General features: G+C 55.1%; 1 protein-coding gene across 4 annotated transcripts; it reads left to right on the forward strand.

Annotated features, from left to right (window-relative positions):
- The first annotated feature begins 349 nt into the window (after positions 1-349).
- EPHA8 (EPH receptor A8) lies at positions 350-36,343 on the forward strand. 4 transcript variants are annotated; one of them, XM_043910578.1, is made up of 17 exons: positions 350-443; positions 5,843-5,907; positions 12,165-12,828; positions 20,408-20,563; positions 22,994-23,329; positions 26,357-26,481; positions 26,560-26,722; positions 27,995-28,088; positions 29,493-29,560; positions 30,733-30,897; positions 31,099-31,284; positions 31,594-31,655; positions 32,215-32,424; positions 33,398-33,547; positions 33,633-33,823; positions 34,074-34,247; positions 34,380-36,343. In XM_043910578.1, the coding sequence occupies exons 1-17, from the start codon at positions 350-352 to the stop codon at positions 34,492-34,494; spliced, it is 3,018 nt and encodes a 1,005-aa protein (XP_043766513.1). In that variant the 3' UTR covers positions 34,495-36,343. The 4 variants fall into 4 exon arrangements, with proteins under 4 accessions (XP_043766513.1, XP_043766514.1, XP_043766516.1 ...); XM_043910579.1 differs by having other exon boundaries at positions 31,099-31,233; XM_043910581.1 differs by lacking the exons at positions 31,594-31,655; positions 33,633-33,823; positions 34,074-34,247; positions 34,380-36,343 and having other exon boundaries at positions 33,398-33,519.
- The last annotated feature ends 25,112 nt before the right edge of the window (positions 36,344-61,455 follow it).

Here is a 61,455-nt window from a genome sequence, read left to right on the forward strand (position 1 = left end):
AGTCCAAGCCGGGCGCGGGGTGAAGGTGCTGGCGCGAGCGTGCGCACGTGGGGCGGGCGGCGGTGTCCGCGGGTCGCTGTCCGGGGTGCGGGCTCCGTGTCCCCCCCGCACCCGCCTCGGTGCTGATTGGCTCGGCGCCGCCGTGACGGGCCGGCCCCCGCCCGGGGCGGCGGCGGCGGCGGCGGCGGCAGGGGCGGGCGCGGGTGCCCGCGTGTGCGCTGAGAGCCGGCGTGTGCGCCGGTGTGTGCGCCCGGCCGCCGGGTGTGCGGGAGAGCAGGGAGCGCGCCGACGCGCGGGCGGCCGCGGCCGAGCCCAGGGTGCGCGGCGCCCCCGCCCGCCCGGCCCGGCCATGGCCCCCGCCCGGGGCCGCCTGCCCCCCGCGCTCTGGGTCGTCACGGCCGCGGCGGCGGCGGCCACCTGCGTGTCCGCGGCGCGCGGCGAAGGTGAGCGGCGGCGGCTGGCGGGGCGGGGGCGGCCGAGGGGCCGGGGGCGCGGTGCGCGCAGCAGCCGGAGCGAGCCCGCCGAGAGGCTCAACTTCCTTCCCCTCGACCCCAGTGCCCGAGGGGCTGGGATCCCTGGATCTGGGTGGGGAGGGGTGGCACCGCAAGAGACCCGGGGTCCGGGGACGGAGCGCCGGGGACAGGGCTGGGGGGAGAGGGGCCCCGGGGCTTGAGGAGGAGGGACAGGGAGGCGCGAGGGACCGGGGCCGGGACTCAGGGGTTCGGAGCTGGGGACAGGGAACTGAGGATCGGGCACTGGGGACGAGGAGGCAGGACCCGAGGATGGAAGACAAGAGAAGAGACAGAGGGGAGAGAGGAGATAGGGCAGGGGCCGGGGTGGGGGCAGAGGACAGGGGACCCGGGATGCAGGGCGAGGTTCAGAGGGCTGAAGAGAAGCGGTGGGATGGTGTCCAGGGATGGGGGCCAGGAAGGGAGGCAGGAGGACCAGAGAACAGAACCAGGTTTGGGGGAAGACCGGCGTGAAGGGCAGGCAATGAGGGTCTTGGAAGTGGGCTGGGCTGGAGGGCTGGGGGCGGAGGGCCCGGAAGGACAGCAGTCGCCAGGGACTGCCTGCTGGGAGGGGAAGCAGCTTTGGTGGGCGCTGGGGAGAAGGGGCCCCGGAGGAGGGGGCTGAGCAGGCTGCAGACAGACTGAGGCAGGCAAGGCCCGGAGGGCTGAGTCTCGTCCAGGGACAAGGCTGGGGAAGTCCGGTCACTCTGGGGGACACAGGATGAGGGTGTGGGCTGAGCATTAGAGACCAAAAGGATCTGGGAGGGGATAAGGGAAGCCGGGAGGGGGCATCTATCAGGTTTCATCAACACCTAGGGCTGCATACCTGCGTGACCGTGTGCACACACACACACTCACACCTTAGTCCACCGGGCACCCCAGGTCCAGCTCAGGACACTGCCCTGGGTTCTGCTCCTCGCCCGACCCCTGCCCTGGACCCCCTCTCCTCTTGCAGCTCTGCCAGGAGGAGGCCTGACTCGGGGGTCTGTGCAAATCCTAGGGTTCACAGCCTGGGTCCAGAGCCGCGTCCTCAGCCTGGCAGGATGAACTCCTAGATTCCAGGGAGCTCCAGAGCCGGTGTCCCTCATCCACGCTCAGACACACTACCGATCCACCCCTCACACACGAACAGCTCAGAGAGATGCAGCCATACCCACAGCCACACATGCAGCAGCAGCCTCGTGTTGGGATTCACACACAGAGACCCAGGCCCGCAGAGACTCGTGTGCATGGAGAGCCCCCACACCCCTACAGTCAAATGCCCAGAAGTGCGGCCAGTACACATGTGCACGCATGTGCATGTAAAGATTCATGGGTGTGAAAATGTGCACATCGTGGGCAGACACCACATATATGAAAAGACCCTCAGACTTGCGTTCCTGTCCCTAGAAACGCATGTGCACGGCACCAATGCGCACAGATGTACATAAACTCAACCTCCAATGAGACAGGGGCCACACAGGGAGCAGGGACCATAGCAAGGGAGCCGAGGGGTGAGCGGGGAAGGGGTGAGCCGCGAAGGGGTGAGCCAGGAAGGGGTGAGCAGGGAAGGGGTGAGCCAGGAAGGGGTGAGCAGGGAAGGGGACACACGGCCCTGGGAGGTCTGGGAGCTGTGGCCCGAGGACACAGTTTCCTCCGGGTTGGATGGGGAGAAGGCGGCAGTTTCTTTACCCAGCAGGTTTCTGAGGGGCCCACAGCAAGTGCCTGGGCATTGGGTGGGGTGCTTGCTTCAACCCTCGTCTTTGGGGAGGATCCAGCTCCCTCCAGAATGCCAGACTGGCAAACCCCAGATCCCCCTAGGAGGGGACTTTGACCCAGCTCCTGAGCAGAGGGCAGACCGTTTTGGCCTGGGAGAGAGGCTGTGTCCGGAGAGGGGCAGCAGTTGGAAAAGAGGCGAGGTCATCAGGAGAGGAAGCGGGGTGGGGGGGGTGCATATGTCAAGGGTGGGAGGGAGGCAGGCAGGCCTGGTGCCAGGGCCTGGCCACACCTATTTGATCAGCGCAGCAGGGCACCCCTGCCTGGGCACAGGTTACCCACGCAGGTCTGACGATCCTGGGTGGAGACCTGGAGCCTGGGTTCCACGCAGGACAACCAGAAGTCTGTGCGCTGGTGCAGGGCCAGGACCAGCTGGGGAGACTGTGGGAACTCAGGGAGGGGACTCTTTTCCCAGTGGGGGTCCTGCAAAGGCGACAGTGCCCCAGGCTACCCGAGTGCCCCTCTGCCAGGTCCCTCACGGGGCTGGGGACGGCCCTGCACCTGCAGAGATGCCCCCAAACCCCACCAGGCTCAAAGCCCCTTATCACTCTCTGATGTGGATTATCCACCAATTTGGGGTGATCTCCGAGGCATTCACATCCCAGCTGACATCCCCTGGCCACCCCGAATTCTCCAGCCTCGCCACCATGCGCTCTGTCCTCCGGGAATGTAAATCAATTTAAGTATTAGTCTCAGCGAAATGGAATGGGGGAAGGTGACGGCGCGGGAGAAAAAAAAGAAATCACATAATACCTTCCTCAGTCAAACAGGAATGGCTTAGGAATTATCTGTGCTTCTCAGAGCAGGCGGGGGGGGACCCGTTTGATCCCCCAGAACAGGCCGGCAGGTAGGCCTGGGAGGGACGCCTGCAGACATCTGGCCGATGAGGAAACTGAGGCACAGAGGGGTTAAGTGGTTGCTTCCCTGAAGGCCCTGAGAGACCGTGTGTCCAGTTTTCCCATCTGCAAGTGGGGAGATGGGCCCAGAAAGGGTCATCAACTTCCCAGGGGTCACATAGACCTATAGTCCAGCAGCGCAAGAGGGCAGAGAAAGCCTGGCCCTGGTGAGCCGAAGCGTTGGCCTCTCCAAGGGGACTCAGGCCCCGGCAGGAGAGGCCTTAGCCCTGGACTTCCCTCCAGCCCCGTGAGGCCTCCTGTGGGCCTGGAGCCTCCCGTGAGAGACCCTCTGCGTCCCCCCATAGAAGGGGACAGGACATGGGGAATAGTGGGACAGAGAGAGGGGGAGGGGAGGGACAGAGACAAGTCTGGAAGGAATTGGAACAAGCAGCCTTGGAATCCGGTCGCTCTTCCAGAATCCAATAAAATTGACTTTTGACTTATCTTTGGATTATCTGAGCCCCCCCTTGGCTGACTGATCACGAATCAGCTGCAGATGTGGTTGGGGATTCCCAGCGGGGAGGGAAGGGCCTGGAAAGTGGGGGTGCGCAGGACACTGCCTCTAGAGTTGGGGTGTTCATGGGGAGAAGTCCCAGCGGTCCCTGGGTGGGCGCAGGTCTGAGCTGCATCCAGGGGTGCTGACCCGGGGTCCTTCAGTTCCGAGACCCCCGTCTGGGATGTGGGGTGGGGCGGGAGAGCCCACAGGTCCCTGTCCGACGCCGCCCCCCCCCCCCAAAACTCGGCCCGCTGGTCTGGGGGAAACTGCAGTGCAGCCCCTCCCCCGCCCACCCGCCAGCAGGAGGAGAGAGCTCCTGACCCAGTTTTCTCGCCATTGCCGGGGAGGGAGGGAGGGAGGCGGGAAAGCTTCTCTGCCTGCCGCCCTGGCGTGGGGCCGGTTCGGCTTGGGGAAGGGAGATCCCCCTGCCGACGTTGCCTCCATCCCCTGGTCCCACCCGGCCCCCCGGGGGATCCCAAGCCCGAGCTCAGAAGGCCCTCCCTGGCTGGGCTAGTCCTCTTTCCAGCTGCCCTCTGGGCCCAGCCCCCAACGCTCGGTGGGGAGAGTGAGGGGAGGAAGAGGAAGAAAAGCCGCGCATGAGAGCATCCTCACTCCCAGCATTTCCTGAGGACACTTGTCTCCATCAATGAGGGGCAGGCGCAGAGCTATGCAAACCTCAGGCAGGAGGACAGCACCCACCTCTCTTCGGGAAAGTTCCAGGAAGGCCGATTTTAACCCTCTGCGACCTGCCCGGGGTAGCAGATCGGGTTGGTCGGAAGCCAGTGGTTGCTGGCTGGGAGAGGTGGGTAGACAGAAGAGGAAGGAAAATGAAAGCTGTGAGACTGGGAGCCCAAACCCCTTTCATCAGAGAGATCAAAGGCAGCAGGGACCAGAGAGGTGGAGGGACTCACCCAAGGACACACAGCACTTAGAGACAGTGCTGGCATTCAAGCCCTGATTTCGTCCCAGTTTGGTGCATCTTTATCGCCTTAAAGTGAGTGATACTCACTACTCCTAGGTGCCAAGAGAGAGGCAGGAGGGCCAGGACTTAGGGAACAGGAACCAACTTTGGTAAGGCATTGGCTCCAGGCGTTACCAGTTTACTGTCGCCCACCCTTATGTATTATTATCCCCATGTTACAGATGAGGAAATTGAGGTTCAGTGAAGTGCAGGTCACCCGCTACCAGGTAGCTGTGTTGAGATGTGAGCCCAGTAGTGTCTTATTCTGAAGGCAGGCTCTTTTCTCTACCCTGTTGTTGGTACTCAGCAGGGTCCTGAGGGTCTGGCTTAGAGTAAATGTGCCTCTCGGGCCAGCACTCCTTCTCTGAGGTTCTGCTCCTTGGGCTCAAGCTGCCGGGGCTGATGGCTTTGTCTGTGGTGCTCTGGGTGCCAGCCCAGCAGTCACACCTGTGGAGCTCCAGGCACCATCCTGATCTTCCCTGAGGCTCAGTGTTTTCATCTGGAAAATGGGCAGAAGGATGAGCACCTTTCAGTGTTGCCACGTGGGCCACAGATGAGGCATTGCAAGCTCCCCTGGCAGAGCCTAGCACGTAGCATGTGCTTCCTACGAGGCAGCGCTTCTTCCTCCAAAGCCCTCCATGTCCCGTCTGCGCCGAGGACCTGCTCAGTGGGAGGTGCCTTTTGGGGACCCTGGTGATGGGAAAGCTGGGTCCAGTCCTCTGGATGGAGGTTTGACTTTCAGTGCAAACATCGGTGGGCACTTTGGAATGCCACCGAGTCCTGTGAGTGGCCCAGGGCCAGGTCATCTTCACAGCCCCCTGCAAGGCAGGCATCACCGTCACCCCATTTTACAGGGGAGGAAGTGGAGGTTCAGGGATGGAGGAAATACGGTCAGGGACAAACAGCTCCTGAGTGGCAGAGCTGTGATTCAGATTCAGACCTCCTGGACCACTAAACCCAGACCTTCGGCATCTCACTGCCACCACGTCGAGGCAGCCTAGCTCTTAGGGCAGTTTGAGTCTTCCGGGAGGTGAGAAGGTTATATTTTGTGGTGGTGGAGGCAGGCTTCAGGAAAGAGCAAGAACTTGAACTGAGTCTTGAAGGCCAGGGAAGTGAGGAAGGACCCAGAGACCGGAGCTGGAGTGTTCGGGCCAGTGTGGCCAGGCCGCCCTGGCCCTGAGGGACTGGCCAGGGATCTGATGTGCTCTTGTCTCCTCTTCTGCAGTGAACTTGCTGGACACGTCCACCATCCACGGGGACTGGGGCTGGCTCACGTATCCGGCTCACGGGGTGAGTGATGGGCAGCGGGGCCAGTGCTGTCCCTCTGTGAACAGAGAGGTGTGACGCCCAGTGCTTATCATCGGGCAGATCAAAAGGAAGCAGAGGCCACGAGAGGTGAAGGGACTTAGACAAGGACGCACAGCAGTCAGAGGCAGAGCTGCAGACTTCTTAAATTTCGTGCATGCAGACTTCTGGAATTCCAGAACCAAGTCCGGGGCCGGCTCCCCCTTCTTCCGGTCTGAGGTCTGGATGTGGTATCCTTCTGTCTGTGTCCAACAGCCCACCGGGCCTCCATGGTGATGCTGGGCTCCGCCCATTAGATCCTTGCGCTCACAGGCGACTCCCTTCCGCCCTCCCGGGGAGTTGGCATGGTAACCCCGAGTGTCCAGAGCCAAGGATACACTGCCCAGTCCCCCCGATTCTCTTAAATCTCAGGGGGGCAGGGCGGTAAAGCCAACGCAAGCCCATGAGCTCGGTGGGGTTGGGCCCCACCATCCACAAGCTGAGTGTCCTTGGGTCACCACTTCACCTCCATGAGCCTCAGTTTCCCTGTCTGTAGAATGGGATGAGCACGTGGCAACCTCGTGGGGTTTGCTGGGAGGGTGAAGGGAGACGACACGTGGTCTTGGCACCATGCCTGGCACAGGGTAGGCCTCCATTAAATGTATTACTATCATTATCGTTGTCATTAGTGTGTATCATGGCTATATCTCAGATAAATCTCCTCCGACAGACAGGCTCAGAAACATGCACATCCCCACCATAGACACAAGTACGTCTGGCACCCGCAGCTTCTTGCATGAACACTTCTGCTTCCATGGCTCCAGAGACAGAGTGATGATAATATTAATGATGACGATGGCACTGAGCTGATATTTGAGTATTTCTTTACTGTGGGGTGACTGTACTCTGGGCTGTCTGGGGGCTGTGCCTGGGGTCAGGACAGTCCCGGCTCCTCTCTCTCTGGGTGTCTGGTCCCCAGGTGGCGGTAAGCTGAGTCTGTTGTCAGCGGCCCCCCTGCACCAGGCTCCAGGGAGTTGAAGGAACAGGCCAGGGCCCCTGAGAGCCGGGACTGACCCCTTCTCTGTCTCAGCCCATCAACCCTGCCTGAAGACAAAGGCTGGGCCCTGGGGGTGTCCCATTACCCCCCAGGGCCTCAGCCTCTCCCCTTGAGGGGCTCATCTGTGTGTCCCGCATGGCTGTCTCCCGGGGTGCTCGGGTGTGTGAAGGGCTTTGGTGCAGGGAACCAGCTCTGCCAGTAGCAGGGACTGACCCAAGAGGAGGTGACTGCCTGGCTGTGGGCTGGGTCAGCGTCTTCCCTGAGACTCAGCAGCTGGGCAGGAATGGACTTGAACCCCTGGTTGGGCTGGGTATCTCTGTCCCTCTGTCCCACTCAGAGCTTAGGACTTGGTTTTTAGGGTAACAAGAAGTAGGAAGGATTTTAAGGAGGGGTGGGGGGTGGTGAGAAATATGACTGGACTTGTGTTTTGGACAATAGCACTGGTCATGTAAGGTTCTTTTGTTTGCTGGATGCTGTGAAGAGTGGCTCGGGGAATTCCCTGTTGATCTACTGGTTAGGACTCCGCGTTTTCACTGCCAGAGGTGCAGGTTCAGTACCTGGTTGGGGAGCTAAAGATCTTGCAAGCTATATGGCACGGCTAAAAACAGACAAACAAAACCCCCTAAAAAAAGACTGGTTCAGAGTCACTCATTTCACTTGAGAGTTAGAACAAATAACTTATATTCACATAAAGTGAAGTCGCTCTGTCGTGTCCAGCTCTTTGCGACCCCATGGACTGTAGCCTACCAAGCTCCTGCATCCATGGGATTTTTCAGGCACGAATACCGAAATGGGTTGCCATTTCCTTCTCTAGAGGATCTTCCTGACCCAGGGATCAAACCAAGGCCTCCTGCAATGTAGGCAGCCGCTTTACCGTCTGAGCCACCAGGGAAGTCACATAGCTCTTAATCACCACTACTAATCCTCCAAGTGGTGCAGCCATCCCATTTCACAGATGAGGAAACTGAGGCTCAGAGCAGGGAGAGAAAACTCTCCACCATCAGGCAGGTTTCAAGTGATGGATGTGAGCTCAGATCTCTCTGGGCCTGGAGCCGTCACTGGGTCCCTGTGTCACCTTGTGAAGGGCTGGGAACCGATCCTGCATTATTTACTGAGACAGGGACCCCCTCCTACCAGCACAGGGCCTGGAGATGGGGCTTGCCCAGAGGAGAGAGAAAGCCAGATGAGATCTCTGTTTCCAAGCTCTGGATCTTGACCCTGTGCCAGGCTGGCAGGTGAAACATGCAGGTGCCCACATCCAGGGGGCTGGGGAGGGCCCTGGGAATCTTTGGTTGAATAAGTTTGTAGCTGGGTGGAGACTGGTGGTCCCTGTGGTTCTATCCGTCCTTCTAATTCTGGAGTCTGTTAAGCACCCTGGGTACGAGGGTCACCCGTGCCTGTCTCCAGCATCTCCAAGTTATCAGACCGTCAGGCAGGCCGCACAGCCTGTAGCCGGCGGTGCTGGGTCGGGACGAGCCGGGGCTCTGCGGCCTCAAATCAGCGTGATCAGGCCAGTCCTTTACCTCGCCTCCACCTCCTCGTTTATAACACAAGGATGATCACAGAGCCTGCTCCCTGCAGTTGTCATCTGAGAGATGATGCAGGAAAAGGACATTGTACCAGCAAGAAACCAGACACTCTGAGAGGTTAAGCATCTCCGCTAAGATCTGGGGAGTCTGGCCCCCAGAACTCACGCTTCTAACCAGGCTGCACCCCTCTCTTTGGACCCCTCTGTCCACGCACTGCGTAGTGCTCCACCTCACCTGGTGAATTAACAGTCTCACCTGGTGAATATTCCTTTTTATTGTCTCTTGATCCTCACCAGCCCCTGGAGTAGATGAAAGTTGGCAGGCATTAGCTACCTCAATTTACGTATGAGAAGTCCAAAGCTCAGAGAGGGAGTGTGATCTGCCCAGGGATGCACAGCTGGTTCGCTGCTTTTGGTTCCTGGAGGGGGACAGAGTTCCATAGGGATAGTGGGGGCTGGGGGGGGGCGGTATGTGCCAGGCAGCTGGGCTGGGCGTGGCACTGGGCATGGAGTGGGGTGAGAACAGGGCTGATTCTCCCTTGCACCACCCGCCAGGAATTTGTGCCACACTATGTCTGCGGCAGCCCCTGAGGCTAAGCCAGGCCATTGGCCCTGCTCGGGCGGCTGGAGCAGACTGGGATCGAGCTGATTAATTTATCCGGGTCCCTGGCAGGAAACAGACAGCAAGCAGCTGGCTGGCTCTTTGGTGCTCCATTAATTGTGACAGTGACTTTAACCCCAGATGTGACACAGTGCCGCCCAGAGCCCCGACTGCAGAGTGAGGTGCGGCGTGGGGGTCCTTCTTGGGGTGGGGGGCATGCAGGAGGCATACAGTCTTTCAGGTGAGGCTGGCACGCCCTGGTCTGCTTTCCCAGGGGTCCCTGGAGGCAGGCACAGGGGGGCTGGGATGATGGCAGGCCAGCATCGTGTCAGTCCCCTTCTGGGCCAGGCCCCAGCTAAGCACCAGGCAGGCTTCTTCTCTGTGCATCCTCTCAAGTCTCACTGAAGTGGGGTCTTTCTGAGCCCCTCTTACAGATAAGGGCGCTGGGGGTTGAGACCACATAGCTGACCAAGATGAAGTCAGATCGAGCGGCTTTTGTCGGGCAGGGAAGACTTGGGATGCCCCGGATCCCCACTCTCGTGCTTGTGGGACAGCTCGGGATGCTGCCGCTTCTCAGAGCACAATGAGGAGTGATCTTTGCTTCCTCCCTACTCCTCCCAAACTGTCCTCCACTCCCCGGCCCCTGCTTAAGCAATGGGGTCCCCAGTTCAAAGACAATACCCACAGAGGCCCGAGAGAGGTCACAGCCCTGCATCTCTGATGCACGCAGGACACGACCCCTGAGAGGCGTGGCCATTTGCCTAAGGTCACACAGCCAGTTGAGACTGAACCCAGGCCTCTCGACTTTTGTTTCATTTCTCAACGCTGTGTCTTCGGCGTGGCTCGTCTGTGTCCAGAGTGGGCTTGCTGAACATTGCTGGCCCTTGCCAGCCTCTGCTGGGGCTCTCCCTCCCACCCCTGCAGGAAGGTCCAGCCTCAGCCCTGCAGGAGGTTTTGCCACACCCCGAATGCCCACACCCTTCGTGAGTCACCCTCCACACTTTATCTGTGAAAATAGGAGGGGGCTGGCAGGGAGAGAGTATTTCTTGTGCAATTCTTTTTATTAGTTTAGTTCAGTCGCTCAGTCATGTCCCACTCTCTGTGACCCCATGAACTGCAGCACGCCAGGCCTCCCTGTCCATCACCAACTCCCGGAGTTTACCCAAACTCATGTCCATTGAGTCGCTGATGCCATCCAACCATCTCATCCTCTGTCGTCCCCTTCTCCTCCTGCAGCAAAATACACTTAACATAACATTTACCATCTTAGCCATTTGTAAGCCTCCAGTTCAGTGGCATTAAGTCCACTCACATGGTTATGTGACCGTCACCACCGTCCATCTCCAGAGTGCTTTCATCTTCCCAGACTGAAATTCTGTATCCATTAAATTATAATAACTCCCATGACCCTCTTGCCTCAGCCCCTGGTAAGTACCAGTCTTCTTTCTGTCTCTAGAAATCTGATGTAAGTGCCTCATATAAGTGGAAGCATATAGGACTTGTTCTTTTGTGTCTGGTTTATTTCACACAGCAAAAGGTCTTCAAGGTTCCTCCGTGTTGTAGCACATGTCAGAATTTCACAGTGTCCCGCTGTATCAGTACGTACATTTTGTTTGTCCATTTATCCACTGAGGGACATTTATTTGCGTTTCCACCTTTGGGCTGCAATAAGCATGGGTGTGCAAATCTCTGATTGTGTCCCTGCTTTTGTTTCTTTGGGGTACACACCCAGAGGAGGAACTGTTGGTAATTCTATGTTTAGTTGCTTGTTATTCACTGTTTTCCACAGTGGCCGCACCAGTTAACATTCCCACTAGCAACACACAGGGTTCCAATTTCTCCACATCCTCGCCAACCCTTGTTATTTTCAGTTGCTTTGATAATAACTAATGGGTGTGAAGTGGTATCTCACTGTGGTTTTGATTTGAATTTCCCTAATGCTTAGTGACGCTAAGCATCTTTCCACATGCTCTTTGGCCATCTGTGTATCTTCTTTAGAGAAAAGTCTATTCGAGTCCTTTGCCCGTTTTCTAATTAGGTCTCTCTGGTTCTTTGTTTGTCAATTGTAGAAGTTCTTTATATATTCTGGATACTAATCCATATCAGATATGTGGTTTGCAGCTGTTTTCTTCCATTCTGGGGGTTGCCTTCTCACTCCATTGATGGTGTCAGTGACGGTCACTGGTTTACTTCTGAATCAGTGACGCCTGGCCAGCACCTGACACATAAGTGATCATACTCAACATCCCCGCATCCCGGTACGCCCCTGCAGGGGACCCAGGGCAGCCTGTGGTGGGGGCAGAGGGAACATCACACACAGCAAGACAGAGGAATCCATCCATCAGACACTCAACAAGCACCGGTTCAGCGGGTGCTGCTGAAGGATTTGAGGCCAGAGTGAGACATAGCTTCAAGCAATTGAACAGATCTTTCTGGCAGCTGATGTGAAAACTGGACCAGTGGGCTCACTGACTTCCCCACACAAGTCACCCCACTCTGGGAGTGACAGAGTAGCTGTGTAGAAATGAGGTCAGAGCCTTGTAGCTTTGGCATCAGTTCTAGTCCTGGCTCCATCACTCGATAGCTATGTGACCCCGGACACACGGCTCTAGGTTTGAACCCCTCGGTTCTGTGTCTGTGAAGAGGCAACAGATAACGCTTCCCCCAGAATATCCCCGGTGGCTCAGACAGTAAAGAATCTGCCTGCAATGCAGGAGACAGAAGAGACACAGCTTTGATCCCTGGGTCAGGAAGATCCCCTAGAGAAGGGACTGGCAACCCACTCCAGTACTCTTGCCTGGAGAATCCCTTGGACAGAGGAGCCTGGCAGGCTACAGTCCATGGGGTCACAAAGAGTCGGACACGACCGAGTGACTAATAACACTTCCCCGTAACCCCATGTGTAGGGTGCTTGGCCTCTTGATGGCTGACAGTCCCCTGGAAGGTCAGCCCCTGGAGGCTGGAGAATGTTCAGTCTTCTTTCCCAGACCTCCCCTAGCACCGTGCGCGTGGCTCATGGCAAGAGAGGGCCAGCCGCTGCCTCTCGTTTCAGCCGGCTGTGGTCTCTCTGCCTGCAGTGGGACTCCATCAACGAGGTGGACGAGTCCTTCCGGCCCATCCACACTTACCAGGTTTGCAACGTCATGAGCCCCAACCAGAACAACTGGCTGCGGACCAGCTGGGTGCCCCGAGACGGCGCCCGGCGTGTCTACGCCGAGATCAAGTTCACCCTGCGCGACTGCAACAGCATGCCCGGCGTGCTGGGCACCTGCAAGGAGACCTTCAACCTCTACTACCTGGAGTCGGACCGCGACCTGGGCGCCAGCACGCAGGAGAGCCAGTTCCTCAAAATCGACACCATCGCGGCCGACGAGAGCTTCACGGGGGCCGACCTGGGCGTGCGGCGCCTCAAGCTCAACACAGAGGTGCGCGGCGTGGGGCCCCTCAACAAGCGCGGCTTCTACCTGGCCTTCCAGGACATCGGCGCCTGCCTGGCCATCCTGTCCCTCCGCATCTACTACAAGAAGTGCCCCACCATGGTGCGCAACCTGGCCGCCTTCTCGGAGGCGGTGACGGGGGCCGACTCTTCCTCGCTGGTGGAGGTGCGGGGCCAGTGCGTGCGGCACTCCGAGGAGCGGGACACACCCAAGATGTACTGCAGCGCCGAGGGCGAGTGGCTGGTGCCCATCGGCAAGTGCGTGTGCAGCGCGGGCTACGAGGAGCGGCGGGACGCCTGCGTGGGTGAGCACGCCCCTGCGCGGGTGGGCTGGCGGCTCGGTTCAGTCCCGGCAGGGCTGGCGGTGGGGGTGGGGGTGGCAGGCAGGGTTGGCACAGTCGGCAGATGTCTGGGTGGTGCAGGGTTGGCACCTGGGAGGATGCATGAAGCCCTAGTGTTCCTGCGTCCCCAGGCCACCCGTGAGTGTGCTGTGTGTGTCTTGCCAGGAGGGAAAAACACCACAGCCAGGTAGATCCTCCGTGGGTGTTGTGGAGAGGTCCATCTCTGGGCACCTGTGTGATTGGGGTATACTAACTGGGTACATACCTGTGTTAGGGAGCAGTGATGGAACCTACCACAGCCAGCACGCTTCTAATTGCTTTTCACGTATGAACGCATTTAATCCCCACAGCTATCCAGTGGAACAGGAGCTTTTATTATCCTGATGTTAAAGATGAGGATGCTGAAGCCCAGAGAGGCAAAGTAACTTCCCTAAGGTCACACAGCTGGAAAGTCAACAGAACTGTGATTTGAATTCAGAAGTCTGGCTCCAGAGTCCAGACTCAGAACCACTGAACTGCTACCCTGTTGGGTGGGAGAGGGTGTTGACTGGGATCTGGGCTCAGGGTGAATGCATGCGTGGCGTACAGGGGCATCGTGAAGACAGGCGGGCGGGGACAGCCAGGGAGTTTCCGGGTTGCAGGCAGAACTTAGCTAGAGGTGTGGGGGAGGGGACAGCTGAGAGCAGCTGGGTCTTGAAATAGCAGCTGTTGCCACAGGTATCTACTGCTGGGGTTCCCATGTCACAGACCAGGAGCAGGGCCCAGAGTCCAGGCTGTGTGTGTGTGTGTGGTCAGCAGACACGCATCTTGGATCGGTGCAGCCAGGCATCCCGACAGCCCAGGAACCCCGGGAGGGCTGGCGAGAGCACACAGCTGGTGCTCCAGCTGTTACTGGTCTTGCCCTGGTTGCCCTCTGCCGTCCCTGGATCTCCCCAGGGGCTGGACACATGGCAGCCCAGCCACTCAGCCCAGCCTGGTGAAGCCTGCTGTGGGGACCACTGGTTCTCCTGGGGAAGGAAATGTTCCTGGGTGGGGATCAGAGAGACCAGGACCTGTCCCCCAGACAGCCTCGGGGAAGACTGGCCTGGGGCCCTGAAAGACACTCAGAATATCCTCCACAGGCCCTGGGACCACAGTTAAAGGGACCCTCAGGCCTCCCAGCACCATGCCTCTGTCCTAGCCAGCAGGAAGGCCCCTTGGTGCTCACAGGAGCAGGACACAGGCTAACCGTTTCAGGTGATGTTCAAGGTAGCTTCAGAGACCACCCCAGGCCACTTTAGGAGTTGTCTTGCCCCAGGAACTCCAGGACCATATTCTTCTGTCCAGCCACCAGGCCCTTTCTGGCCCTTCTCTGGGGCTGTCTGATTTCCTTGTGCATGTGTGCTAAGTCGCTTCCATTGTGTCCAACTCTTTGCAACCCTATAGACTTTAGCCTGCCAGGCTCCTCTGTCCATGGGATTCTCCAGGCAAGAATACTGGAGTGGGTTGCCATGACCTCCTCCAGGGGATCTTTCCGACCTAGGGATCGAACCAATGTCTTTCATATCTCCTGCATCAGCAGGTGGGTTCTTTACCACTAGTTCCATCTGTGAAGCCCTTAAATCTTTTTTTACCCTGCTGACAGCTGTACATTCACTCTTCTGGACCCTAAACTCCAAAGCACCTTCTGTGACATTTGCCTGTTTCCGGATTTGTTCTACCTTCTGTGGCCTAGTTTGCCAGGCTCCCCAGGCCTGCAGCCTCTCCTGGTTCCTTCACAGACATCCCTGTACTTCTCAACTTCCCGCTGGGTAGCAGTAGCAACAAATATTCCTATTGCCTTTAAAGCTTCCAAGGAGATTCCTAGGACATCAATTCATTGGCTTATTGTAGCAAGGCAGGTATTACAATTCCATTTTACAGATGGGGAAACTGAAGCCCAAGAGATCATGTCCTGCTTAGGTCTCACAGCTGGTGAGAGGTGGAATGAGTCCTGAGTCAGGTCTGTCTTGCTCTGAGCTATTTGTAGGCTTTTCACCTATCCCTGGCCCATCCTGACTGCATTCCCTGCTAGACCCAGTTCCCAACATCCCCTTATTCTGATGGGGATAATAAAATCTCTTAGAGACAAGTTTTCAAGTGTTTGTTATGTGCCAGGCACTTAAACGAGCACTTCATACAGATCATGTCAGTAACTTATCCGTGCATCGGGGATAGAGGCACAGGGCATCCCTGTCTCCAGGGAGTTCACAGCTTCTCATCCTTACAGTAGTCCTCAAAGCTAGGTATTGTATTCCCATCTCACAGATGGGGAAAACTGAGTCCCCTCTACTTAAGTAGCAGAGTAGGGATCTGATCCCATGTTTTCTCACTCCAGAGCCCTGAACAGCTTCCTCTGTCCACAAAACCCTCTGCAAAGCCTTGCTTCCCACCTCCCTGGGATAACATTAAAGCAGTTAATAACCAGGACTATATAAGCTGTAACAGTCAGGTGGGCCAGCCTGTGGATACCTGCTCAAGGTCAGCTGTCCCCAGCACTGGAATGAGCCAGGGAGAACACCAGGCTACTTGTTTGTCCAGCGTGCGTCCTTGCCCTTCGAGGAAGACTGGTCCTCCTGACTTTGGGGTGGGGGCCTCACTCAGAGGTACTGCTCCAGCCTCCTTTTTTGGTGGAGATGGAAAGTGAAGCCCAGAGAGGGAATGCATCTTGCCCAAGGGCCTACAGCACGTCAAGGGCAGGACTCTTGGTGGAAACACCAAGGCTTGAGCAGCCGGACGTCCTCAGAGCTGGGAGAAGTCAAGGCCACTCCCATTTCCTCACACTGCAAGCATGTTAATAAAAAATAATAAAGTAATGCCAAAGCAGGGTTAGGGAATTGCAGCCTGTTTTGATTTTTACATTTAAATCACAATACAACATAATTATGCCAGTTGCAAGATAATTACAGGTTTTATAAAAATATTAATTCATCGTGCACTGCAGGCAGTGGGGTTTGGGGACAGGATGCCGGTTTTAAATCACACGGGGAAAGACGCTTCTCAGCCCTGTCGGTGGGCGTGTACGGTGTCTGCTGACATCCTTTGAAGAAACAGCACAGGTGCAAAACTGAGGTGCTCGCCTAATGGGAGCCCCAGGCCAGAGGCCCTGTGACGTCCCCACTCCCTCCTTGGTGGGTAGCCCACGGATTGAGAGGAGAGGGGCCGAAAAGGGGCTGGGCACAGACTGGGCGTGCCTTTGCTGATCTACTTGAGATGACCTCAAAGCTGCAGCCCCGGACCCAGCCTGAGCGGGACCTCCGGAGACCCATGGGGCCCTGGCCTTCTCCATCGGGCAGTTCTCTCTGAGCAAACAGGGCTGGATGAGGGGGTCCTGGCCTCCCCTGCCCGAGTGCCCCTCCACCTTCTTTCTAGCGACAGGAGAAGGGACCCAGAGCTTGAAGGCTGCAGCAGCAGCCAGGCCCATGGCAACAGCCGTCAGGCTCCTGTCTCGGCGGTCTCACCCTCGTGGCTCCCCTTAGAGTGGCCAGGCAGCCATCGATTTTTACAGAGACGACAGTAAAGCCCAGGAGAGGGACCAGCCCAATCACGTGGCTTTTTAGAAGCCTTCCTGAGACTGCGTTCGGGCCTCAGGGACCCACGGAAGCACGTCAGAGCTGGGCGGAGCTAGTGCAGTTTTCCCGTGGGGAAAGGGAGGCCCAGAGAGGCCAAGCGACCATCCCAAGAACACACAGCTAGCAGTAGTTGATTGAATCCCAGATCTCCCAAGCTCCTGACCAGAAAACTCCCCATTACCCAATTCCTGACCCAGTGACCTTGCCCCCGCCACCCACGTGGCTGCACCCCCCCACCCCGAATCCAGAGAGTGGAAGGGCCTCTCAGAACATTGCCCAACGCAGCCGCCACCCAGAGTCCCAAGTCCCTAGCACCGTCCTTTCTGCCACCTGGACGCAGAGTATAAGCCACCCTCTGCGGCCCTAATCATCTTTCTATAAATATCAGAGCATCTCATTTCGAAGGGGCAGCATGAACAACGAGCTCCTTTGCCTTTCTGACTGTGTTTAAAATCTGATTTAGAATTAATTTCCTTTGGTCGGCCACTGGCAGACACCTTATTTGTCAAATCTCAAGCTCTTCGCGGGGGAGAGGAGAGAGGTTGCCGGGGCCCCCGGCAGCTGCCGGCCTGACAGGCGGCCTGGGCAAGGTGCCCTCGGCAGGGGCGGGAGCCCCTCCTGGCCTGCGGCCGACACCGGGCACCGCAGACGCCGGAAGCGCCCTGGGTCGGCGGGCCCCAGCCCAGAGCCGCTCCATCTGTCTCGGCCATTAATTCCCGGCTCTGCCTCCAGGTCTCCGGGCTCCCCGAGGCCTGGTGATTAGTATTCTTATTAAAGATTATTTTATTTTCATTGAGCGGATTAATCTAGCCTTGACACTTTATAGCCATATGGGTATTAGCCGAGCGTGAGAGAACCACCCACCGGTGGACTGGCGGGATGGCAAAGCTGCCTCTAAGCTGAGGCCGGGTGTTAAGAGGCTGCTGGGGAAAGGCCCTGGCTCCGGAGGCTCCGCCCAACCCGGGTTTGCATCCTGGCTCAGCTGGGAGCCTGGGGCGAGGCACGCAAGCTCCCCCGAGCTTCTGTTTCCTCTCTGCCAAACAGATGTGTTCACACCCACCAAGTAGAGTGGTAGTAACAAGTGCCGGGCACTGTGCTGATGTGAATTCACGCGTATTCACTCCTGTCATTCTCCCAGCAGCCCTTGGAGGTGGGAACTATTCTTATCCCCATTTTCCAGATGGAGACACTGAGGCCCAGCAACTTGCCCAGCGGCACTTAGCCTCGGGGAGGGAGGGGACGGGATGAGAGAAGGAACCCAGCAGGCAGCCTGCTCCTGAGGTTCTGCTCTTGACGGAGGACCCGCTGAACTCTGAAGGGTCCAGGTCTCCAAGCACAAAGGCTGTCCTGTGGTGCTTCCTCAGGGCTGCATGTCACACGGAGATGTCACTCCGCACGTGGGCTGGTCTGCCCCTCACTGCTCAGAAAGCTCCCTGAAAGCAGCGGTAGCTCTTGTTTGTCTCCAATCCATCGCAGAAGCTCGGTAAATGTGGGTGAAGGAGCAGACGAGAGACAGAATAAGCAGGCGGTTCCCACGACCGTAATCGATGTGGATCCGATGATTCCAGTGTGATAGAATGTCATTTAGCTCACCAACAGATTGGATAAATATTTGCTGGGCAAGTGTAAAGCCTGTTTCCTTTGCCTGCTTCCTGGGCTCAGAAGGACGCTCTTGGGCTGTGCCCCAGGACTGGGCCTCCTGGGGGGCTCCCGGGAAGAGGAGGCAAGGTCACAAGATGTCAGCTTAGAGTGCCCCCCACCACAACTCCAAGCACCTGGCCCCCAGTCAGGGGCCTCCCCAAGGGCTAGGGAAGAGGTCTCAAAACTGAACCACATTCTCCCCAGCTCCCCAGCCTTCTGGCTTCACAGTCTCTTGAGTCTGGGAAGCAACTTAGGGACATCATCATGTCTCCTGATTGCAGGTTTCCTCCCAAGTTTGTAGAATTTTACAAATTAACTGGAGTTTAGCTATTATAATCAAAAGATACAATCAAATCAAAGGAAGCTTCTCTCAAGCCCTGAGTTTTTCCAAACAGGACTCAGCAGAGAGATAGCCCAGTGTTTCCTGGTGGTCCCTGTTTCAAAGTATTCAGTTCCACAGGTGGAGCTGGGAGCCGCCTGTTGAGGTGGCATTTGGTCCTCTTGAACTCCTGGGGTCTGTCTCTGCCCAGAGCAGATAATGGAAGGATTAGTTCACTTTGAAAACACCCACCAGTGTTGACAGCTCTACGCTGGGCCAGACCCTAGGAACTCTGAGATGAATAAGGCCCTACTCAGAGAGATCATTGGCCCTCAAGGAGAGAGAGTCAGATATGCAGATGAAAAAAACACAGCCGTAGTGTTGCAGGTGGTGAGACTAAGCAGGGATGCAAAGGGGAGTGGCCGCGTCTGTGTGTGTGTGTGTGTGTGTGTGTGTGTGTGGTGTCCACAAAGGCTGCATCAAAGGCACAGTTAAAAGGGTTTTGAAGGAATTCGACAGGGAGATGAAGGAGAAAGGGTACAGTACGTGCAAAGGCCCTGAGGCACGGATTACGGAGACTGGCCGGTCCTCTAGTTAGACCTGAAAAATGGGGCGTGAGAGCCGGCACTGATTGCGGCTTCCAGGGGGCTCTGAATGCCAGGCTTTATTGTTGAGGCCACAGGGAGCCTGCGAGGGTTTGGACCAGCAGTGTCCCTCGAGAGCCCCCAGGCACACTCATCTGCTGTCCCTGCACGGCTGACTCGTTCTCAGGGCGGGTCGCTCCGCCCACCGTTTACCCTCCACCACATCCTCGGCTTTATTTTCTTCTGGAAATGATTACAGCTTCATTTACTGAGTCTTCCCCACCTTGAAATAGGCCAGCTTCTTGAGGGCAGAGACCACTCAGACCTTGTTCAAGGCTGTGTCTCTGGCACGCAGATCAGAGCCTGGTATAGACGAGGTGCTCCTGGAAATGGGCAGAAGGAATGGGGTGGGTGGGCTGGGGCTGGGGCAGCGGGGCTGGGGGCTGTTTGGGGGCAGAGACTCGTGGCGTGTGAAGCAGAGGGTGGAGAGAGGGTCAGATGTGAGACACGTCATTCCCAGCCATGGCGACGGTGGCACGGGTTCTGGGAGTGTCAGGAGCCCACAATTCCCTGACGGTCGGCGTTGCTCGGGGCACTTGTAAGACACAGCTTTGCAGGCCACACCCCTTGCTCTCCTAACTCGGTGACGGTGATGAGGCCAGGGTCTGTGTTTTCACAGGGATGCTTCCGTGTCTGTCCACGTCTGGGGACCTCTGGTCTCATCACCCGTCTCTTCCAGCCATGTTTCCCGCCCACCCTCATTACCTGGCTGGCTTTCTTGTCCCGCACCTCCCCCACGCAGGACCGATTCCTGGGGTTTTTTGGCCCCCCTTGGATTCTTCCCTGGTGGCTCAGACGGTAAAGCGTCTGCCTACAATGCAGCAGACCCAGGTTCAATCCCTGCGTTGGGAAGGTCTCCTGGAGAAGGAAATGGCAACCCACTCCAGTACTCTTGCCTGGAAAATCCCATGGACGGAGGAGCCTGGTAGGCTACAGTCCATGGGGTCGCAAAGAGTCAGACACGAATGAGCGACTTCACTTTCACTCTCACTTGGATTCTTAGCCATGACCCCTGCCCCTAAGGCTGATGTCTCACTCGAGCGTACGTGCCCTGTGAAGAACAAAGCCTGGGAGCCTGGGCGGGAGGGGGCGTTGGAGATGAGGGGCGTTCAGAGAGGTTTCTTCCTGAGCCAACTGTGGGGCTGGCTCTCGGGTGTCGGGGTCCCAGCCTGCTCCCCGCCCCTGCCTTGCTGTGCAGCCCTGTGTAGGTCACCGGCCGTCTCTGAGCTTCCGTGCCTGCACCTGCAGATGAGAACAGGAAGGGGGTGATGCTGAAGGTCTGCTCCACTGTCCCCTGGGGAGCCCTGGGCCCGAGAGCCCCGTCCCTGAGGCCACCTTCTCCTCCACAGCCTGTGAGCTGGGCTTCTACAAGTCGGCCCCCGGGGACCAGCTCTGCGCCCGCTGCCCTCCCCACAGCCACTCCGCGGCCCCTGCAGCCCAGGCCTGTCGCTGCGACCTCAGCTACTACCGGGCGGCACTGGACCCGCCGTCCGCCGCCTGCACCCGTGAGTACCGCCCCGTGGCCCCAGGGAGCCAGGTCTCTGCGGGTGAGGCGGGGACAGGAGACTCTCTTGGGCCAGGGATCTGTCTGGGCCCCGGGGTGACTCTGACGCTTCCACCATGCCCTTGACCTCTCTGGGCCCCCAGCTTCTTGTCATCGGTCACCTGCTATCTCTCCAGGGAAATCTTGCCTTTTCTTCCTCGGTCTATCCTCTCTGCTCCGAAGGGCAGACCAGGAGCTGGGCTCCTCCCTTTCCAGCACCGGGTGACTGTGGTCATCTTCTGACCCAGTGGTCATGCCAGTGTCCTGGGGCCCGGGGTGGGCCAGCAGTGCGGGGGGGGGGGCTGCCCCTGAGGCACGGCGAGTATCAGAAGACGTCCCCCATCAATGATGACCTGATCCACTGGTAGGAGCTCTGAGTTCTAGGAGCTGCATTAGTGTGGGGGGGAGACACATAATTGTGTCTGTGGAGCGTGTGTGGCTCCTGTGTGTCGGACTCCGTGTGCGCCCTGGGAGGCCTGCAGTGATCCTGTCTGTGTCAGTAGCTGCTCTACAGAAGATGCCTGCATAGGGCGTGAGCTGATCAAGTGCTTGTGCCCCCGAGTGTGCAGTGCACCCACGTGTGTGCATCCGGATACCTTCAGTGGCCTCCTGAGTCTCCATGGAGCTCTGTGAGCGCAGCGCGTGCACACCTGGCCAGCCAGGGAGACATGTGCCCAGAAAGCGTGTGCGCATGCCCGTACCTGGGGGCACTCCGCGGGCCCCAGGCCCCGGGCCTGCAGGGCTGCGTGGCTGTCAGTGTTTCTGCCAATGCAGCTCCCCACTGGCCTCCTGTTCTCTTCTGCCCTCACCCGGGGGGGGCCTGTCACCCCCAACCCAGCTGGGAGGAGCTGCAGCCAGCTCAGCCCGCCCCCTTCGCCCACCCTGGGCTCTTGGGATGGCGTGAGGGGGGCCTGACACGGCGCTGAGGAGCTTTGCCCTAGAATTTACCCCCAGCGTGATCTCTGTGTCCCCTGCCCCCCACCTCCATCTCCACTCAGCCCCAGGCCCCCTGCAGAGGCCAGTGAGGGCCCAGGTGTACTCATATACCAAGTATATATACACCCACACATATACACAGAGGTGTACTCATATACTACACACCCACACAGTCATATACCATACACCCACACAGACTCATATACCACACACCCACACACAGTCATATACCATACACCCACACACACACCCGGTGTACTCATATACCATACACACACACACACACACACACACCCAGTGTACTCATATACTGTACACACACACATACACCCACACACACTCATATACCACACACCCACATACCACACACACACACACCAAGTGTACTCATATACCGTGTATACACACACACACCCCAAGTGTACTCATATGCCATGTACACACACACACACATATACACAGAGGTGTACTCATACACCATACACATACACACACACACTCATATACCACACACACACACACACACACACACACACCCTCCCTCCACTGATCCTCCCAGGCCTGTGCCTTTGCCCCCTGGGGCACGTGCAGGTGCAGAGAGGAAGGTGAGGGACACGGTGACTGCTCTGGGCTCCTCAGGCCTGGTGAGCCCAGCTCTCACTCATGAACACTTGCGTTGAGCTGGCTGGACTCCAATTTCTCCCCAGTTCCACAATGTAGTGCCCTCTAGGAATGTTAAGTTTGTGAAAGGCTTGACTTCTGCATTCCGTACCCTGCAGATTCAAAGGTTTCTCTGTGATTCTGAGATTGTTTTCTTAAAATCTAAGATTCCCTTTTTGGGATTCTGAGAGTTGAGATTCTGAGCCTTGGGCGTCTCCATTACCCACTGCCCCTGACCTCTGTTCAAACCCCCACCCCCGGGACCCTACCCCAGCCCCCAGCCCTCAGCCCCACCCCTTTCCTCAATGTCCTTGTGCTGCCCAAGCTGGGGGGCCCATCCTGGGATGGTGGGGAGGGAGGGGTCTCTTGGGACGCAGGCTCCACTTGCCTCCACCACGGCGTTCCGTGTCCTTTACATGAAGTCCAGCCGGGGCTTAAAGAGAGGAGTGGAGTGTGGGAGGCAAGTGCCTGGAGCGTCTCACCCAGAGGCACTGCTGTGTGCAGCCTCTCCCCCGCTCTGGATGAAAAGTCTGTGAAGCAGACCCTGGGATCGCTGTGGTCCTGTGTGGGGAGGGTGGCTTCCGTGCCCAGACCCTGACACTGCGCTCCTTAGTCTGAGGGCAGAGGCACCACCTGTGCCCTCGGGGATCTTCCAGAGGATGCAGTCAGTGTGCCCTCATCCCGAGGGAGCCCCAGGGATCGCGGGGAACCACAGCCCTTCCCTGGTCTGGTGGGGGAGACTAGACCAGCCCAGATGAATAGCCACCAGGCCTGCCTATCTTTCTGTACGCCCCAGGACCCCCCTCGGCGCCGGTGAACCTGATCTCTAGCGTGAACGGGACGTCTGTGACCCTGGAGTGGGCCCCTCCCCTGGACCGGGGCGGCCGCAGCGACATCACCTACAACGCCGTGTGCCGCCGCTGCCCCTGGGCCCTGGGCCACTGCGAGGCGTGCGGGAGCGGCACCCGCTTCGTGCCCCAGCAGACCAGCCTGGTGCAGGCCAGCCTCCTGGTGGCCAACCTGCTAGCCCACATGAACTACTCCTTCTGGATCGAGGCGGTCAACGGCGTGTCCGACCTGAGCCCCGAGCCCCGCCGGGCCGCCGTGGTCAACATCACCACGAACCAGGCAGGTAGGCGGAGGTGCCAGTCCCCAGCTCCCCAGCCCCTCGCCCTCCGCAGCCTCAGAGCTGCAGTCAGCATTTGGGCAAATGCCCACCTGTCTAACCCTGTCTTCCTGACCAGGATGCCCAGCTACAGGCTTTTCATGCCCTTAGAAAAATAGAACACATGCTCTTTGCGACCCTGTGGGCTGTAGCCTGCCAGGCTTCTCAGTCCATGAACTTTTCCAGGCGAGAATACTGGAGTGGGTTGCCATGCCCTCCTCCAGGGGATCTTCCCAACCCGGGGATTGAACCCACGTCTCTTACATCTCCTGCACTGGCAGGCGGGTTCTTTGCCACTGGCGCCACCTGGGAATCTCTCCTGTAGGTTGGAGCGATCCAGAAAGCCCCGAGGTAGACCAGCATGACCATCTGAGGCCTGGGTTCCAGAACTTTCCCCCCTCCCTGTTTCCTCCCTGGTGCAGTAGGAATAATAGCACCTGTGCGATTACTGTCATGAGGCTTAGGTGAAGGAAAGGAAAATGCTGAGCCCAGCACCTGGCCAGTGGTACATGCTCAATAAATGTCATTAAAAAATAAAGTCACTCTGATCATCATTTATCAGAACAGTGGCTGCTGCTGCCTCTGTTTGGCTGCACCAGTTTGGACAAGAGCCATTTAGTTCTCTGTTTCTAGCCAGTCGTTGGGCTGAACGTAGCCCCCTTTTTTTGCACATTCTGGTGGGTCCTGCCTGTCAAGCAACGGCCTGACGCGAGAGCCCTCTGCGGTGACTTTCCTGTTAACAGGCCCCCGCCACGCGCCCTGTGGCTCCTCACCCCACCGCCCGCGTGTCCTCCAGCACCACGCAGGCCTGGCCCAGCGACTCCGTTCCCACCATGTTACCGAGGAGGACGCTGAGGTCTAGAACCACCCAGAGTCTTCGCGTAAAAGTGGTCGAGTCAGGATTCGAACCCAGGTCTGTCTCGCTCCCAAGTGAAACAGGCTTCCCAGCCCGGAGCCCAGGGCACCCCCGCTCCCAGAGGCCAAGGCTTCATCCTCCCAAGAGACCCTCATTCCTCATTCCATCTGAGCACCCATCAGATGCCAAGCTCGATGCTGGTGACCCAGCAAGGAGTAGGCCCTGCCTCTGTCCGCGTGTCTCTGGGGTGGCAGAGGCAGGCGACTAGCTAGTCGGGGGTGAAGGGCTCAGCAGGGAACCTGGAGTTACTCACGCGCTCAGGGGCTCCACTGTTAAAAAGAACAGCCTCCCAAGAACCCACACGCCCTTCCAGCCACCAGACTACTTCTTTTCATGTGGAAGCTTCCTGAAAGAACTGTCTTGCTCATACACCTGTGTCCTCTCCTCCATGGACACCTTTGGGCACTTCCAGTCGGACATCTTTGCCCACCTGTCCCTAGAAATTCAGCTTGCCGTGGGCACCCCTTCCCCTTCTCTCTTGCTTTCCATGCCCAGACCCACCCCACATTTTCCATCCACCTGTCTGGCCTGTCCTCCATCTCCACCAGCCCCTCTTCTCTCAGTTCAGTTCAGTCACTCAGCCGTGTCTGACTCTTTGCAACCCCATGGATTACAGCACGCCAGGCCTCCCTGTCCATCACCAACTCCCGGAGTTTACTCAAACTTATGTCCATCGAGTCGGTGATGCCATCCAACCCGCTCATCCTCTGTCGTCCCCTTCTCCTCACACCTTCAATCTTTACCAGCATCAGAGTCTTTTCCAAGGAGTCAGTTGTCTACATCAGGTGGCCAAAGTATTGGAAGTTCAGCTTCAGCATCAGTCCTTCCAATGAATATTCAGGACTGATTTCCTTTAGAATTGACTGGCTGGATCTCCTTGCAGTCCAAGGGACTCTCAAGAGTCTTCTCCAACAGCACAGTTCAAAAGCATCAATTCGTCAGTGCTCAGCCTTCTTTATGGTTCAATTCTCACATCCATACATGACTGCTGGAAAAACCATAGCTTTGACTAGACAGACCTTTGTTGGCAAAGTAATGTCTCTGCTTTTTAACATGCTGTCTAGGTTGGTCAGAGCTTTTCTTCCGAGGAGCAAGCGTCTTTTAATTTCATGGCCAACAACTCTGCTCTAACAACTTCCAAAAGCTAGAGGACCCCCAACTGGTCCAGGACCCTCCTCTCTTTCCTACTCACCCCGCTCCATCTCTCCTGAGTGAGGACTGCTTATCAGGGGTCCTCCAGCCTTTGGAGGGTGAGCAGCGGGGAAGCAGGAAGGCTGCGGCCGGGGGGGGGGGGAGGAGGGATGAGGTTACGGCTCCGAGAACCGTCCCCTCCGTTTGGCTGTGGCCAGGTTGACATCTGACATTCCCGTCAGGCTCACGTCAGAGGCATTTGCCCAGAATGCAGGAGGAGGGGAGGAAATGGGAGGATGAGGGAATGAGCCAGGGGGTGAAATGGTGACCTAGTGTGGCAGCCAGGGTACTTGAGCTCACGTGGGCAGCGGGTCAGCTCATGTCCCTTCTCTAAGTGGCCAGCGCCACCCCGGTCATGCCCTCCAAACCCAGGCAGTGAGGGCGCCAGTTCCTTTGACTCTTTCCCTCCCTTCTCCTTTCTTGGTCCTTCCCCGAGCGCTCCTGAGATCCTGCTGCACGCCCCCTGAGGCCCTGGGCAGGGGGGGCAACATGGAAACGCAGACATCAAGGTGGATTAGAAGGGCTGCTCGGTAGGGCTGGCGGGGGTCCAGCAAACTTCCAGTGGGTGGGCTTGACCAGCGAGGAGGAGGCAGTGGAAGTTGGGGTGGTCAGGCCTCATGTGGGTCCAGCCAAGCCCAGCACCCTAGATGGGAGCCAGGCTACGCTGACCCCACGTGACTGACCAGGGTGGCCGTAGGTGATTTGCGAGGAGGAGCAGAGGGGCTGGTTTTCCTGGGGCAGCGGCAGGACGCTTAGCAGGGTGAGTGTGGTCCCAGCTAGCATCCCTGGGCCACGCCTGGGCAAGGGACAGACAGAGACCAGTCCCCAACATCACCCATCTATCCATCTGACCTAACCGAGTCCCTCCCTCATCCTCCGCCCCCTAGCCCCGTCCCAGGTGGTGGTCATTCGCCAGGAGCGAGCAGGGCAGACCAGCGTCTCGCTGCTGTGGCAGGAGCCGGAACAGCCCAACGGCATCATCCTGGAGTACGAGATCAAGTACTACGAGAAGGTACCCCCCACGGGGCCGGGAGCGGGGGAGGGCAGCAGGCGGGGGACCCGAGGCTGACCACCCCTCTCCCGCGGGCAGGACAAGGAGATGCAGAGCTACTCCACCCTCAAGGCGGTCACCACCAGGGCCACCGTCTCGGGCCTCAAGCCGGGCACCCGCTACGTGTTCCAGGTCCGAGCCCGCACCTCGGCCGGCTGCGGCCGCTTCAGCCAGGCCATGGAGGTGGAGACCGGGAAACCCCGTGAGTGTAGGGAGGGGGAGGGCAAGGGCACGGGGCCAGGGTCTTGGGGGTCAGAGGAAAGGAGCTAGTACGTGCTGAGCCGGTGCGGGAACTGATTGACCTGTTTATAGGTGAAAAAGAAAAAACTGAGGCCCAGAGAAGGAAGGTTTCAGACCCCGGGTGATAGAGCTCGTAACAGCCCATCAGCCAGGGCCATCATGGTGCCCTTTGTTGACGGGATGATCTTCTAATCGGCCCCGAGACCCTGCAGGGAGTTGGCGGTGTCCACCTCCCCATTCTTCAGGCTAGGAACGTGAGAGTCAGAGCAGTAAAGCAGATTGCCCAAGGTCACCCAGCAGAGCAAGACTTCAACCTGAGTGGTCTGGAGACAGACTCTCTGCTCCTTCCCCAGTATCGTGTCCCGCCCCCCCCCCCCCCCCCCACCTCCAGAACAGAGGTTCCCACAGCATCTTCCAGGATCGGCAGTCACAGCAGCCCCTGGGAAGTGTCAGAAATGCTCATTCTCAGGCTCCACCCCAGATCTTTGGAATCAGAAACCCTGGGACTGGAGGCCCAGAAATTTCGGTTGGATCAAACCCTTGGGGGTGATTCCAGAGCACATTCAAGCCTGGGAATCCTCTGCCCACCGCCCCCCTCCCCCATCTCCAGCCAATCGGGTCTTCTCCTATACTCATCACCCTCCAGGGGGCAGTGCTAGGACAACAGGTTTTCAAGGCTGAGTTGATGCCCTGCCTCTTGCCTGGCACGTCCTTGGAACTTGTGTGTCTCAAGCGCTCTTAGGTTTGACACCACGTTGGCACCGTCCAAGTAGGAATCCTGCCTGACTCCGTGCTGTGTGTCCTTGAGTAAGTTCCCTGAGTTCTCTGGGCCTCAGTTTTCTGGTCTGACAGCTCTCAGTATTGCTGGGATCTCCCTGGAGGAGCTGTGCGTTAACTGACCGGAGTGTGCGGTACATCCAGCTTTGTCATTTACAGTAACAGGCAGGGCAGGTGGTTTTGGACTCGTAGGTGAGAAGGCTGAGGCTCAGAAGTCTAGTGATTCTCTTCGGGTCACTCCATCCCAGGAAGTGGGGGCACCAGGTTGGGAAGCTGGATGTTGAAGTGGCAAATTGTAGAGGGGAGGGTCGGGGCAGAGGCAGGTGCAGCCTATGTCCCGACTCTGGGCTGGCTCAGAGCTGAGGAGGCTGCCACCGGGCCCCAGGAAGGCTGCCAGACCTCTGAGGCCAGGGCTAAGAGGTTAGGCAACCCCCCCACCCTGGTTTCCCCCACACAGGGCCCCGCTATGACACCCGGACCATCGTCTGGATCTGCCTGACCCTCATCACTGGCCTGGTTGTGCTTCTCCTCCTGCTCATCTGCAAGAAGAGGTGGGTGGTCCTGGGCCCCCGGCCACCCCTCCCCCTCCCCCTGGAGAGCTGTTTCTCCTGCCTATCCCCAGCCCTCGCAGAGCCAGTGACCCTTTGTGCTTGGGGCGGGGCTGCCTTACGGACAGACCTGTTCTTTCCCTCCTTCCTGGCACACTTCTCCCTCTCACCTTCCACACTCAGGCCCACCTCCCATTTTCCATCCACCTGTCCAGCCTTGTCTTTCTGCATCTCCAGCTCTCTAACCAACTTCTGAAAGCTGGAGGACCCCGGCCCATCCAGACCCTCCTCTCTCACCCGCTTACCCTGCACCTTTCCTCAGCGACCTTGTCAGGGTCTGCAGCTTTGAATTCCACCTTCACCCTGACATCCCCCCAAGTGTGGCATCTGCACAGGCCTCTCCCCTGAGGTCCAGTTGCCCGCTCCCATCTCCACTCGAATGTGTTTCAGACACACAGCACCCCCAAACCAGCCCCTCCCCAAACCCTGTCTCAGAATGTGGCACCACCGTTGGTGGTGAGACAAGCCCCAAACCTAGCCATTATCCTTGGTTCTCCTTCCCTCACGCCGTGTCCACCCACCAGCCAGTCCCACTAGGTCTCCCTGCAGCGTGACCCCCTCCATCTCATTCAATCCTAACAATGCCCCAGGGATGTATATATTCCGACCTCATTCTGCAGGTGAGTAAACTGGGGATCAAGTGAGGTGAGGCCACTTCAGCTAAATAGGTGTCAGAAGTGGGACAGAACACAGATCTGTTAAAAAACGGAAGACCAGGCTCTTAGTCACTCTTCCACTCGGTTCCAGAGGGAGGTGGGGTGGGCTTCGGATCCCACCCAGCGAGAATTGGATAGATCATCCATAGGTGGAGAAACTGAGGCCCAGGGGAGGGAAGGGGCTTGTTGAAGTCACATGGAGGAGTTGGCGTCAGAAGCCTCACCTCCCAGACTCTCTGTCAGGAGTGCTTTTGAGCCAGGAATACCGTAGATTTTGCTGTGAAGGTTGAGTGGACTCAACTGTGTAAACTATACAGTGTTTTTTATGAAGTTATTTTTTAAATATTTATTTATTTGGCTGCATCAGGTTCAGTTGAGGCATGCGGGATCTTGCGTTGCAGCACACAGACTCTCTAGTTGTGGCACACGGACTTAGGTGCTCTGCGGCACGTGGGACTTTAGTTCCTTGGTCAGGGATTGAACCCTCATCTCCTATGTTCCAAGGCTGATTCATAACCCCTGGACCACCAGCGAAGTCCCATGCCGTGTTTGTGAATGTCAAGGACGTCCCAAGGGCACGGGCTGGGGTGGCCAGAGCTGACTTGAAAGGGGGTGGGGAATACAAAGGGGGAGTTTGCACATGTCCGTGACAGGGGTCAGGGCTGAAGCTGGGGACCATCCCCCTCCACAGGCACTGCGGCTACAGCAAGGCCTTCCAGCACTCGGACGAGGAGAAGATGCATTATCAGAACGGGCAGGGTGAGTACAGGAGCCCCGGGGGGCCGGATGGGAGAGGGGCGGTCACAGCAGGAGCCAGTGCTGGGCTGGGGCTGGAAAAAAGGAGAGAAGGGAAAAAGTGCCCACAGAAGAGACTAGAGCCCCGGAGAGAGAGACAGCAGGGGGGTCACACAGCCCCCAGCCCCCAGGGGCACAGTGCAGTTCAACTTTGTTGGGTTTGCAGAGGATTCTAGAGATCTTCTCTTCTGGAGAAGGCAATGGCACCCCACTCCAGTACTCTTGCCTGGAAAATCCCATGGACGGAGGAGCCTGGTAGGCTGCAGTCCACGGGATCGCTAAGAGTTGGACAAGACTGAGTGATTTCCCTTTCACTTTTCACTTTCACACATTGGAGAAGGAAATGGCAACCCACTCCAGTGTTCTTGCCTGGAGAATCCCAGGGATGGGGGAGCCTGGTGGGCTGCCATCTATGGGGTCGCAGAGTCGAACACGACTGAAGTGACTTAGCAGCAGCAGCAGCAGCTAGAGATCCTCCCAGGGAACTGCACAGATTTCTGCACTCACACATATGTTCACACACAGGCTTTTTTTGGGAGGAGGGGTCATATACTCTTAGACAAGAACCCTTGCTACAAAGAAATTTTTCAGGACCCTGCAGAAACCTCAGAAAACAAGGCAAATATGAGGATACCTACCTCAACACTCCACTTCTTTGCCCACGGTAGAATCAGTCATGGTACTGATTCCCATGGAGCCTGAATGCGGCCTCAGAATCCTTCTTAACCCAGTCTTTTAGAGACCCACTTTCCATCAATGCGAGTCAGTACTGTGATGAAACCACTCTTGGTCACACTCCTACCCTAGGAAAGAGAAAGAGCTTCATAAGGACCTTGGGTTAGTTTGACCAATTGAGAAGGATCTTGCGGATCTTGAAAGTGAGCCCAGAAATATGTTGGACATACTCAGAACTCACTAGAAATGCCCAGATCCTCTAGAGACCTCAGAGCCATTCTGCAGAGACCCTGCTTTCACTTGGCAAGCACTTACTGGACACCTGCTGTTTGCCCCCCACATCCTGAGGTTCCTGAAGACACTTCTCATCCCACCCTCAGACCCTTCTCAGACTCAGGGAAGGGCTGGGAGGGAACGTCCTCAGGGACCCCAGTGATGGGCCTCCTCTCCTGGCCCCTCAGCACCTCCACCTGTCTTCCTGCCCCTGCACCACCCTCCGGGGAAGATCCCAGAGCCCAAGTTCTATACAGAACCGCACACCTACGAGGAGCCGGGCCGGACGGGCCGTGGTTTCACCCGAGAGATCGAGGCGTCTCGGATCCACATTGAGAAAATCATCGGCTCAGGTGAGCTGCAGGGCTTGTGCATATGGGGACGTCACAGAGGTGCCCGGGAGAAGGGCATGCTGGGCAGAGGGAGCGGGGAGCCAAGGTGCCAGGCGTGGCCAGGCACACGGGTGTGCAAGATGGGGCGAGTGCAGAGTTCAGGCGGAGGAGCAGACGGTCCCCCCGCCCACCCCCTGCCTGCCTCACTTGGTCTGTCCACAGGCGAGTCTGGGGAAGTCTGCTACGGGAGGCTGCGGATGCCGGGGCAGCGGGACGTGCCCGTGGCCATCAAGGCCCTCAAAGCCGGCTACACGGAGAGACAGCGGCGGGACTTTCTGAGTGAGGCGTCCATCATGGGTCAGTTTGACCACCCCAATATCATCCGCCTTGAAGGTGTCGTCACCCGTGGTAGGTGCCAGGCAGACAACAGCCTCAGCCTTCAGAGCCCCTCCTGCTGGGGTCCGTCTGCCCACCACCCTGCCCTGCCCCATCCTGCTGGTTCAGGTCCCCGGATGGCTTGGCACGGAAGGGGCCCCAGAGCCCAGAACCCTAGTGAAAGCCCTACATTCCCTGGGCCTCGTGGTGCTGGCCCAGCTCCTGGGAGCTCACAGTGGGGCGGGGGACTGCTTGTTCATGGGGTCACAGCCCTGCAGCCCTGATCCCACCAAGAGCCACTTCCTCCCTGTTGCCTCCCCACCCCCACCCCCACCCCTCCAGGCCGTCTGGCAATGATCGTGACCGAGTACATGGAGAACGGGTCTCTGGATGCCTTCCTGAGGGTGCGTGCCCCGCTCTGCTTTCCATGTGGGCCGGGAGAAGGAAGTTCAGTCTGGGTGATGGGAGATCATGCGAGGCCTCCAAATACCCCCTCATCCCCAGAGCTTGGGCCTAACAGACCTGGGGAAGGGGGAGCCAGGCATGAAGAGGGTCAGCCCATGCAAGTGCCTTTCAGCCCCCCATCACATGAAAGCCCCTCTGCTGTGGGTCCTGCCGCCCTGTCCTGCATGCAGGCTAAGAGCGGTGCCTCTGTGGGGACCCAGGGCCCCACCCAGCGGGGAGGCACGGGGCAGGGGCCGGAAACCCTGAGATTCCCAGCCTTCGCCGGGCCATGTGTCTGTTGGGTGGTCAGGGACAGGGCCACACCTCTCTGGGTCTCCCTCTCCCCTTGGGCAAAGTGGATGACCAGTCCTCACGCCCCACCTGCCTACCTCTCAGGGTTGCTGGGAGGGTAGACGAGACGTGAGAACAAACCTTCGACATGAGCATGCTTCTTAAGCAGGGAGGCCCTTTGTGAACTTCAAGGAGCCTTCCTGAAGCCCGCGCCGCGTTCCTCTGCAGACGCACGACGGCCAGTTCACCATCGTGCAGCTGGTGGGCATGCTCAGAGGCGTGGGTGCTGGCATGCGCTACCTCTCGGACCTGGGCTATGTCCACCGCGACCTGGCCGCTCGCAACGTACTGGTCGATGGCAACCTGGTCTGCAAGGTGTCCGACTTCGGGCTCTCCCGGGTGCTGGAGGACGACCCTGATGCTGCCTACACCACCACGGTGCGTAGCCCACGCCCCACGTGTCGTGAGGGAGGTTGGAAATTTTGGGGTTGCCTCCAGCCTGGGGCAAGTCCTGTCTCTTCTCTGCACCTGTGTTTGCCCCTCTGTCAAATGGGTGCAAGCTTTCCTGCCTTTGTGCTGTTGTGGAGACACCAGGGCTGGTCCCCACGGTCCCTCACTCACTGGGAGATTTGGGGAGAGTTGGCTTCTCTCTGAATCACACATCCACTCTGCAGCTCTCTCTAAAGTTTGGCTGAAAACCCCCAGCATTTTCACAATGTGTTCTGTAGGGATTTGGGCTTCTTGAAGGGGGCCTTAGGGGCTGCCTTAGGGGTAGAGGTCCCCCACCTCTGCCTCAATCAGAGCCTGCCCTTAGGGTCTCACCCACTGAGGTTTTACTTAGAGAAAGGATTTTGTGACCAAAAAAGGGGGTGGTAAGGGGAACTGGAAACATACAAGACCACGTCGTCTGGGCTTCATCACTTGTTCAGGCATCAGTTCAGTTCAATTCAGTTCAGTTCAGTCACTCAGTCGTGTCCGACTCTCTGCGACCGCATGGACTGCAGCACGCCAGGCCTCCCTGTCCATCACCAGCTCCCGGAGTTTACTCAAACTCGTGTCCGTCAAGTTGGTGATGCCATGCAACTATCTCCTCCTCTGTCGTCCCCTTCTCCTCCCGCCTTCAGTCTTTCCCAGCATCAGGGTCTTTTCCTATGAGTCGGTTCTTGGCCTCAACCTGTTGACCGGCTCTTACTGAAGGTCGCCCGGGTGCCGAGCCCGCCACCCACTGTCTCTCGTTCAGTCTCCACTCCTGCTCCGTGTGCAGGTCCCCCCCGCATCAGAACAGGTGATCGTGGAAGGTCGTGGAGGCCGTGTCTCTCCAGCCAGCCTGCAAGTTTCCCAGCCCGGACCCCTGCGCTCAGCTCCCAGTCAGGCTGGGGAGGTGTGCTCAACACGCGTGTGTCCGTCACAGGGAGGCAAGATCCCCATTCGCTGGACGGCCCCCGAGGCCATCGCCTTCCGGACCTTCTCCTCGGCCAGCGACGTGTGGAGTTTCGGGGTGGTCATGTGGGAGGTGCTGGCCTACGGGGAGCGGCCCTACTGGAACATGACGAACCGGGACGTGAGTGCCGGAGCCTGGCGGGGCGGCGGCGTTCCGAGGCCGGGGCGAGAGGGCCGCTGCAGCCCAGCGCCGTGTTCCCCTGCAGGTCATCAGCTCCGTGGAGGAGGGCTACCGCCTGCCCGCACCCATGGGCTGCCCCCACGCGCTGCACCAGCTCATGCTTGACTGCTGGCATAAAGACCGCACCCAGCGGCCCCGCTTCTCGCAGATCGTCAGCGTCCTGGACTCGCTCATCCACAGCCCTGAGAGTCTCAGGGCCACGGCCACCGTGCACAGGTGCCTGGCGCCCACCCCAGCCCCTCCCAAGCCCAGCCGCCTTCCCCGCTTGCCCTGGACAAGGCGCCGGCTTCCTCTGGGCCTTGGGACGGCTCCGCCCGGACCCCTGCATCACCCAGCCTGGGCCCCTGACCCCTGTTCACACCTCGCCTTCCAAGCCCGGGTAAACCCCTTAGCTGCTGCTGAACCTGACGGTGGCGGGTGCCAGTGTCTCCTGGCAGGCCCCTTACCCAGGGCCCCTGTGTCTCAGGTGTCCGCCCCCCGCCTTTGCCCGGAGCTGCTTTGACCTCCGAGGGGGCGGGGGTGGCAGCGGGGGCCTCACCGTGGGAGACTGGCTGGACTCCATCCGCATGGGCCGCTACCGGGACCACTTCGCTGCCGGGGGTTACTCCTCCCTGGGCATGGTGCTCCGTATGAATGCTCAGTGAGTGTGGTGGGCCCACGGGGACGGGAGGCGGGCAGAGGGCAGGGGGCGGGGCCAGAGGCGGAGCCGCTGAGGTCAGCAGCTCCCGGGATGGGTCCCAGCCTCCCAGGTCAGCACCGCCTTCCTTTCCAGGGACGTGCGTGCCCTGGGCATCACCCTCATGGGCCACCAGAAGAAGATCCTGGGCAGCATCCAGACCATGAGGGCCCAGCTGACCAGCACCCAGGGGCCCCGCCGGCACCTCTGACCTAAACCCAGCCAGCCCCTGGGCCCGCCTGCTGTCAGCGGCGGCGGACTCGCGAGGTGGGCGGTCCCAGGCCTCTGCCCTTCCGCCTCAGCTGCCTTCCGCTCAGGTGCCAGGGAGACCGAGGATTCCGCTGCAAGACCCGGACTTATCTGGGGTCAGGCCACCTGGGAAGGGACTTTGGCGCCCAGCAGAGGGCAGAGGGCCTTCTCTTTCCCAGGAGCTGGAGCGTCAAGGCCCCTGAGATGTCGCTCACCTGCCTCCGTGTGCGCGCAGGACTGTGTGTGCGCACTCACCTTCTCACGAGGTCGTGGGAGCCCTGGTGAGCATGTGTGATCCTGTGTGTGTGTGTCCATTTTTCAGGTCCCCCATGGATGTGTGTGAGTTCCGGTGACTGTGCTTATTCGTTAAGGCTGGACGCGCGTGTGTGTGACTGTGGAGGGCGTGTCACGAGCGTGAGGATGTGTGAGAAAGGAGCGCCGTGTGACACATTGCCCCTCGAATGTGGGCCCGGGTCCCAGCACCCACGGGGGCTGGGCGAGGCTCAGCCCCTCCCGCACACCTGGAGTCCGGAGCCAGGGGCTACTTCCGAACCTCACCAGCACCAGGCCCACCCTAGTTCTCAGCCCGGGTGGGCCCACCCCCGGCTCTATCTCAGGTCTGAGCCCTCCCTCTGGCTGGTAGGGGCGGGGGTCACCTGCTTCCCCCACCTGGCTCCCTTCACTGCTTCAACAGGAAAACAGGGTTCCCGGCCATTCTCTCTGGCCACCTTCTGCACAGGCATCACCACGGCATACACGCGATGCCCTCAGCTGAACTTGGCTACCTGGCCAGGGGCCAGGGGCCACCACCTTCCTCCCATTCTCTGGTGCCCCTCCACCGCCCAGGGCTTCTCACTTGGAAGGGCCTCTGCCAATGTCACTGCCCAGCCCTGGCCTGCCCTCCGCTCCCCGGCCCCATGCCCAGGATCAAGGACCATAAGATCCTAGTTTTTCAGCCCCAAGTCCACCCCTCCTTCACCTTCTGGGCAGACCAAGGGAGTGTGTGTGCCTTGTCCAAGGTCACACGGCAGCTTCAGAGTTTCAGAGCTGCGCCTCCGCCGGGGGCTCTTTCCCCCAAATCCTCCCCCACAGAGGGCAGTGGGTGGGAGGGACTCGGGAAGCCCCAACCCCGCCCCCACCGACTCAGTTGACCCTCCCCCTTGCGGCCCACCAGGGTATGTAAATATCTTTTTTCTACCATGTCAGAATATTATTTTTCCTCACTCCTGACAATGCAAAAATGGTCTTCAAAGCACATAAAAAAAACAAAAAACAAAAAAAACAAAACAACACCCAGGGTGAGAAAGCCCCATCCCAGGGGAAGCTGGCAGGGCCCATGGATCCCCACCGAGCGGGACACTCGGTGAGCCCTGCCAGCCCCCAGGGAGGGAAGAGCCCAGCCCCACCCCCCGCCCAGCCCTCCCCGTAGCCAGCACCGCTGTCCCGCGGAGACGCCAGCACTGAGCCCCCTCTCCCTCCTGCAATAATTCGGGGAGCCTCAGCCCCACCCAGGTGCCGCGGCAAGCTCTCTACACCTCTATATATTATATTACTATATCGCCGAGCTGTTCTTCCTTCCTATGGAAGTCGGAAACGTGGTCAGGACACGATCCGGGGAGGACCCTGTCTTCCTCCCACCCCCATCCCAATTTCGCCCAGTTCCTGGACTCCGGATCCTCATGGTCAGGGGGCACACAGTGGGCCTGGCACTTGGAAAAGTGTGGCCCCTGCCCATAGCGTGAGGTGCCCCAGGGACCTGCCTCTCTGTGGGCTCCATCCTGAATCTTGTACTTGCCCACAAGGAGAATAAATTCTGCCTCATCTTTGCCTGTGTCTCCCGTTTCTTTCCATCCCTAAAACTTTGACCTCTCCTAGTAAGGAAGGAGCAGCCTTATGCTGTGTACCTACTGTATGCAGCCCATACATTTTCCCCCCCTCTCTAGTCTTCTCATCTATCCTAGGAGGTAGGATTCATGTGCCCATTTCGTTATTAGAGGAAGCTGAGTTTCACAGAAGTCAGCTTGCCTGAAGTCAAGTTTATGGGAGTCTGAATCGAAACCCAGGTTTGTCCAACTCCGAAACGCATCCTCTGCTAGGAAGCATCCCTAATTCTCTCTTCTCTGAGCTGCAGATGGCGCTTAACCCTGGAGCTTGATCCCTTGTAGCTGGGCATTGCCCTGACCTCGCATTCTCTTGGGGACTCCCCTGGAGGAGGAATGTGTGAGGAAAGGTCTTCTCATGGAAACAGCTTCCCTGGGAACAAGGAGTCCGTTGAGAGACCTGGGTGCTATGGGGCAGGGAAGGGAAGACAGGAAGCAGGCAGCTTCATGGTTCTATCAGGGGCGCAGGACACACCTCTGCCCCCAGAGGGAGGAGACAGTGGCAGGAGGCATGCTGGCGGCGTCAGACAGAGCGGAGCCCAGCTGTGTCTGTTTGAGTCCGTGGCTCAGACATTTGGGGAAAATACCCCTGGGGTCTTATTGATGTGCAAATAAATGATCTCCAGCTACCTCACCAGCTGAGGGAAGGGTCTTCATTCCTGCCCCTCCTCCAACTTGGGAAAGGAGGACCAGAGAGGAAGCCAGCGTAGTGTGTTTCCTACAGTCTCACTAAGAATCCTTCTCAGAGAGGCCAGGGTCCCATATGGCAGAACCCTCACGTAAGCCAGAGCTGTTGGATCTCAAGCCAGATGTATATCCCTCTGAAACTCCAAGCTCTGCTCCAGGCTCTGCCCCATGGAACCAGGGGTTTCCTGTGAGGAAGAATGTGTTACTACACAGCTCTCTTCTTTAAGGACCAACCATCAGAGCCTACTGAGCACCTACCATGGACTGGGTGCTGCTGGGGATACAAAGATGGACATACAGCCCCTTCTGTTCAGAAGCTGAGAGCAGGTGGAAGTACAGAGAGCCCAAAAATGCTTCCCTCAATCAGATCCAGGAGGCTATGTCCAGCAAATGGTACACACAGCGGGTTAGAGGAGGTCAAAGGAGAAAGAGAGAGAGGGGGATCGAGCCTGGAGGGCCAGGGCCATCATCAAGGACTTCCTGGAGGAGGGAGTGTTCAGCTGGGCTTCGGAGGATGAGAAGGGTTTGGAGATTCATTTCCCAGGCAGCCCCCTGTGCAAGGGTGGAATGCAGAGGAGAGAAAGAATAACAGCCACGGGAGAAACAAACTGTGCTCGTGGTGGGAAGATTCCCTATTATCAAGTTGGCCAGTAGCCTCCAATTTAATCTATACATTTTATTCCCAATAAGATTTGAAATGAGGTTTTGTCTGCAGCTTGACAAGGTCATCCCAAAATGCATATGGAATAATAAAGAACCTAGAATAGCTAAGACAATTTTGAAGAAGAAAGAAGAGGAAGAGGAAGGAAAACTTACCCTGCCAGATCTCAATAATTGCTACAAAGCTTTAAATAATTAAAATCATTTGATTTGTTCCCAGGAATAGAGAAACAGAGAAGAAGGGCAGAATAATGACTAAGAACAGATCCAAATATATCTGAGTGTTTGAAATACGGTAGTCAATGAGTGATGTTAGGACAATTAAATACTCCCATGGAAAAAGATAAAAGTACATCCCCATTCACACCACTCACTAAATAAGTTCCAGGTTGATCAAAGTCCTCTCAGCAGATGTAAAAAGCAGAGTACAAAGCTTTTCAAACAAAACAGGGAAATAACTTTAAGATCTCAGAGTAGAAAATAAACAAGACACAAGCACAAATGACAAAGGGAAATGATAAATCTTATTTCATTAAAATTGAAAACTTCTACACAACAAAAAGTAAGCAAATCTGTTAAAGCCACAGCTGGCAGAAGATATTTGCAACTTGGATAACCAACCAAGAGAGAATTAGTTTCCAAAGTAAAAAATTTAAGCTTCAAAGAATCAATTTACCAAAAACACTCCAAAGCAGTAGGAAAACGGACAAAAGATGTGAACAGACAAATAACAGGGGAAGAAATTTGAATGCCAATAAAGGTAGTAACAAGATTCTCAATATCACTAGTGAGCATGGAAATGCAAATTAAAACAAAAATTAGATAGCATATTACACAATCTGATTGGCAAAATTAGTCTATAACACTAGTATAGATGAGCGTGGCGGGTGGGGGCAACAGCAGTGTTTGTAAACTGCTGGTGGGAATGTAAACTGGTGCAACTACTTTGGAGAAAAATTTGGAAACAGTTTTAAGATGAGCAAATCTGAGACACAGTGGCTCTGCCTTCGGTTAGGTGTGTGCCTGTCTGAAGTTAGGTCCCCTAAGCAGTGCCCGAGATTCTTGTGCAGGTGGTTTATAGAGGGAGGACTCTCAGGTGGAGAGAGGGGGTCAGGCAGATAGCATAGGAGGAAATGTTAAGTAATGGTAGGTTCTCAGCTGGAGATTATCCTCAATCTGACCCCATGGGGAGCTCTGAAGCATTAATAACATTGCAGAGTGAATCTGCCTTGAGGCAAAGAGGCCAGGCTTTTGCATCAGTCATTGGCTTATCCATCAGTCATTGGCTGTATCCATCAGTCATTGGCTGTGGGCTGCCCAGTGTAGGGGGCGGGGTGCAGGGGGGTAAACTTATAACTTCCTGGATGAAGAAGTTCCCTAGAAGCTATGAGCAGCTGTGAGTCCCTAGGAGCCAGCACTCACAGCAGCTGGGGGATGAGTTTCACCTGCAGGTCATAGAATCTGGGTAAGAACCCAGAGTGTTTTCTATGCATCCTAGAGAAACTCATGCATGCGTGCATGCCAAGTCACTTCAGTCATGTCTGACTCTTTGTGACTCTATGGACTGTAGCCTGCCAGGCTCCTCTGTCCGTGGGATCCTCCAGGCAAGAATACTGGAGTGGGTTGCCATGCCCTCCTCCAGGGGATCTTCCCGACCTAGGGGTTGAACCTGCATCTATGTCTCCTCCATTGACAGGCAGGTTCTTTACCATTAGTGCCACTTGGGAAGCCCTGGAGAAACTCATATTCATGTGCAAAAGGATATGTGGTCAAGGATATTCATCACATCTTAGTATGTGATAGAAAAATGAGGAGCAGTCTAACTGCCTCTCAGCAGGAGAACAGGAAAATAAGCTGCTTTATAAACACAATGAAATCATCTATCACAGTTAAAATGAACAAACCAGATCAACATGTTCCCAATATGGATAAATCTCCAGAACATAAATACGGAGTGAAAAAATAAATGGCAAAGAAATGTGTACAGTATTATACCATTTATATAAACTTTTGAAATATATGTAACAATAGAATTATAGGTTTTGCATGCATAAATAGAAGATGAGAGTACCTGCCCAGGACAGTAAACACCAGCTTCAGCTTAGTCACTTCTGTGGAAGAAAGGCAAGGAGGAAAGAGGTATTGAGCTGTATTGATCATGTTCCATCCATTTTCTTTTTTAAAAAAAGAGAGGGCTTTGAAGCAAATATGACAAAATGTTAACACCCATTTAACCTGGGTGGGCACATACCTGTATGTTATTTTATTTTGTGATTTTCCTGTATGTTGTAATGTTTTCTAATTGGAAATTAAAATGTTTTAAAACCACAACGGAGGGTGTTCTGAGGAATCTCAGTATCTGGGAGAAACCTGAATTAGCCCTTCTGGGAACAAGTAGAGTGCTCTGTCCAGGGTGCTAGACCCCAGTGACTGCGGGCTGGTTGCGCTGCAACAGACCAGTAGGTCCTGTCGGCTCTCTCTCCAAACTGTATCCTAAATCTAACCATTTATCCCCACTTGCCACCAAGTCTGAGCCACTGATACCCCCTCTCCTCGACGTCTGTGGGAGCCTCTTTACAGGTTTCCCTTCTTCCTCTCTTGCCCCCCATAATCCATTCTGCACGAGGGATTCTGACCAGAGGGATCTTCACAACACAAACCACTTCCCTGGTTACAACCCCTCCAAAAGCTTTCTATCAAGTTGGTAATGACATCTAAGATCCTTGCCTGGCCTAAAGCAAACCTGCTCCAGCTGGCCTCTCCAACCTCCCTCCACCCAACCTCCCCCTCATTCACACCCTTCTTTTGATTTCTTGAACATGCCAGGTGTTGGCATGAGCTCTTCCTCCTGCCGGGGATGTTCTTCCATGTCTTCAAAATATTCAGCCCCCAAAATGACTGCCTTTTCCTGAGTCATTTCTATGTTACACAATGTTATTCTTTTTATAGTACTTAAAACCTGTTGAAGTTATCTTATACATTGTCTATTTACTTATCTTCTGCCCTTATCACTCAACATACTCCAAAAAAGCAGGTATAGTATCTAATTTACTCAATGCTTTAACACTAGCACACAACACACCGGTGGCCTTCATTTGTATTAAACAGATGTTTGTTGAATGAATAAACGAATGATTGTATATTTACCAAGCACTTCTTCTGTGACAGGCCCTTGCTTGAATCTGTGAATTCTGGAATAAACAAGATAATTTTTGCCTTCAAGATGCTCACAGGCTAAAGAAAATAGAGAAGCCAAATCATAGGATCGTAGAAAACTGGAATAAGTTCCCTTGCTCTTGTTATAAAATCAGAGAGCTTTGAGGGAACCAGTTTGTTCATTCTCTACACCCTCCATGTTTCTTTCTTTCTTTCTTTCTTTTCTTTTTTTTTGGCCATGTGGTATGTGGGATCTTAGTTCCCCAACCAGGGATGGAACCCCCACCCCTGCAGTGGAAATTCAAAGGCTAGCTAATGGATGACCAGCGACACTCCTTCATGTTTCTTAAATAAAGAAACTTAGCCTTACCCAGAGAGGATTCACCCAAATTTGCACAGCATTAGAGGCACAGCCTGGTTCTGAACCTAGGCCACTCAACTTCTTATGGCGTGAGTCAAAGGAAGGCTTCCCAAAGCAGCTTTGGACTCTCTTCTACTTACTTCCTGTATTTGGCATCACTATTCTAGGGACCACCTGCAGAAGGAAAACTAATTACCCAGAGGAGCCATTTGAGGCGCAAAAGGAAATTCTCAAACATACGAGGACCTTACCCTTTAATCAGACACAGTACCTGAATTTTCACCATTAGTATCTCCTCTCTTTGGAACAAGTCTTATTCTACTTGGACTCCCCTGAAGAAGCATAGAAGCTCCAGGAAGAATGACCCTCTGGACTCCCTGGCCAAACCCTCCTAGTCCTCTGAGGGAGCTTCTGGGGAGAGGAAGACAGATGGTGCTGCTGGGGGTTGGAGGAGGCATGGGAAGAGATGTTCCAAGGCATCAAGCAGAACTTTATCTGGCCCCACCCGTGTATCTTGTCTCATCCCTTGAAACCCACAGAGGGTCCTCCAGCCACAAGAAAACACTTGCAGGTCCATAAACACTCTCAGCCCTCCTCCGCGGCTGTGCCATATGTGTATGCCACTAGAGGAGTATCCTTCCTCTCCCTTCCTCTCTGGCTAATTCCTCCACATGCTGAAGTTCTCAGACTCTGGTACCCCCTCCCCTGACTTAGGGCTGATGCCGCCCTTCCCTGAGCACCCACAGACCCCTAGGCTTCCCATGAAAGTGCTTATTAATCATCACTGATTAAGGCCAGGAATGTCCCTATGTAGCCAGACAACCCCAGTACCCAGTCCAGGGCTGGATCATGGTCAGAATTCAGTGAATGACAGAGGCACAGGCAAATGACTCTTCCTGGGGCCCTAGGTATCTGCTCTGTCTCAGCGTCAGTTTCTTCATCCTCCCTTCCACATGACCTTGAGCCCATCACATGGGGTCAATGCAATACACACCACACAGGTTTGTCATGAGGATCAGGAGATGATAGGAGGGTAAGACACAGGAACAGTGTCTCTGACTGGAAGAGGGTGACTGGGTGTCTCTGGGATGGTGCAAGGCTGAGGCAGTTGGTGAGTGTTGGTGAGGCATTGGAAGCAGGCAGGGGTGGGCTAGCATCCTAGCCCCCAGTGAAGCCCCCTTACCCTTGTTCCCGTATCTCTCATTTTGCCTAGGGGGTGATGGCCCAGGCTGGTGGACCACCAGCTCTCCAACTCCATCCCCAGTGCCCAGACACCTCTTTAGGAAACCTTCATCTCTCCCACCCTAGGCGGCTGGTGAAGGGTCAGTTGCTGGCATGAAATTCGCAGTCCTTGGAGGGTTTGCATTTCCATGTCTCCTGTGTTGGGGCTGGTGGAAGGTGATGAATAAAAGATGGGAATGGGGTGGGGGGAGCTCCTGTGGCTTTAAGAGAAATGTGATGAGCATTTAGAGTGGGGAGATTAGTGCAAGAGCTTCTCTCGGAATACCAAAAGTGAGGGGCCCAGCATCAAATAAAATAAACCAGAAAGTCACCTCCCGGCTTTGAGATAGCAGGAGCCCAAGGGAAGAAGAAGTGGGCTGGAGGCCTTGGCAGGGGTCAAGGTGATGCAGATCCAGGCAAAGGAGACTGGGAACCATCAGGAGAAAGTTCAAGTGGGGCATAGCCAAGGTGAACCAAGGGTGGGGGCCAGGGCAGTGAGGGGAAAGGAGCCTGGGGCAGCCCCCTCCCTCCCAAAGCTGACATCGTCTTTGGATGCTGAAAGTAATTACCCCCACCTCCACCCACTTGTGTGGAAGGGGCTGTGAAGATAAAGCTGTCTGTATGGCATCTAATGGGAACCTATGTAGGTGGCTTACTGTTATTAATACTAATGAGTCACTATTTACCACCCTTTTATCATGTGCCAGACACAGTGACAAGCGTTTCCAGGCATGCTTTCCAGTCCTCACCTTATGAGAAGGTTGCTGTCAGTATCCCCTTTATACCAGTAAAGAAACCAAAGCACAGGAAACTTCACTCAGAGCTGGTGAGCGGTGAACCAGGATTCAAACTAAGTCATTCTGACCCCTGGGGGGAGGGGCATGGTTAAGGATGGGTGGTTAAGGGGGTGGTTAAGGATGTGGACCCTGTCCTGAGACCAGGAGTCACCCAGTCAGTTAGCCCATCTCACCTGGGAAAGCAGACCACGCTCACTGGACAAGGAGGATGAAGGATGGGACAGACCGGGGTACGGGGTGCCCGTTGCTGTGGGTTTGTGTTTCGGTGACTCTGAGAGATTGCACAGGCGTTTTTGTGCATGTGGTGGCATGTGACTGTGCAAAAGGGTATGTGTGGCATTATCTTCTTGAGTATGTATGACTGCTGATTTAGGTTTGCATGTGCATGAGTCTCTGGAGTATGACTCTGATGAGTAAGTATACGCCATGAAGGTGAGGGTGACTGAAGTTAATGGATGTCTTTGTATGTAGAACCCAGTGACCAAAATACATGAAACATACAAATATGTGTGATTGGAGCTGGTATACTATTGTATGTGGCTTCCCTGGTGGCTCAGATGGTAAAGCGTCTGCCTGCAATGTGGGAGACCTGGGTTCAATCCCTGGGTCGGGAAGATCCCCTGGAGAAGGAAATGGCAACCCACTCCAGTACTCCTGCCTGGAAAGTCCCATGGACAGAGGAACCCGGTAGGTTACAGTCCATGGGGTCACAAAGAGTCGGACATGACTGAGCGACTTCACTTTCAATACTATTGTATATGTGATTGTATGTGTCTGTGTGGTATACATGCATTTCCATGACTGTGACATGAATCAGTGTGTGACTGAGCATATGAATGGTGTAGAGGGTGAAAGTATGAGAGTATGTGGGGGTTGGTAAGAGCATTTGTGTATGTGTGTGTGAGTGTATGCATGCATGCCAAGCTCAGATGGTCACCTCTGATTCTCTCCCTCCCCTAGTCTCTCCCCCGATCACAGAACTGCATGTCTATCAAGATGCTCAGAATAGGAATCACTCAGCCTCAGTGTAAGGATGCTCACAGAGAGATCCAGGACGTCGAATGCCTAGTTGCAGATGCACAGCGGAGCCCCAGGAATCCAGTTTAACACATGCATTTGCCTCCTCCTCTGAGATCCTCCCAGCACTGTTCACAGGCCAGGAAGACTCTCCTGGCTCTATCCTCAAGAAAGGTCAAGTCTCAAAAGGATTACATACCAGGCCCTTTCTATATCTCCATCCTACTCCCCATCCTTTCACAGCTGGGGAAACTGAGGCTCAGACGAGTTAAGACTCTTGCCTCCAACTTCCAGTCCTAATTGCTTTCCCCTCAAGGTCTCCAGTTTCTGAACTTATGCTCCATAATCTGGCCTGCCTGAAACTAAGGCACTCAATCAAGCATTCATTCAACAGTTATTCAGCACTTCCACCCTGCAACCAGATAACTACCAGCCTCGAGCCAGTTGTCTGAGGTCTGGAGCCATCACCTTGCCTGAACTGCGCTGAGCCTCAAACCCTCAAGCTGGGCAACCTTGCCGCCACACCCGGTGGACCTGTCCTTGGTGCTGAAGTTGCGTCTGCAGGCGCCTGCCTCCAAGGCCACCTCTGGACTTTGGGAGGAACTGAGGCTGGATTATTGGAAGCACCGGGTTCCTGCTGTGCTCCATGCTGGCCTGGCACATCCAGAGACTTGCCTCTCTTTTTGCCCAAATACTTTTTATGCAGTTTCTTGTGGACTAAGTGAGGCTGAGGCAGCTTATGTCCTGGTTCAGTAATATTTGCTAGACTGTGCTGGAGAGAAAAACAAACCCTTGAGTGTGTCAAGGGGAGGATACTATGTTGAAGGGGGTTCTGGAAGCTATGGCAACTAGAGACTGTAGCAAGACCCCAGTAAGGAGAAGGGAACATTTCCTATCATTGTCTTCAGATCCCGGAGGGGCTGTCCTGGGAAATGGGCTTGGGATATTTCCTCCCACACTCAGAAGGCTGAGGTTTCAGAAGGAGAGATTTCAGCTCTACTTAAGAAACCCTTTTTAGGAGTCCCTTCAGTGAAGGATCATTTTGCTTCAGGAAGAAAGGAGTTTCCAGACAGTGAGAATGACAAAACATTGCATTTTTTCAGACCAGCCCTTTGGCACAAGGGCTGCAATTTACTCAACACCTATCATGTGCATAGTATTGGAGAAGGAAATGGCAATCCACTCCAGTACTCTTGGGAAAATCCCATGGATGGAGGATCCTGGTGGGCTACAGTCCCCGGGGTCGCAAAGAGTCAGACACGACTGAGAAACTTCACTTTCACTTTTCTTTCACGTTATTATGTGCCTGGCATGACCTATGGGCATGGATATCATTAGCCTCATGTTACAGAGGAGGAAACTGAGGCACAGAGAGGGGATGTGACTTGTTCAAGGTCACGTGGCTAGCAAGTAATGAGCTGAAAACACCCCCACGTATGTGATTCCAAACTGCTGTGCTACAAAGCCTCCCTGAATGCATCCAGAAGGTGTGGAATTATCCTCTCCCCCACACCCCTCCATTGCCTTCTCCCAGCTACCTCCCCACCTCCTCCCCATGGGTTAAGTTTTAAGGAAGAAATAAATTAAAAATGGATGAGATGCCCAGCACAGGGTGTGGGGCCTGATCCGATTAACACTGATGTTTCTTTCATGAGGGATGGGACGGTAATTCTCACCTACAGCAGCCCAGGGTGGTAGAGAGAGCTGTCTCTAAGTCACCAAGGCCACCTGCCTCCCAGCTCTGTGGGTTCTCCGACCCACCCTGCCCCACCATCTGCCACCCCCTTCCCCTCCCCCCGTACTCCCCATGGTCCAGTCATGGCTCTCAGAAGCCCCACCAAGCTCCGGCTGCATCTCCAAGCCTGCCTGGGGCAGCAGAACTAACCCAGGCTTTGGATTTGAGCAGCATCTAGATCCTGGCTCTGCCTCTTACTATGAGACTGTAGAGAAGCCACCTAGGTTTGGCTTTCCCTCCAGTAAAATGGGGAAGAGGTCTGCCTCGCAGGCTCACTGTGAGGTGTGAGTTAATGTATCTGGAGCTCAGAACATAGTTTATCTTCTCTCACTGAACACTCCACCAATGGCTGTTGCTGCGGCTACTGCTGCTGCTACTACTATCATTATACTGATGAATGGAAGCGTTTCTCGTCCTGAGCCCTTGATGACCCGAAAGAGAAATGGATAAAAATCAAGGGGGTGGGGTTTGAGGCTCCATTCATGGAAAAGCAGGGCACTCCTTAGGGGAGTCTCAAATTTCTCCCAACCTTGTCTCAAATTTCTCTCTCTTGTTCACGGAGCAAGGAACTAGCAACAGTCAGAGTGACCAGGGCTCTGGTTATTGGGGGTTTGCCCACCTAACTCTGCATCCAGCTGAGAGGCAGGTGGGAGTCCCTCAGATGGAGGCCAAAGGCATCTTGGTCACTGGAAAAGCTGATACCAGAAAAAGGAAGGGCCTCTGTCTAAGGGCTGGGAGGTTTCCTATGGTGAACTCCAGGGGTTGGTAGACACACTGCCCAGCCACAAGGAAACTGGACCTGCCAGCCCCACTGATTGCCGAGGAGCAGTGCCCACCTGGGCTTCCTGCAGGCAGCCTGGCTCCCACAACCTCATGCTGAATCCTTGGCCTGGGCACTTTCCCTCTCTGAGCCCAGTGTGATGCTTTGTTAAACAGAGGTAATAGTAGAACCTTCCACAGAGAGTGGTGGTGAGGGTTAGAGGGTACACATGAGGCAAAGGGGCGGCAGACCAGGGCTAGGACCCTTCACTGGATCTGAGCCCTGGTGACCCAGGGAGGGGTCCAGGCACTGCCCCCACCTCCCAACCACAGAGCACACCTCGTCAGCAGCTCTGAGCCTCTTGCCTTGCGTGCCAGATGCTGCACGTGGCTGGGAGGAGGAGAAGGAGGGGAAGAGGCCGGGAAGCCTGGGGCCCAGGGGAGCACCCTGCACGCCAGACTCCCTCACGCAAGGGGTTTGGGTTTGACACGCGAGAGGAAGGCATCCACCAGTCCTCCCCCATCCTTTCCCCCTCGGTGCATCCAGGGAGGGTTAGCAACCAGCCTCTACCCCAAACCCAGCCTCCGCTTCCCACGGCCCTTCAGTCCGTCTGTCCATCTGCCTTCTCAGCGGGCACACTGGCCCCCTGCCTCTCCCTTGATCTGCTTCTTGGACGGTCCCTGTGCCGTCTGCCTGCCTACAAGGCTGTCAGCCTGCCTGTTGGTTGTCAGGCTTCTCATGGGCCAGGTTGGCTGTCCATCTGTCTGTCAGTCCATCCATCGGGCCTCCTCTCTGTTTCACCATCAGGTCTATCTGTCCGTCCTCCCAATGGTCAGCCTGGCCTCCCATCTCTCTCCTCCACCTATTAGTCTGTCTGTTCCTTAACGGTCTTATTGGTCAGGCCAGCAGCCCATCTGTCTTTCAGCGTCTGCACTTTCCCCCGATCCACCTGCCAAGGGGTCACTCTTGCCTTCCTCTCTGCCTGCCCTTCCGCCAACCTTGTTCTTCCCACCCCTTCCTTCTCTCCGTGTGTGGAGACGGGTTCATCATCACCAAAACCCACCTCTGTCTGCTGTGGACCAGGGCTGGCTGGCCCCTGGTGAAGCAGAGCAGAGAGGCCAGCCAGCCCAGGGCCACCCACCCCCCCAGCCATCCAGCTCCAGGGTCCCCACCCCCAGCCTCCACAGCACGGCTGCTCCCTACTTTTGGCTCCCACACCCCCTCTCCCAGGCCTGGAACATTATAGAAAGATTTAGCCGAAGGTATTTAGGGAAGACTAGGTTCAAATTAATGATGAAAATAAGGTTTTATGATTCCATTTCAGTTTTATTCCTCGACCGATTTTCTCCATTAGCACTGAGCATCAATTGCAAACGGCTGTTCTCCGCAGTATTTATGGTAATGCAGGTTAATGTCTGAGTTCGAGGAGCTCAATTAGCAAATTCATGGACAAGGGGGTCTGTTCGCACTCCTCTTGTGAAGCCCGATGATTCATTAGCCACAGGGAGAAACTCTGGGTTTCAGGTCCGCATACGAAATGCTGGGTGCCATTCTCCCGCTCGCTCGCGTGGTACCTGGCTCAGCGCTGCTCCTCAGGATTCCCTGGGTCTTTGTTCCCTGCATCTGTCATAGTGCTTGGCACAGAGTAGGGCCTCAATATCTGCCTAACACTCAGCACAGGGAAAATGGCAGGCTTTCTAAACCGTGAACAAATCAATGAATCACTTTGTCCCCAGGGTCAGGCACAGCGCCTAGAACAGAGGATGTTTAATGTTTGCTTAAGAAGTTGACGCACCCTTGGGGTCCTGGACCTAAAGTGGGGTTGTCAATGCCAGATGAGCGTTTGTTGACTGGCTGATTGCTTACAAACAGGTAACGGATGAGTGGATGAAGGCGGTCTTCAACAACGAGGCTGCCTAGATCCCCAGATCCCACCCTGAGGGTGACTGGAAGAAACAGGATCTCAGGGTCCTAGTTTGGAGGGTCTAGGGCTGGAGGAGACACACAGGGCTGTTGCCCCCACCTTAGGGCCAGACTTGAACAGGTGGGGCAGGCGTTTCCAGGTTTGCGGCTTTGGGATATGCTGGGCTGGGCGTCGTGGTTGAGTGGAAGTGCTGTAGGTGGGACCCACCCGTTCTCTGCTAGCTGCCCAGTCTTGAGTCTCAGGAAGAAAGCTGAGCAGCGGGGAGGAGTCCCTTCCCCCAGTGCCTCATTGGAAACTCACCTCTTGATGATGCCGGGCTGGACTATTACTCTCGTTTTACAAATGTGGAAACTGAAACCCAGGGAGGTGAAACAGTCTGTTCAAAGTCACAGTGTTAGTGGCTGAGCCAGGATTTGAGCACAGACTTTCTGTGTCCTTTTCTTTGCTTCTTACTGCTGCCCAGCCCCATTCTTTGTCCCCTCTGGGCCTCTCCCACTAGAATATCAACTCCAGGAGGGCAGAGAGCTTTTCTGTATTTAGCGATGCTTTCCCAGTGCCTGGAAGTGAGCTGGCAGATTATATCAAGTGCCCAAGGAGGCCTAACTGAATAGTGAGTTAATGAATGGATGGATGAAAGAATCCCATGCTCAACTGTGAGGGTAAGAGCTTGACAGTATTCATAGCATCTTCCTCCTATTAGATTCCTACTGTATGTGTCAGGTACTGGCTCCGGAAGATTGTTGCAGTGTCCCCAACAGCCCTGTGGGGAAGGCATTAACCCTGTTCCTATTCTCAGTTCAAGAATCTGAGTTTAGAGACCTGACCTGGGTCATATGGGCGTCCCTGGTGGCTCAGGCGGTAAAGTATCCGCCTACAAGGCAGGAGTCCCGGGTCCCATCCCTGGTTGGTAAAATCCCGTGGAGAAGGAAATGGCTACCCACTCTAGTATTCTTGCCTGGAGACGCTATGGACAGAGGAGCCAGGCGGGCTACAGTCCCTGGTTGCAAAAGAGTCGGACATGACTGAGCAGTCGACTAAGTACGCACGCACCAGCTCACACAGTTCGTGAGCGGAGGAGTCAGGGTCAGGATACCAACCCAGTTCATTCTGTCTCCGAGTCCTGAGTCTGCACCTACTGGGCACCTGCCTTGTGCACCTCTTGCTTGAGGTTGAGCCCACCCAACTACCCACCACTTAAGGCTCCATAAGGCCCCTGGACTGAGGGTGCCCCAATGCCAGCTAAGCTTCAGGGCTGTCTCCCAGCGGTGGAAGCCAGGCTGTGACGGGGAGACCAAGAAAGTCTGGGCAGCCCTGGGGAGCGAGGCTGGGCCCTGGGCTGCTCCCTGCCCACTCTGCGCGCCGGGGGTCTCAGCAGTGTCAGCAGAGTCCTCTCAGTGAGATGAGGTTGACATTTCCTGCACAGCCTGCCATGGGCTGCCTGTCTCTCCCAGGAAGGGGCTCTGGAGGGAGGGGTGGGTGTGCAAAGCCGACGTGACAGCTGGGCCTGGGAGACGGGCCCGGGCGCCCTCCTCTGCTGAGTGCTTGGCAGAGGAGACAGATGTGGCTCCAGGCTAAGGACCTGCTGGAGTAGCTGCCGGATTTGGCGAGGGCGCATGCGTGCCAGGAACCACCCATTAACCTAATCCTTATAGCTGAGCACAAAGGAAACCCATGGAGTAGGCACATTTTACAGTTAGGGAAACTGAGTCTCAGAGATGGGAAACTGTTTGCCTAAGATCACATAAATGGGGTGGTGAATGCAGGACCCCAAATTCTGTTCTACCCCAGAGTCCTCACTCTTAAACTCCACTCTCAAGGGCCTCAGTTGAAAAAGGTAAGTCACGTGAACATGGCCACTGCTCTCTGGGAACTTCCTCCTACTGCTTAATGAGGCAGGAGAAAAAGTGTCCCCCATGCCCACCGGCAGGGAAGCTAGAACACACGGATTCAATCCTGCTTCTATAGACTCCCTCGCTGTGTGACCTTGGGCAAGTCACTTACCCTCTCTGATCCCCAGCTGTGACATCCTCAAAGTGGAGATTTTAAAAAATATTTATTTCTATTTAGTTATCTGTTTGGCCATGCCCAGGCTTAGTTGCTGCACGTGGAATCTAGTTTCCCTGTCAGGGATTGATCCCAGGCCTCCTGTGTTGGGAGTGAGGAATGTTAGCCACTGAGCCATCCCCAATGGAGATTTTTGGGGAAGTCCCAAATGGAGGGAAGTCCCCCAAGTGGAGATTTTTCTGCACCCGTGTCTGAGAGTGATCATGCTGCCTGTCTAATCCCTGGAGAGCCCTTTCACTTTGCTCTGATTTCCTGGGCTAAAGAAGACGTTTCATATTGAGAAGGAAGAGTTGGCCTGGGGGAGTGAGTCTCGGGGAAAACAAACAACACAGCCTGTGAGAAGGCCCCAAAGTGGGGAGGGGGCAGAATCGGTCCAACCTTCACCAGGGATCTGACGAGCAGAGAGAAGTGACTCGCCCAAGGTCACACGGCACATTAGCATCCATGAAAGGATTCCCAGCCCAGCACCTTCCCCGGTGTGTCTGCCACAACGGTAAAAATGTTCAAAGACATTTAAAAGCTTTACCTTTGGCCCTTAATTTTTTTTTTTTTTTGTTTTTAAAAATCTTTATTCCTTTTTCTTTGAAGAGAATAGCACATTAGGGTTCTTGGAAACTTTTTTTTTTTTTTTTGTCCTTTTAAACAAAAAATAAGCAAACCTCAGTCTAGAAAAGACCCTGAAGACAGAGATGGCATCTCAGCTTCCTCCCGCTCCCCCACCCCCACCCCAGAGACCCGGTGGCTGTCTCTCTGAGTCCCTGGTGGCTGGCAACGTCATGGAAAAAGGCCCGGCGGGGGGACTTGCTGGACCAGCTGCTGCATAAACAGCCAGCGACTTCAGACAGACTGGAAAATCAGGCGCCACTTCAAAGTCTCCATGACAGGCGGCCCCGGCAGTGGGAGCATGGAGGTGGCCTCCCCTGATGCCCAGCCAGGCAGGGGAGGCTGGACCCGCTGCTGTCTTCTTACCCAGAAGCAGCCGACAGAAGGACAGGCACCTCGTCGCCCCATCGGCGACAACGTTCTTATAATATTTGTCCACCCGCCGGGCTCCGGGTCGGGAGGATCATCCCACGTGGGGAGGAGGGAAGGGGTAGGGAACGGCAATGAGCACTGGCTCTGGGGTCCAGGATGGCGGGGGGGGGCCTGACCCCTCCCAGGGCCAAGGGTTATCTGCCGAGCTGGGGAGGGTGGGGGTGGGGCTGGGAGTCCAGCTGAGACGGAGGAGGAAAAACCCAGCCCCCCAACCCAGCCCCCTCTGGGTGCCGAGCAGGTGAGACCACTCAGTTCCTCTCCTCCTCTACAGGGGAGGGCAGGTTGGACTCACTGGCCCCAGAGAAGCAGCAGGGAGCCCTTCTAGAAAGGATGGAATGGAATAGAAGCGGTGGACATGTGTGCATGCGTGTGGGTCCTCAAGACTGTCCTCAGCATCACCTCTGGCATGCTCACACCTTGCTGGGCGTGCTCCCCCGTGGGCTCATCCCCCCTCAGGCCCCTAACCCGCCTCTCCCGGCACTTCTCCTTGTCCTTCCCCGCCTCCTCCGTATCTGCCCTTCGGGGAGATGTTGAAAATGAGACAACCCTGGTCCCAGACCCAACTCAGCACCCCCAGGGTGCGTGACCTCAGATAGGGGACCCTGCCCGCCTGAGCCTCAGTTTCGCTGTCTGTAGAATGGGACATATTGCTCCACCTTCGTGGAGCGGCGGAGGTGTGTGAGGCACTGCCCTTGTGCAAGATGCACACAAGCCCCTCAACACACACAGGTCCTGCCCCTCCAGCCCCCGGTCTCTTCACGCCTCTGCTTCTCCAGCTTAAAACGGGGATCACGCTGTCTTTCTCCAAGGCTGATGGTGAAGGTTAGGAAAGTATGTTTAAGCAGGGACTGTGGCTTCATCATCCCAGGGCCATGTTCCTCACCATCCTGTCTCAACGCCTGGCACATAAAGTTGTTCATACTGAATAGGGGAGAGGCATTAGTCTTGTGCGTTTAACAGTTTGCACTAAACAGAAGTGTATAGCAAAATAGCTTAGTATATAGTATACACCAATGAGAGCATTAGTCGTGTCCAACTCTTTGTAACCCCACGGACTGTAGCCCACCGGGCTCCTCTGTCCATGGAATTCTCCAGGCAAGAATACTGGAGTGGGGAGCCATTCCTTTCTCCAGGAGATCTTCCCGTCCCGACCCAGGGATCAAACCTGGGTCTCTTGAATTGCAGGCAATTCTTTACCGTCTGAGCCACCAGGGAAGCCCATAGCCCATGAAACTACCACCCAAATAAAAACGTAGGCCATTTCCAGCATCCCAGAATGTCCTCTCTTCTAGTTAATACCTACCCCCACCACCAGAGACAATCAACCACTATTCTGGATACAGCCAAAGTTTTAACCAAGAAAAGCTACAGATTTTTTTTTCTAATGTTTCATTTACTTTGTTTTTCTTTTCTCTTTCAGTTGGAGTATAATTGCTTTACAACACTGTGTTAGTTTCTGCCGAACAACAAAGTGAATCAGCCGTGTGTATACATACATCCCCTCTCTCCTGAATCGCTCTCCCCCACCCCTCATCCCACCCCTCGAGCTCATCACAGAGCTCCAAAAGCCGAGGGTTTAGACCGCAGGGAGGAGAATGAATTGGAGCATGAGGCAGGGGACCAGGGGACAGGTACCTGGGCAAAGATCTAGTGGAGCCTGCGTATGGGATGGGGTACCAAGAAAATGCTAGCTGTCGGAGAAGGCCCTTGAGCCAGAGGTCTCAGGGGACCCCTCGTCCAGGAGCCTTGCTGCCCAGGGGAGGGGCAGGAAGCATGCCGGTGGCGTGTAGTCACATGCATCTGGGGCTCTGGGCTGGGCTGGCCCAGCAGGGCCGAAAATGTGGGCAGCTGCCACCCCCGAGCCTTTGATGTGACAGAGATGGAGACACACACACGCCCGACAATTAATTAATTGTGACTTTCACCATGCAGCGGCTGCTTCCTATTGATCTACGCCCGTCTGGAGTGAGAGAGACAATTAGGAGGGAGCACAGTGGCGGCAGCTAATTACCCACAGAATGAAAACCGTGCCTTTCAATTTATTAAACTTTTATCACAAAAATAACCTGGCCACCCCTGCCTGCTGAGAAGCCAAGAGGGGTGCTCTGGAGAGGCACCCCCAGTTAGCCCTCCACAGGGGCTGAAAGCCCTAGCAAGTCACAACCAATTCGTTGTTACAGAAGACCCAGCACACACCTGGGCCATGAGAAACCCAGCCTGGAGGTGGCGGGGAACCAGAACCAACCCCCTCGAGGTTTGGGTTCTGAGTAAAACCAGGCAGCAGAGCAAATGAAAGCAGGCAGAGGGCTTTCAGGAATCCAGAGGCTCAGTAGGAGGCAGGGGCATCCGAGGCAAGCAGCGAAAGCTCTCTGAAGTCACACGGCCCGGCCCCTCAGGTGACAGAGGCGGCCTGGCAGGTGAGCAGGGCCACTGCTTTGCGAGCTTGAAAAGTCAGAGTGAGACAGGATGCAGGAAACCACGTTACCTGTAATTCATCTAATTCATCCCACTAGTGCATGAAACCGGAGTGTTTGGTCACTCTATCTGGACACATTCTTGGAGGGTGGGGGAGGTTGGTGGGAAGAGGACTCTCCTTTTTGCCATTTTTGCTTCCCTTCAAGGGGAGATTATCTCAACCACATGCTAAAGGAAATTCCCTATTCTGGAAGGAAAGAGGTCGGTGAGATCAGGCAGGCACAGACAAGTAATGTAAGGTGTAAAGTAATCAGAGACAGACTTCCCTGGTGGTCCAATGGGTAAGAATTCGACTGTGACACAGGTTCGATCCCTGGTCCAGGAAGATCCCACATGCCGTGGGGCAACTAAGCCCATGGATCATAACTGCTGAAGTCCACCGGGCCCATGGTCTGTTAGGAGCTGGGCTGCACACCAGAAGATGCACAGTTGTGTCCCATGAAACAGGTCCTGAAAAGTTTGGGGACAACTGCCAGAGAGACCATGCTCTGCAACAAGGGAAGCCAACGCAATGAGAGAAGCCCGTGCACCAAACTAGGGAGTAGCCCCACTCACTGCAACTAGAGAAAGGCTGAGCGCAGCAACAAACACCCAATGCAGCCATAAATAAATAATAAATAAACAAGATATGGATGTGAGAATTGCACCATAAAGAAGGCTGAGCAGTGAAGAATCAATGCTTTCAAATCTTAGTGCTTAGAGAAGACTCTTGAGAGTCCTTTGGACTTCAAGGAGATCAAACGAGTCAATCCTAAAGGAAATCAACCCTGAATATTCACTGGAAGGACTGATGCTGAAGCTGAAGCTCCAATACTTTGGCCACCTGATGTGAAGAGCCAACTTACTGGACAAGACCCTGATGCTGGGAAAGATTAAGGGCAGGAGGAGAAGGGGCTGACAGAGGATGAGATGGTTGGATGGCATCACCGACTCAATGAGCATGAATTTGAGCAAAGTCCAGGAGCTAGCAGAGGACAGAGGAGACTGATATGTTGCAGTGCATGGGGTTGCAAAGAGCCAGACACAAGTTAGTGACTAAACAACAACAATAAATAAATATATAAATAAAATTTTAAAAAATCGGTTCAGTTCAGTTGCTCAGTATCCAACTCTACAACCCCATGGACTGCAGCACACCAGGCTTCCCTGTCCATCACCAACTCCAAGAGCTTCCTCAAACTCATGTCCATATTTTAAAAAATAATCAGAGACTTAAGTAAGGGAAAGATGGAGGGTTGGTCAGAAGAAAACACTGGAGGGTAGAGGCAGTTTTCCTCGAGTGGGAGGCATTCAAGGTGAGCCTGGGGGAACATGCGGATCTGTGCTAAGGAGATGGTGCAGAAGGGCTGCCAGGTGGAGGGGAATCACGGCAGTGAAGGCACAGAGCCGAATGGGTAGCAGAATGGTCCGTGGGTCGTGAGATGGGTGGGGGCCTGGCTCCTGGATCATTGGGAACTGGGGACCCTGGCACAGATCTTGGAGAGGCTCCCGAGGTGGTGGCAGTGGTAGGGTCTCGTGAAAGCAGGGACACTAAGGTGTGTTTGTCACCTATGTTCACGACAGCATTTATCACACTAAACAGTCAGAAGATAGAAGTGACCCAAGTTCCACCAACAGATGCATGGATAAATAAAATGTGCATTATACATACAATGAAAGAGTGTTCAGATTTATCAAGGAGGGCAATTCTGACACATGTTAAAACACGGAGGAATTTGGAGGATGTCTCGTGCTAAGTGAAATAAGCCAGTCACGAAAGAATAAATACTGTATGATGCCATTTACATGAGGTATCTAACGTTGTCAGATTCATAGAGACAGAAAATCAAGTACGGTTGCCCAGGGCCGGAGGGAGGGGGGCAGAGAGTTGCAGTGTGATGGGTACAGAGTTTCAGAGTTCTGGAGACAGATGCTGGCAACGGCTGCAGAGCAATGCAAATGTATTTAATGTCACTGGTCACACACTTTACAATGGTCAAAGTGGTTAAAAAAATTTTTTTGTTATGTTTGTTTTGCCATAATTTAGAAAAGAAGAGTGGACAACACATTTGAGTCAGTTCTAATGAGGTGGATGAACCTAGAACCTATCATACAGAGTGAAGCAAGTCAGAAAGAGAAAGACAAATATCATATTCTAACGCATATATATGGAATCTAGAAAAATGGTACTGAAGAATTTGTTTACAGGGCAGCGATGGAGACATACCCATAGAGAATAAACTTATGGCCATGGGGAAAGGGGAGGAGAGGGTGATATGTGCGGGAAGAGTAACATGGAAACTTAAATTACCATATGTAAAAGAGATAGCCAAGGGGAATTTGCTGCATGTCTCAGGAAACTCAAACAGGGTCTGTACCAACCTAGAGGGGTGGGATGGGGGGGAGATGGGAGGGAGGTCCAGAAGGGAGGGGATATAGGTATACCTATGGCTGATTCATGTTGAGGTCTGACAGAAAACAAAATTCTATAAAACAATTCTCCTTCAATTAAAAAAATTAATTAATTAAAAAAAAAAAGAGTGGAGTTTCAAAAGTGGGAAGAGTTGGGAAAAGTGGTCAAGGCAGAGGAAGCAGTGAGGACACAAATTCTAACCCCAAACAGGCTCTGGTGAAAGGCAGGCACAGCTGCCAGACCACGCTTAGGTGCTTCTTAGCTGCGTGTCTTTAGGCAAGCCATGTGCCCTTTCTGAGCTTCCCTTTTCTCTTTTGTGAGACAGAGACAATGCTAGTTATTTCTGTCCTCTTGCAGGGTTGTTGCAAGGGCCAAACGCGGTCGTAATAACAGCTCTTCACTGAGCAAGTACTGCGTGCCAGGCGCTGAGTAAGCCTTTTACACGTATTGACGTGTTGAGTTCTCGCAACAACCCTGTAAAGGTGTGTTTTTATTGTCCCCATTTTACAGGTGAGAAAACCAAGGCTTGAGGAGGGAAGATGCCTGATTCACCTTACACAGCAGATGGAAGTAGAGGAACTGGGACTCAGACTGGAGCTATGATGAGAGCCCAGAGTATCCAGAGGGAGATGCTGAGGTCAGCCCCCTTCCCCGCCCCTCCCCCTCCCATTCCTCTCCCTTCCCCTCCTCCTCCTCCTCCTCCCAGGAAGTGTCCCAAGATTCCTGCATGGTGTGACTTGTTTTACCCATTAGGAGCTCCCACCTCTGGGTTCTATACTCTCTGGCACCTGATAAACTTCCTACTTTGGGAGTTATTTCTACATCTGCCTCCCTGCAACAGAATTTACGCTCTCCAAAGGTGAATCTGGTTATTTCTCATTTTAGAAACCCTGCAGCCCAGCCTAGACTACACAGAACTGATGAAAGTCTGAGCCATGCTGAAGAGTTCAGACAGAGGACAGTGGGGATAAGCGGGAAATGGTGTGGCCTGAAGGGTTCTTTGAGGGTGCTGTCAATGACAATGACAGCCTGAAAATGAAGAGAAGGAAGAAGGTGGTTCAGACTACGAGGCTAGCAGCAATATAACATCATATCATTCTGTGGCAGGCCCACCCTGGGCTGTATGGGTCAGGACAAGGAAGGCAGGCTATGGGAACAACCCACACTTCAGCTTCTCAACAGCACCGAGGTTTACCCATTGCTCCTGCAAAGCCTGTTGTGGTCCAGATGATTCTCCAGGACAGGTGTCCTCCATGGAAACACCCAGTGAGCCAGGCCACTTGGACTCTGTGGCTCCAAGCTTCGCAACACGAGGACTCCACAACAGCGGCAGCAGGACAAGAGCATGTTAGAGGGCTTGTGCCAGCAATGTCCCTTCCGCTCACATGTCATTGCACCGAACTGGTCCCAGATCCCACCCAACTGCTAGGATGAGGTCAGTTCAGTTCAGTCACTCAGTCGTGTCCGACTCTTTGAGACCCCATGGGCTGCAGCACTCCAGGACTCCCTGTCAATTGCCAACTCCCAGAGCTTACTCAAACTCATGTCCACTGAGTCGGTGATACCATCCAACCATCTCATCCCTTTTCCTCCTGCCCTCAATCTTTCCCAGCATCAGGGTCTTTTCAAATAAGTCAGCTCTTTGCATCAAGTGACCAAAGTATTAGAGTTTCAGCCTCAACATCAGTCCTTCCAATGAATATTCAGGACTGATCTCCTTTAGGATGGACTGGTTGGATCTCCTTGCAGTCCAAGGGACTCTCAAGAGTCTTCTCCAGCACCATAGTCCAAAAGCATCAATTCTTCGGTGCTCAGCTTTCTTCACAGTCCAACTCTCACATCCATACATGATATGGGAAAAACCATAGCTTTGACTAGACGGACCTTTGTTGGCAAAGTAATGTCTCTGCTTTTTAATATGCTGTGTAGGTTGGTCATAGCTTTTCTTCCAAGGAGCAAGCATCTTTTAATTTCATGGCTGCAGTCACCATCTGCAGTGATTTTGGAGCCCCCCAAACTAAAGTCTGCCACTGTTTCCACTGTTTTTCCATCTATTTGCCATGAAGTGATGGGACCAGATGCCATGATCTTAGTTTTCTGAATGCTGAGCTTTAAGACAACTTTTTCACTCTCCTCTTTCACTTTCATCAAGGGGCTCTTTAGTTCTTCACTCTCTGCCATAAGGGTGGTGTCACCTGCATATCTGAGGTTGTTGGTATTTCTCCTGGCAATCCTGGGGAAGTACAATTCCACATGTACAGAAGCTCTTAATATCTCCGCGATATGTGACAAACATTTCACATATCATACCTCATATAACCCTCCTGATGATTCCCGAGCACACACAACCCTGGGGCAGTCAGTAGAGCTGAGCTCGAGGCCTTGGGCTCTGGAGTAAGATCTGAGTTCAGATCCAAGTTCTACTGCCAAACAAGTGATGTCTTGGCTCCATAGGTGGTGAGCTCCCTGTCACAGGAGGTATACAAGCAGAAGCTGAATGACCACCTTGATCATCATCGTAATTGTACATTAATGTGAGAAGAGATATCTCCCAGAAGATACCTTCATTTTATTTACTTTAAAATTATGTTTATGGAAATAAAAATTATATACAGTGAAATACATATAATTTAAATGTGCTATTTGGTGAGTTTTGACAAACACGTACACCTGTGCCCCTGACACCCCAGTGTAGACATAAAACATTTCCATCACTCAGAAAATTTCCTCTTGCTCCCTCCCTGCTCCCCTCCAGAATCTCTTTAAAGAATGAGGCTTAATTCTGAGAGAGGGCTTGACAAAGGTGGGGTCTCATCAAAGCCTGGATGAGGACGAGTTGGGTAAAGTACCCGGGGCGTGTTTAAGGAGGTGCTCATCCTCAGGATCAGTTCTGCAGTCACACAGTCCTGAGTGAATGCCTCAAATTTTCTCCCATGCGGCAATCACTCTCCTTACCCTAGTCCAGGTCCAAAATTTTTAGCAAGGCAGGAGTAATATGCTGGCCAAAAAGTCCTTAAAATAGTTTTGAAAAACCCAAATGAACTTTTTGGCCAACCAAATATACCTGGAAACAGAAGGGAAGGGCCATTCTGGAAGCCTTCCAAGTTACATGTCACAAGGATGACTGCACCCCTGAAAGCTAAACCAGACACCCATGAGCCCCTCGAGGGGTCGTAGCCTTGACTCGGGAGCACGTAGCCCACACGGATTGCGATGCTTTCTGATAAGAGTTCCCACTTGCTGAACACCCAAGTGCCAGGCCAGGGTAAAGGCTTTATGTCTGTCCAGCGCCCCGTACGAGCCTAAAAGTGTATCTTTGTATCCCCATCTTTCAATGAGAAAACTGAGGTTCAGGAAGGTGGGAGTGACTTGCCTGGGGTCACGTGAGCAAGGACCAGTGGTGTGATTCAAAGACAGTCCTCCCTGAGCCTCTTTCTCCCGCTGCCTCCCCGCAGAGCTCCAGACACAAGGACTGCCGGTGTGCAGGGGAGCCCCAAAGGCAAGCCCCCCACTCCTACGTTGACCCCTCCGATCCCCATAAACTTGAGGGGCCAGGCCCCCCTGCAGCTGGGGCCAGCATCGTCCATCACCCAGAGCCTGTCCCTGCTTTGCAGCTGGGCACCCCCGGCTCTGACAGCCTTTCCCTGGAGCCCGAGGGGTGGTTTGCAAACTACCGATGTATTTGCATACTCCTTAGGAAAAGCCTGCTCTTTTCCCACCTGCAGCAAACTCCAGGCTGATTACTTTCTCCCCATGCTGGAGAGTTAATTACTCTCCCGCGTAGACCGGGTGTTTATTTGTAATCAGCAGAGGGCTGGAAGGAGGGGGAGGGAACCGGCTAAAGCAGCTGTCATTTGCCCAGATTCTGAAGCCGCCCTGTGGGGGCAAAAATGAGGAGGAGCCCCTCACAGCAGACCCGCACCCAGATCCCGGCTCTGCCCCTGGGATTGACCCCCTTTTCAGGGAAAGGAGAAGGGCGATTGGACCTGAGGTAGGGGCGTGGGGGACAGTTGTGAGCTGCTGCGAGAGGCTGGTGGGATGGAGACAGAGGCTCAGAACATCGCCATGAAGAAAGCAGCGCCTGGACCACAGGAGCAGGACATTGTCTACCCCAGACACCTTCCAGGACTGCCTTAGGGTGAGGCCGGGGGACAGAATCCCACCCCCAGAGACCAGAGACTGAAGCAGCTCTGCTGGGAAAGTGAAAGTCGCTCGGTTGTGTCCCGACTCTTTGCGAACCCATGGACTATAAAGTCCATGCAGTTCTCCAGGCCAGAATACTGGAGTGGGTAGCCTTTCCCTTCTCCAGGGGCCCTTCCCAACCCAGGGATCGAACCCAGGTCTCCCACATTGCAGGCAGATTCTGTACCAGCTGACACCAGGGAAGCCCTGCTGGGTGACGCGGGATATTGATTGCCCTCTCTGAGCCTCTGTCCGCCCATCAGTTCACTGGTGCCCTGGTGGGCAGTCACCTGAACCAGGCAGGGGCCGTGAAGAGCATCCATCCCTACTCAGAGGTAAGAAATACTCCTGAAATTCCCAGGTTGGAAATGATCTCAGCTCAGGGGAGATTTAGTGATCTTCCCTCCAGCAGCCTCCCTCTCACCCTGGCCCAACCCAACAAGCCTGGACTTTCCTCCTTTCTCCTACTCTGATCAAGGTGTCTGGAGACCCTTCAGCACCTGATCCCCACGCGTCAGAAGCAGAAGGCAGGCTCAGCCCACGTGTCAAGATTGGACAGACTCCCAGTTGCTGTCAG

The sequence above is a fragment of the Cervus elaphus genome, chromosome 8, assembly GCF_910594005.1.
Source record: "Cervus elaphus chromosome 8, mCerEla1.1, whole genome shotgun sequence".
NCBI lineage: Eukaryota > Metazoa > Chordata > Mammalia > Artiodactyla > Cervidae > Cervus > Cervus elaphus.

Excerpts from the sequence above, each read along its gene's own strand:
- EPHA8 (XM_043910578.1), top strand. The coding sequence starts at position 350 with ATGGCCCCCGCCCGGGGCCGCCTGCCCCCCGCGCTCTGGGTCGTCACG. Across the intron at positions 444-5,842 it reads GTCCGCGGCGCGCGGCGAAG|TGAACTTGCTGGACACGTCC; the intron begins GTGAGCGGCGGC and ends CCTCTTCTGCAG. Across the intron at positions 33,548-33,632 it reads GGAACATGACGAACCGGGAC|GTCATCAGCTCCGTGGAGGA; the intron begins GTGAGTGCCGGA and ends GTTCCCCTGCAG.